At 48.7% G+C, this 69,633-nt stretch overlaps 3 protein-coding genes across 6 annotated transcripts; 1 reads left to right on the top strand and 2 right to left on the bottom strand.

Annotated features, from left to right (window-relative positions):
• Nucleotides 1-4,175: 4,175 nt before the first annotated feature.
• SOWAHA (sosondowah ankyrin repeat domain family member A) lies at nucleotides 4,176-7,967 on the bottom strand. The gene has a single exon (XM_027076722.2). It carries the CDS (start codon nucleotides 7,575-7,577, stop codon nucleotides 5,868-5,870), a length of 1,710 nt encoding a protein of 569 aa, XP_026932523.1. The 5' UTR covers nucleotides 7,578-7,967; the 3' UTR covers nucleotides 4,176-5,867.
• Nucleotides 7,968-39,138: 31,171 nt separating this feature from the next.
• On the top strand, nucleotides 39,139-60,291 carry SEPTIN8 (septin 8). 4 transcript variants are annotated; one of them, XM_053220885.1, is made up of 10 exons: nucleotides 39,139-39,300; nucleotides 50,916-51,036; nucleotides 51,980-52,175; nucleotides 52,511-52,697; nucleotides 53,223-53,384; nucleotides 53,969-54,065; nucleotides 54,266-54,434; nucleotides 54,670-54,802; nucleotides 54,897-55,087; nucleotides 57,571-60,291. In XM_053220885.1, the coding sequence occupies exons 1-10, from the start codon at nucleotides 39,271-39,273 to the stop codon at nucleotides 57,572-57,574; spliced, it is 1,290 nt and encodes a 429-aa protein (XP_053076860.1). In that variant the 5' UTR covers nucleotides 39,139-39,270; the 3' UTR covers nucleotides 57,575-60,291. The 4 variants fall into 4 exon arrangements, with proteins under 4 accessions (XP_053076860.1, XP_014922872.3, XP_014922871.3 ...); XM_015067386.3 differs by lacking the exon at nucleotides 39,139-39,300 and having other exon boundaries at nucleotides 52,517-52,697; nucleotides 57,839-60,291; XM_015067385.3 differs by lacking the exon at nucleotides 39,139-39,300 and having other exon boundaries at nucleotides 57,839-60,291.
• A 1,814-nt stretch (nucleotides 60,292-62,105) lies between these two features.
• On the bottom strand, nucleotides 62,106-68,057 carry CCNI2 (cyclin I family member 2). The gene is given in 7 exon segments (XM_053220784.1): nucleotides 62,106-63,388; nucleotides 64,039-64,318; nucleotides 65,203-65,344; nucleotides 66,849-66,921; nucleotides 67,432-67,560; nucleotides 67,795-67,861; nucleotides 67,981-68,057. Coding segments are annotated over 7 exon segments (1,074 nt in total). The 3' UTR covers nucleotides 62,106-63,082.
• Nucleotides 68,058-69,633: the final 1,576 nt, after the last annotated feature.

The raw sequence follows: 69,633 nt of genomic DNA, 5'->3' as shown, positions 1-69,633 counted from the left end.
AACGCCAGGGCTGAGAACAGTTCATGCAAATGTTCGGTGTATTTTTGGAAGCTGGGCACACTAAAAGGCATGTGTATGTGTATTTAAAGCCAACTGACCCCAAAGTGAGAAATCTCTGCTTCTGGGCTTGTTTTCTGATGCGTATTGTCACTAAGTGCAACTGGTTGGGAATTTTAAATGGTCGTATTCATAACAAAGCATTAGTTATAACAGTCAGGCTATTGAGCATAGAACAATGCTAACATTGTGCCTTTTTATAAAAAACATATGGGGCTCCTGCTGAGGCAGTTGTGGGTTCTAACATTATGCTTTGCTTCTCTCCTTTGAACACTGTGGGCGGGGCCTCCGCTCCAAAGTCCTCTGCCTAGCAGGGCAGCTCGCTTTGAAATAGTCTGGATGGAATCTACTTATTTCTGCCTCTTGGCCCGTAGAGTCCCCACTGCATTCTCCCATTGTGATACTCTTAGAAAAACACTTAACAGTCATCAGGCCAACGGAAATTGTGTACTTCAGACAAAGCACTTCCAGCCCGGGATGGGCTTGAGGAGCAGTGCCTGTCATTGTTCCGTTTAACTGCACTTTGGTTCTGTCTGGGGTTTTCCACGGAGAGTTATGAGGCTCCTGTGCTTGTCTTTACCAGATGGAGAGTACGGCCACACCTCCTGCACCCATCTTTCCGTTTTGCCTCTGTCTTCCTCTTTCTCCCTTTTATGCCCCTTCCATACCATTATTCCCTCAAGGTGCAAGAAGGTGCACTATACATGTTCAGCACTGGCACCACAGGCTAAGACTTTTAGCGGTGCTGTGTGAGCGGGCGCCAGAAGGCCGGTAAATTCGACCCGCTGGGGCGCTGCCAGCAGAGGGCACTGTTCTCCTTGTGATGAAAGCTACCTGTATTTCACAACGCCTCGTCTACAGCTAGGAGGACTTCTGGGCTAACCACAGGGGCTTTGCCTTCCCTGCTGAGCAGTGCTCGTTAGGCCTGACGGCTGGATCTGAGCCTTTTTGCTTCTGTCGGAAAGGAATTCTGGCCAGCCACTGGGCCTTCGTTGGAAAGTTGTTGGTTAATGAGAAGTGGGGAGCAGGGAAGCCGGGGGTGTTGATGTCGAGTTATCAGTATCAAAAAGAGCCTTACTTAGTCCCCCAGGGTGGAAAAGAGGGTTTCATGGGTCTCTTTTGGGGGCTCTGCCTCTGTGTCTTTTTTTTTTTTTAACGTTTATTTATTTTTGAGACAGAGAGAGACAGAGCATGAACAGGGGAGGGACAGAGAGAGACACAGAATCGGAAGCAGGCTCCAGGCTCTGAGCCATCAGCCCAGAGCCTGACGCGGGGCTCGAACTCACGGGCCGGGAGATCGTGACCTGAACTGAAGTCGGAGGCTTAACCGACTGAGCCACCCAGGCGCCCCTGCCTCTGTGTCTTTAAGCCGTCAGCACAAGCACCTGCTCGCCCCCAGCCCCGCTGCCTGCGGCAGTGTCCCTGGTTTTTTGCAGAGGGGCAGGCTTCGGCTGGCGTTGTTGCTAGGCAACAGCAGTCCCGCGGCCGCCTCCCCAGCTCCCCTAGCCCCGCCCCCGCTGCGCCTCCTAATGTGGATTTAATTAGTGTACTTTTTACCTTCAGACTGTGAATTGGAAACGGAATAGGGAAGCAGCGTTCCGCGGCGCCCCAAACCGGCGCGCAATCTGTCTGGAACAGACTGCTCTGCATACGGCGTACCTCCGGGAGCGGCTGCTGTAAACCTCAGGGATCCTCTCGGGAGCAAATCACCTTGCTCTTCATGCACATGTAAATCAGAAGCTTGTGAGGAGATTTAGGTCAAAGATGGTTGAGAATTGCAGAGAGAAGAGACGGAAGGGGAGTGTGGGGGCAGAGGGAGGAGGGGCAGGAGCCAGCAATTGCTGTAAAGCAATCCTCTCAACGCCCCCCACCCCGGTAGTGTTACCATCTCAGGCTGGCTACAGTTTAGACCATCACGGTAGGGGGTTTACCTGTTGTTGCAACTTAAATCAGCACCAACTGTCCTCTAGGAAGACTCCCACCCCCCACCCCCCCACCCCCGCCGCCAGGAGATATCTGGACAAATTCCAACCCTTCCCCCCCACCCCCGCACCTGCCCGACTTGTTTCTCCATCTCTTCCTTTTTTCCTCTTCCCTGTAGTAACACCTGAGGCCACCTCTGCTTCACAGGCTCAAGTCCAGAGATGTGGTAGTTCTGGAAGGGTAAGGCCAGGACAGAGGTTCAAGGCAAAAAGCTATCTGGAGAACCATAAAGAGTCTATTTATGAAACCATTTTAAAAGGTCAAATAATTTCTTCCAGGAAAAGGTGAAAAAAAAAGGGGAGGGGGCGGAGAATATGGGTCCTGGGTGGTCCCAGCTTTATAATTGTGTTGAGAAGTGCTTTCAGTCCAGCTGGCTGAATGACATCTGGTTAGGTCTGGAAGGCGGGTTAGGGATGCTAGAGGAATGTGTATTAAGAAAGACATTGTGGTATCTATTTTTAACTAAAGTGATATCATACAGAACATGAGATAGTCTCCTTTTGGTGGGAATATTTTTCCCAGCAGCTGCCATTGTTACTTATGTATACAGATACTAACATGGTAAAAGAGTGCTGATCGTGTAAAGCAAAGTCACAAATCAGAGCTATTTGGTTTTGGAATGCAGCCAGATACCCCTATGGGACCAACTGGGCACCCTGGTGATATTTCAGGATGGTGTTGCAGTTCCCAAGGAGCTATACCTACTTCTTTCCTATGCCCCACCCTCCTCACAGCCTGTGGGATAGGTACGGCCAGTCTTATGTCCCATGAAGGAGGGAGACAGAGTTTGGAGAATTAGGTGATTTGCCTAAGGTCACTAGATGAGTAAGGGCTGAGATAAGACCACCTCGCTTTTCTGCACCAGGACACGGTGATGGAAAAGAGCACCAGAAGGCCATCCCTTTCTGACAGTCACTAGCTGTGAAGCCTGGACAAGATACTTACAATTTGTTGTGGTGTCAGTTTCCTTGCTTTAAAATCAAGATACTAACAGAACATACTTTATAAGGTTGAGGTTAATACTTGTGCAGTGGTTAGAAGCATGCTGGTGCTTAATAAATGCAGGCCATATGTATATCACCACATATACCCTGGTCTTCATTAGATAAGTGAGACACGTTTAAGAACAACCCCCAGCCTCCCTGAAAGGAAGTGTAAACCTTTATTTAAAAGCTTGCTCTGGGTGACTCATACACATCTATATCAATGATCAACTTCTCCTGCATTAAAAAGAGTGATTCTTTTCCCTGTGATGATTCTAGCCAGCTAAATTGTCTTAACTTATAAGCAATATTTATTTATTTATTTATTTATTTATTTATTTATTTATTTATTTAATGTCATTTGTTGGCAATACCCCTCACAGGTATACCTCCTGCTAGGCAATATATGTTACTTGAAAACTTTCCATATGCATATCAAAGTGTAATTTCCTACTGATTTACTCTATAGTTTTAGAAAGTCTTGACCTGTAAGGAAAACACAGTGGTTTTTAACCTAAGTTTTAGGCTTATTGATCCTGAACTCCTGCCAAATGTTTTACTTCACTTGGAAGGCTGGCAGCATGCCCTTCTGAAACACAAAGATTCTTCTGGCAGCTTAAGTAACCCTCCTCTGATTTGAGTGTGCAATAAACATTAGTTCCTATTATTACTACTTTGCTGGTTTAGATTTTGTCTTTCTCCAGGCAGGTCATACCTGTGTTTGTGACCTTTGTTATACTTTTTCAGTCAAGCCTCTCTTTTACCATGGAAAATCTCTAATATTTTATTCCATCTTCTACACCTTCAGCAACTGAGATTGCTATAATTATTGCCTCCCACAATTTTTCTGCAGAGGCAGATTTAATTTGCATTTTTAAATAATTTATGCAGTTTAGCTAGAGTTCCAGGCAAGGAAGGTAGAAAGGGTCAGATTACAGCCTACATTCATCTATTTTTTTTTTTTTTTTTTTTTTTTTGGTAACTGTGTGTGGCTGATGCCTTTATTTTGCAGATCAATTCAAACTCTTTCAATAATAGAATGCCAGGAAGAGAATGAAGAGAAACTGAAGAAATTTAGATTAGAAGACAGAAAAATACAGTAGCAAGAGCTGTAGAATGTTGAAGGGGAGTGCATTATCACACAAGCAGGAACAAAATGAGAGACTTGTTTATTTCATTGCTTAAATCAAAACATTCCATTAAGGATTGCCTTAAATAATGTCAGATGCCTCACTGATATATATGGAAGGGAGGAGCCGCACTCTCCTCTGCCACAAGAACTATTTGATAGAAGTAATGACATGCAGACACAGTTCGCAAAAGCAGAGCATTACCACAATAAGATATACAAAAAGGCTGGTTGAGCAAATAGATTCCCCATCTTTCAAAGACAAAAAGAGCCACTATAGTTACAATATGTTGAGCCTGGGACCTCTTGGTGATATCTACAAACCTTCGCAATTATAGATGTGAGCAAATGTCTGGGGAAGTTAGGCCATTCCTCTAAGTTCACTGAGCAAAGAAATTCTGCATTTGCTATTTTGGAATAAGTTGTTTGCTTTCAGATGGCTTTTATGATTATTTATTTTTGACAGAGAGAGAGAGACAGAGCATGAGTAGGAGAAGGGCAGAGAGAGAGGGAGACACAGAATCCCAAGCAGGCTCCAGGCTCTGAGCTGTCAGCACAGAGTCCGACGCGGGGCTCGACCCGGGCTGAAGTCAGACGCTCAACCTACTGAGCCACTCAGGCGCCCGCTTTCAGATGGCTTTTAAAGATGGATATAACATACTTTTTGTTTTTATAGAATTTTCACATAAATTAGTAGCTCTTTAAGTGTACCCACTATTATTTAACCAGTTATTTTTCTGGTGTAATGCTATGACATTTTTTTCTTTGAATATTTACGTACTGCATCGAAAGGCTCAGCCAGATTTGAAAAACCAGAACATGGCACAATGGTGCATTCACAAATAAATCACACTTAAAAAATTAAATATTCATGCCAAATCAAAAAAATCACCCACCAGTGCCAAAGACATTTTGTATTTCATCATAAAGACAACCACAAATTAAATGTATTTGCCAAAATGCCTCTTTCTCTCAGTTAAATCATTCTTTCTCCCAAGATGCACTTGCTTCCTAATATTTAGCATTCACAGCACAACTGAAATTAATTACATTCACAATGGTCACATTCTGTCTCCAAGACTCTCTAGAATCTTGAACGCCTAAAATGAGGTAGGTAAAGGTTTAAGGGTTTTGTTGGTTGGGACTAATTTCCTTTAGATCTTGATCATCTGTTTTTTAAACAGAACTCCAAAATATTTAGCAAAAGATTGAAAATGAGCATTTTGCCTAAAAATGGAAAAATATAATTTCAAAAGGCTATTATGAAAATTGTTTTACCTCATTTCAATTTAAAAATAGGATAAAAGCATCAGATTACAAAACCACTCTGTATCTTAAAGCTCACAAACTATCCAACACCACACAACATTTAGAAACCCTTGCTCTAGTTCTGGCTTGGGAGTGTGTAGATGCAGAGGTCCGGGTAACTCATGCAGGGGCCCTTAACTTCTGATCCTAAAATTCAAGTCTCCCAAGTTCAAGCCTGATTTCTGGAATTTGTTATAGGTGGCGCTCTCTCAGATCTCGATTCCCATCTTCGCAGACAGATCAAGCTTCACGCAGAAGCTAGAGGCGTAGGCCCACCTGGGTAAAACAGGCTGCAGTGGAGAAAGCTGGAAATAGGATGTAGCCACAGGTGTTGAGCCACTGTTCTGGGCAGGCTTGGACTGAGGGGCAGGCTGGGTTACATCAACCAAACTGAGCCTCAGGGACCGTCAGGTTGTGGGAGGCAGGCTGGGCACTAGCCCAGCGAAGGGCCCCGGAGTAGGTCGACGAGAGATTTCTGAAAAAGCCGGTAGGCCACTGCGGGTCTTAGTCTTTTTACGTGGAGCCATGGGCGAGGCACCCAAGAACTTGCTCAAGGAGCCTGACTTCCTCAAGCCCCGAGCCAGGTCTTGGAGCATCAGGTCGTCAGCCAGGACACCCAGAAACGCGCTGGTGGTGGAACTGAGGATGGTGGCAGCCACTTGCACCGGGCGCCGGGTCGCAAGCGTGCCGCCACTAGCTCCGGTAGCATCGAGCTCGCTAGAACTTCGAAGGTTTGGGTCGCCGAGCAGGCGGCGGAGCGCGTAGGAGGCGCCGGGGGGCAGGTATTGGTAGGCGCGCCGCCCGCTATGGTCACGCACATGCACCTGCGCACCCAGGCGCACCACCAGCAGCACGGCGGCATCCTCGTGGCCGTGCAGAGCGGCCAGGTGCAGTGGCGTGTAGCCGCCGTGTGAGCGTGCGTTCACGTCGACAGGCGCTCCCCCGCGCCGCGCGACCTCCACCAGCTGCAGCGCCATCTCCCGGTCTCCGCTCTTGGCGGCCCAATGCAAGGCCGTGAAACCAGATATGAAGTCGCGCTTGGCTGCCAGGCCGCCGTCGCGCAGCAGCAGCCCGTGCAGCTGGTGGGTCCAGCAGCCCGCGGCCGCCCGCACTAGCCACTCGTGCTCGGTCGGCTCCAGAGGCACGGCGGACGGCGGCGGCGCGGCGGGCACTTCCTCGGTGTCTGGGCTCAGCAGGCGCGGGCCGGCGCGCGACAGGCGCCTCAGGTGTGGGGAGCGTCCCGGGCCCAGGCTGAGGCCCAGGCCAGACTCTTCCACCGAGAGCCGCCGCAGCAGCAGTGGGGAGCTCCGGGGGCTCGGTTCTTCCGACAGCTGCCGGCGCAGGCCCTGTTCCTCAGCCCGGATCCGGAGCGCGGAGGGGGCCGGAACGCAGCGCACCGGCAGCATGCAGGGCTTTGGCGGCGGCGCGTGCCGAGGGAGTGGTAGAGCTTCTTTCGTGGCTCCATGCCCAGGTTCCTGGTCCGGCGACTCCGCTTGGGACAAGACCTCCTCCGACGGTGACCTAGACGGCGGGGCCACGTCTGCAGAGAGTCCCTCAGAGGGCAGTTCTAGCTCAAAGGCTGGAATCTGGGCGTCGGAGGGTCCCCCTGACTGCTGGGCCAGACCTAACAACAGCTCCCCGTTCGGCTGAGTGGGCTCAGAGGCCGGATCCCCGGGGGTGTCCTGTGGCTCTAATGGCTGGGTCGGGTCCTCAAGTGGTTCCACCAACTGCTGCTCTGCAGGCAGGGATGGAACCCCCGAGCCGGGGGTTTCCCCCTGTGAGACGGAAGTGATGTTCGACGGAGGGTCTGGTATCTCTGGGGTGCCGGGGACGCACGAGGCCAGGGACTCTGGTCCCTCCCGGGGCCTAGGTTTCTTCCTCAGCACCACGAACTTGACGCCGTCAAACTCCCTCACCACAGCCACGTCGTTGACAAATTGCTTGAAGCGGTCCCTGCGGGCGGCACGGCCGCGCGGGTCGCCGGCATCCAGGAGCGGCTTAAAGCGGCTCACCAGATCCGAGTTGCGCACCTTGCCGCCGTGTTCCTGCAGGAAGCCCAGCACGGCCGCCTGGCTCACTCCGGCGGCCGCGGCGGCGGCCGCGGCGGCTAGCGCCATGGTCAGTCCCGTCCCGCGGGAGAGCGGAGGCCACCCCCTGCCACCCGCCCTCGGTTCCCGGCTGCCGGGGCAGGTGGACGTCGCCGCGCCCGCTGGGACTAGCCGGAGCAGAGGTTCCGGGAGTCACGTCCTCCTCCGCCACGCTCACCTGTTTTCACTGAGGCGGGACGGGCGTGACCATGAAGCTGGACCCCGGTCACGCCCGCGCCGCGGGGCCCGGGTGTCTCCTGGAGAAAGGTGCGGGGGGCCGCGGCGCGCGCCCACCGCCTCCGCCGCGCCAGGCCCCCAGTCTTCGGGGTAGGTTTCTGCCTTTGTATTCTGTCCAATGGGCGCCGGGCTCCATCGCCCGTGCTCGGTGCTCGCCTTACAGGTGACGGTTGCCACCAGGGCCGCGGAGGGAGTGGGGGAGCGGAAATTATCCACTGCACCCCTCCCAAGCCGGGAATTAAAGGCGCAGTGCCATGGTTCGGCTGGCTCCCGGTTGCTAGGTGGGCGTGTTTCCCAGGGATGCCGTGGTCGACCGGAGAGGGAAGGATTTTTATTTCCATAAGGAATAGTTAACCACCACAAAACATCAGGAGATTACTTAAAAGCAATATTTTATTTAAAGACCATAGGTATCTTTCCAATTGTCGATTCCTCTGAGTTTCACGGAGGAAAACGGCTTCTTGCAATCTGCAGCAAAGACAATTCATTGTGCATGGCCATGTATGTTACCCGAGGTTTAGAAGAGACGTTTTAATGTTTTTTTTTTTTTTTAGTGTTTATTTATTTTTGAGACAGAGAGAGACAGAGTGCGAGCAGGGGAGGGGCAGAGAGAGAGGGAGGCACAGAATCTGAAGCAGCTCCAGGCTCTGAGCTGTTAGCACAGAGCCCGACCCAGGGCTCTAACTCACGAACCGCGACATCATGACCTGAGCAGAAGTCGGAAGCTTAACCAACTGAGCCACCCAGGCGCCCCTAGAAGAGACGTTTTAAAAAGCAGTAGTTTCATGATAAAATAGTACATTTTCACATGGAATTTTGAGAATAAAACCACAAAAGACACAATGAAGAAGAAACATCACTTGAAATCACCATTAACGTTTTGAAATAATTGTTCTTCTCCACCATACACATGAGTATGCTGTGCTTTAAAACAAGGAAACAAAATTGTAATTGTGCTGTATTTAAAATTTTTCTTTAATACGTAAATATATATTGAGCACCTAGTTTGTGCCAGTACCTTTTCAGGCTGTAATACATCAGTTAGCAAGACAGATAAAACCCCCTAACCTAGTAGAGCTCATGGGTTGGGGGAGGGGGGGGAACAGAAGTAATATGGTGCATTCGAAAATTGTATAATATGCTAGATGAATACTATGGAGAAAATAAAGCAGAGTAAAACAGAGGAGGGGCAGACTGCCATTTTGCACCCTGTGTTCAGGGTAGGACTCTTTTGAAGGTCCCATTATACAAAGACTTGAAGAGATCAGGTAGTTATGTAGCTAGGTAGAAGAAGCTTTTCAGCTGAGTAAGCCACCACGGCAAAAAAAATAGGATCGGCTTAATTTTCAAACACCATACTACAAGTAGATACCCAGAGGTGCCACTCAGTAGTAGTTAGCGAGAATAAGACAGGAGTCAAAATGCCACACTTGAAGCATAGCTCTCTACCTTGGAACTTGCTTGACCTCTCTGCACTTCAGTTTTCTTATCTGTAAAGTGGGGATGATAATAATGTTTACCTCATCACGTTGTTGTGAGGATTAAGTGAGAAAATAAACACAAAATACTTAAAACAATACTTGGCCCACAGTGAACATTCAAATTGTTATTAGTTGTATAGCAACTATTATACTATTATCACTGACTAAAACAAAAACGAGAACAGTGAAATATGAAAGACCATCTTTTCCCCAATCCCATTTCCCAGGGTGATTTCTATCTTTAGTCCTATTTCCACAATGCTTAGTATTTAATCTTTTTTCTCCCATTTCATAGTGTGAACTTTTTCCTCAATGACAATATCTATTCTTTAAAAATATATGATTTTTGAGCCTATGTGGCTCAGTCAATTAAACATCTGACTTTGGCTCAGGTCATGGTTTCATAGTTCATTGGTTCGAGCCCCACATCCAGCTCTACATTGACAGCTCAGAGCCTGGAGCCTGCTTTGGATTCTGTGTGTTTCTCTCTCCCTGCCTCTCCCCCGCTTATGCTCGCTCTCTCGCTCTCTCTCTCTCTCTCTCAAAAATAAATAGGTAAACTTTTTAAAAAACATAAAAATGTATGATTTTTAAACTAAAAAAATTTAATAACTTTTAAAAAAAGATTTTTTTTTTTTTGAGAGAGGGAGAGTGCAAGTGGGGAAGGGGCAGAGAGAGAAGGGAACAAAAAATCCACAGGGGGCTCTGAGCTGACAGCAGAATGCCTGATGCGGGGCTCGAACTCACGAACCATGAGATCATGACCTGAGCCAAAGTTGGATGCTCAACTAACTGAGCCACCCAGCTGCCCCTTTAATAAAATTTTTAATGTTTACTTTTGAGAGAGAGAGAGAGAGAGAGAGCAAGCAGGAGAGGGGCAGAGACAAAGGAGAACAGAGGAAACGAAGCAGGATCTGTGTTAACAGTAGCAAGACAAATGTTGGGCTCGAATTCACAAACTGTGAGATCATGATCTGAGCTGAAGTTGGACGCTTAACCGACTGAGCCACCCAGACGCCTCTAAAAATACATTTTTATTATGGCATCAAATAAATGTAGTAGTATTACACTTTGTTTTCTTATAGTTGGCAGTCTGTATTATTTCCAGTTTTTAATTCTTATGAATGGTGGTGCTCATATACAAAACTTTGTGCACATTTCTGATTAATTCCTTAGGATAGAATCCTACAAGTCGAATCACTAGGTCAAAGGGAATTATTTTCAAAACTCTTGAAACTTAATGCTAAACTGTTTTCCAGAAAAGTTACAGCCCCATGAAAGTACCTTGCCTTTCCCTCAATGGTGCTGAGTAGGATCTTTTAACTTGTCATTTTCGAAGGTGAAAAGTTGTATCTCACTCTAGTTCCTATTTATTTTATTACTAATGACATTAAACTTTTCCCATCTTATTTATTGGCTATTTGAATTTGTTCTTTTGTGAATTGCCTTTCTCCCCTTTCCCCATTCATTTTTCTTGTTGATATGTAGTTATTAACCTTTTATTATATATGTTGTCAATATTTTCCAAGTTTGTCATTTGCCTTTTAATTTTGTTTATTGATGACAACCATTTATAAATTGTAGATATTGTATCCTTTTAGCTTAAGAATGTTAGTGCAAAATCAGAAGGTACATCTCCCGGAGAGCCTGTGTGGCTCAGTCGGTTAAGCGTCTGACTTTGGCTCAGGCCATGATCTCACAGTTCGTGAGTTTGAGTCCCGCATCGGTCTCTGTGCTGACAGCTCAGGGCCTAGAGCCTGCTTTGGATTCTGTGTCTCCCTCTCTCTCTGTCCCTCCATGCTCATGCTCTGTATCTCTCAAAAATAAATAAACATTAAAAAAAAAAAAAAGAAGGTACATCTCCCATTTAAAGGATAACTTTTAGGGGCATCTGGGTGGCTCAATGGGTTGGGTATCAGACTCTATTTCTGCTAAGGTCATGATCCCAGGGTCGTGGGATTGAGCCCTGAATCAGGCTCCACACTGAGTGTGGAACCTGCGTGATTCTCTCCGTCCCTCTGCCCCTCTCCCTACCCCACCCCCCCCTCCGCTTTGTCTCTCTCTCTCTCTCTCTCTCTCAAATAAAAATAAACAAATCAATAAAATAAAGGAGAACTTTTGAGGCCAATTTATTTAGTAATATTAAACAGTCTACATCAGAATCATAACAATGCCCTTCAAAGAAGTTCTTGCATTTTAAATATACAATGAGAACAGCAATCAGCTATCATTTATCTAAATAGTTATCTTTAAACTCAGCTTTTCTTTAAAGTCAGCTGAAATCCCACCCCTGTAAAGTCTTCTGCAACTGCCGCAGGTGCAGTGAGCCAGATACTCAGGGGAGAAGGCACTACCTGCCTTTGGGGAGCTCACTGCTTAGTGGGCTAGAGAAAAACACAATTATGTTACCTATCCAAATGAAATCAATGCTCAATGGGCTTACCAGCGGGCAGATTCTAAAAGGCATCTGAGGTCTTCAAGAAGCAGGCTATATGAACAATACAGGCAAGGGCTTGCAGGTTAGATGGGGAAGACAGAATTAAGGGTAAATAGTCTAGTGTGTTTTCCATTTGGGTGTGTGTCAGAGAGACAGAAGATAATGTTGGAAAAATAATCTGGGGTCATGGATAGAGGCTCTTAAATTCTAGTTTGGACTTCACCTTGTTTGCAGTAGAATACCGTGGAAAGCGTGCTTTCTTTCTTTTTAAAAAGTAGCTTCGATTCTCTTCTTTTTCTTTTTTCTTTTTTGGTTCTCTGAAAACATTGGGTTTATTTATTTTTTTAATTATTTTTAAAGCTTTTATTTTAATTCCAGTTAGTTAACATAGAGTGTTGTTTTAGTTTCAGGTATACAATATAGTGATTCAACACTTCTGTACCTCATGACAAGTGCCCTCCTTAATCCCCCTCACCTATTTCACCCATCCCCCAACACACCTTCCCTGTGGTAACCATCAGTTTGTTCTCTATAAGCTTTAGTTATTTTCTGATCATAAAATTGATGATTATGTTGTCCCAATTCTCAATAATTTCCAAAATATAAGAGGAATGGATCACATGTTAGAGAATCATTCTTAACTTTTGTTTATTCTGCAAAGTTTTCTGTATACGTCCATAGGTATAAACACAGCCAAATATATGTTCTATACAGATGGAATTAGACCACATGTTGTTTCATGACCTATGCTTCTTTACAGCCTGCTATGACCAATGCCAGTACAGCGAATGGATGGTGCTACTGGGGTGGTGGCAGGTCCCTGGGAGAGATGGTAAAGGACACTGAGCTGGGTGGGGGGCGGGCAGAAAGACAGAGATGGATGCCAAAGCTATTTCAGAAGCAGAATTGGCATTATACTGCCTGTTTTCATTCTTAGTCATATTCCCTTTGTTGTGATTTTCATTTCCATAGCTGCTTTTCACATCTTCTAAGCTTTTTCAGGACAGACTGCTGGGTGCCTTGGAGAAATCATTCTGTGATCTCATAGGAAGTGGAGCCTCAATCAACTTGGAATTTTGTTATAGGCCCCTCTCTCCAGGGGGAGGAGGGAGAAAACCCCCTGTTAAAGATCATTACTGATGTATAGAGTTTGAACTCATTCTGATTATGATCACTAAGAATAGACCAGGGATTAAATACTGATTGAAACGGAATTGCTGGTACAAGCAAAGTCTATTGACAGTGCCTAATGGGCTCCAGGCTCTGAGCTACACAAAGCAATGTGCCCAAGGTCACAGTTTATTATTGGCTGAGCCCAATACTAATTTGTACTCGTTTGCCATTTACAATTAGATCACCGATTACGTAAAAACAATGTTCTGAATGTTTAACAAGTAAAGGGGAAAACTCCTCAAGTAAAAATCTAGCTTAAACCTTTATATTTGTGCATCTAAACATACTCAGCTTTACTATTTTAGGTGATTACTTTATAATTCGAGCAAGCATTAAGACGAGGTTGCCAGTGACATCCAGTTCCCCAGGCTGCTTTTAAATTTTGGTGCCTTGCTGCCAGTGAGGCCGCTGAATCAATTCTTCCAGCGATCAGGCAGTTTGCTCATAAATATTAGGAAAATCAAGTATAAAATGTACATTTATAGCAAGGGTAAAAGTTTATAATGTGTCTTGAACATGGGAGAAAGCAATGGAAATTTGTTTGCTATGTCATTTCTCTCATTACTCACATCTCTAAAACATTTTTTATCTCAGTACCTTAAATTTGAAGGTCAGGGTAGAAGGCTCTTCATAATTTTTAAAGCCACATTTTAAACCATATGTAAGATTTTAAATTCTGCCTAATCTGTATTATATCATGTCATGTTGTATTGTATTGCCTCTTCCAACACACAGTATCCTTTGAACCCCATGCCTGGGCCCCACAGAGACCCATAGTGAATGTTTCATGTTTGTGAGTGTCTGGTTGCTGTCATGGGACCAGAATAGGCCCCTTCCACTAGGCTTCATCCACCACAGTCTGGCCCTTGTACTTCCTGGTGTCTCACCAAAGCGTCATCGTCGGTAAAGAAGAGTGTCTGGGGCCTCTGGGAGCTCCAAGGACATGAAGGGGATGGGCTGCCCAGAGTGGCTGTAAAGGGACTTTGCCCAGATAGCAAGCTTTTGCAGTCATGACTTCTGGAACAAATCATGTTTTGTTCTTGCTTACCAGCCCAGGGGAAGCAAGAAGGGCCTCTTTCTCATCATGCCTGTGACTTGTGAAGCTCACTCTTCTTTGAGGTCAAGAGACTTTATTTCTAAATCTTAATGACAAGTGCCAGATCCCGTGCTGTAAACTGAGTTTTTGCATCTGTGGCTCATTTTTCAGGATGCTTATCAGATTCTGCAGACTTGCTTGGTTGGTTGGTAGGGCACCCGTAGGCCTAGTCTGTGGAGACTTGGAAAGCTGTCTGGCTAGGTGAGTCATGAGGAGATGTGGTCCTTTGCTATCTTCAGTCATCCCTTCTTGGCCTGTTTTATTTTCATAGATGAGTTTTGACTCAAAAAAATTGACCCCCCCCAGAGGGATATTTTGGGGCTCCTTTTTATTTCCAAGTGAGTCAGTGTCTAGATTAAGAGAGCTTAGTTTGAGAGGTCTGCAATGTACTATTTTAACCATTTCCTTAATTGTAAAGTGGAGTCTTTGCGTGGGTCAGGGTGAACAAAGCAGCCATCCAGAGGCCAGGTATCCATTCCACTACCGGCGCCCGGTTCACATGGGCTGAGAGAAGAAGCACCAAATGTATGGAAATGTGAGATCCCTCAACAGCATCTGGCTTTAAAGGTGGACAAGGAGAAACAGTTCAAATCTGAAGCCTTGTACTAGTATACTATGTTTAACTTGCCTTCTGTGTAGCAACAGGACTAAAGATAGGAAGAATTCTTACGTATCAACTTATCCAGCTTCCTAGTCAGTGGTTCTAAGAGCTCATTAACAGAGAGCTCAAAATAATTTGAAGTTACACGAACACACTGAAACTGAGACCCTCCCTTCCAGAAGGGATGTGCTGGGGGAGGAGTCCAGCTGAGGTCTGTGCAGTTGGGGTGTGGCAGGAAGTGGGAGGTGGGTGGTGGGGTGGGCAGGCAGCCAAAGGGCTAATTCCAGGTCCTCATCCAGATCTACCTGCTTGCCACTTGAAGACTATCAGCTAAGTAAATATCGAACAGTTTTATTAACAGCCCTCAGAGTTATAATTTGTGACATGGAACAATGAGCCAGAAACAGGAAGCTGAACTCTGCCTCTCAGGCTATGGTCTGGGGAAGGAGTCATCAATAGTATGGCTTTTACTTACCTGACTGAGCATCAGTGAAATACAAGCAGTGCTACGTGAAAACATGGATAACATAGGCCTTTTTCTGGATATCTACTCCCCAGGCGGCTTAGGCTCCCAGAAGCAAGAAGCTGTGTCTCACCAGTTGAGATAAAACTCGAAATGTTCAATAAATACTGATAAGGATGGAATGGCAACGATCTGTCACATAATAGTGACTTTCTTTGATTTTTCTGTTTCAGAGTGGGGTCAGAGGACACTGTCATCAATAACTATTTCAATTTTTTTTTTTTTTGGTTTATTTTTGAGAGACAGAGGCAGTATAAGCGGGGGAGGAGCCGAGAGGGAGACACAGAATCTGAAGCAGTTTCCAGCTCCGAGCTGTCAGCACAGACCCCGATGTGGGGCTGGAACTCACAAACTGTGAGATCATGACCTGAACCGGAGTCGAATGCTTAACCGACTGAGCCACCCAGGCGTCCCCATCAACGGCTGGCTATTCAGTATGTTCAACAGCTACTGATAATGGTGAAACAGTAACAATTTGCCCCATGACGGTGACTCTCATCACTTTGATTGTTCCTTTTCAAAATGGGAATAGATGCTCTGTCCGCATAGCTGACTCTCGCTTGGGGGTAACCCAACTTGGACCTGCTATGGTAGGTTACCTTGGTTCAAGAGGCCCCTGGTTGCAGAAGCAAGGAGTGAGGTCACGAGAGGACTGCTTCTTTTGGACTTTTCTGCATGTAGACTTCTGGTGACCTTCTCAGATATTGATGGAATGGAGGTGAGCTTGGCAAGGCTATCGGCACAAGCTACACTAACCCTGCAGGCTTGGGTTCCAGATGGGATGTCTAGAGCAAGAGCAAGGGACAAATACACAGAAGTACTTGGTGGCGGTCGGCAAGAGGAAGGGTTCCACTTCGCCATCCAGTCTCTGAAACACAAGCAATTGAAGGCTTCTCTCAGAAAAAGGCTGAAGGCTGCAGCTCAGCACTGCGTTCTTTCCTCTCTCCTTCCTTTCCCGATTTTTCTTTTCTTTAGCGATGGCAACCGAATTTCCTGGGAAAAATAATCCTTTCTTTTTTAGCTGGAAAATTTTGGCAAAGTATCACAATGTTCTACTGTCCTCAGAGCTCAACATACTGGGCCTTAGAAACTTTCCAGGGGAGAGACAATAAGGCCACAGTCTGCACAGAGCCTTCTGTGTGACTGTGACAGGGAAGACAAAAACAATCACGTTAATGTTGTTGGTTAGGATTGGGTTTTTTTGCTGCTGCTTCTTTGTGATAGTTGTTCACTATTCTGTGTAACATTTTAAAGAACATCGTTTATGTCCCCATTAAGAGAAATTGTTTATGTCCCAAAGTTAACAAATCCTGTGTCTTATTTGTCATTTTTCCATTCAGAAGGTGTAGGGGGTTGAATGGTGGCCCCCCAAAAGATAGGTCTGTGTCCCAGAAAATGAAATGTCTATGTCCTGTGAAAGGGACCTTATCTGGAAAAAAGATCTTTGCAGATGTAATTAAGGATCTCCAGATGAGAACAACCTCGATTATCCATTGGTTGCTAACTCCAATGACACGTGTCCTTCTTTTTTTTTTTTTAATTTTTTTTAACGTTTATTTATTTTTGAGACAGAGAGAGACAGAGCATGAACGGGGGAGAGGCAGAGAGAGAGGGAGACACAGAATCGGAAGCAGGCTCCAGGCTCCGAGCCATCAGCCCAGAGCCCGACGCGGGGCTCGAACTCACGGGCCGGGAGATCGTGACCTGAGCCGAAGTCGGACGCTCAACCGACTGAGCCACCCAGGTGCCCCGACACGTGTCCTTCTAAGAGACAGAAGAGAAGTCAGAGAAAAGGAGAAGGCCACGTAAAGACGGAGGCAGAGATGGGAAAGATATAGCCGGGGAAGCCAAGGCACTCCTGGAGCCACCAGAAGCTGGAAGAGGCAAGGAAGGATTCTCCCCTCATGACTTTGAAGGGAGTGTAGCCTGCTGATGCCTTGATCTTGGGTTTCTGGTCTCCAGACCTGTGAGGAAACAAATTTCTGTTGTTTTAAGCTGTCCAGTTTGTGGTAATTTTTCATGGTAGCTACAGGAAAACTAATATAGAAGGTTAGAAAAAAATTGGGGATTTATCCAAATCTTGCTGGACTGGAAGGTTCCCTCCTGAAATGGCTTTCCTCAGGTCTATAGGGCTCAGATGGCCCAGGGCTGTGAAGAGACCCAGACCAGGCTTGTCTCAGCTAAAACCCATGGTGTGGCTGCATGTTGGAGAGTTCTGGTGTGCAGATCAAATGTTGGGAGCAAAAATTCCCGGGTAGCGTAAAGGCACCCAGACCCCAAGGCAGGCTCCTCATTCTGGGAGGCACTGGAAGTGTTGAGATGGCAGGCCAGGAGACTCTTTTCCTCCACTTGGGAGGAGTGTTTCTTGATAGTTCATTCACTGAACTCCTGGTCTCTGCTCCTCTTCCAGCCATGACCAACTTTGACTTTCCCAGAGCCCCCACCACCTTGCGCTACCCGAATCTGTCCAGAAGCATCTGCAAAGTGGTATTCCAGGTAGTCATCACCAAGCTGACAGATGATAAACAAGATGAAATATCTTCATACTTCTAGCATGAAAGGATATTAGGGGACAGTTCCTATCCTCTATAAAATTGCCTGGTAGGGAAAGCAGGCACATAAAAAGAGATCTATGGGAGGGTGTGCTCAGGGCTAGACAGAGATCTCTTAGCATACGGGGGTGCCCAGAGGAGGGAGCACATCTTGGGAGAATCTGAAAACTTTCTTTTTCCTTTTTATTTTATTTTTTTAAAGTTTATTTTGTGAGAGACAGAGAGCGAGCGTGTGGGGGAGGGGCAGAGCTAGAGGGAGAGAGAGAAAATCCCAAGCAGGAGCCCTGGAGTCAGTGTGCAGAGCCTAATGCAGGGCTCCAGCTCACAAAAGCGTGATATTGTGACCTGAGCTGAAATCAAGAGTCGGATGCTAAACTGACCGAGCATCCCTAAAATCTGAAAACTTTCTGAGATGACAAGAGATTTGAACCGAGTCATGACCAGAAACTCCACAGGCTGAGAAGGGAGGGAGAGGAAGGCACTCTCAGCAGAGGCATCTGCAGAAGCAAAGACATACAGTGCTCTTGTGGAATGGCAAGAAGCTCGGGGTGAAAATAGAACAGGGGAGAGGATGGCAGGGGGTGGTAGGTGAGTGCAGAAACAGGTTGGGAGGGTGGTTGGTGCCAGACTATTAAAGGCCTCACACATCCTCGATGACTCAAACCGAACATGTCCAAACGGAACTGGTTATCTTCTTCTCGAACCCTCCTGTCCTTCCCACCAGGGATCTCCAGCTCATAAAAAGGGACCATCACTCAGCTGGCAGAGACCCAGGCAGTGGACGTGGTTCTCCCAAACCCTCTTTGCTACTTCTTGAATCCATCCAGCTGTCTCCATTCCCACCAGCTGGGACATCTACAATTGTTCTCCTGCCCTGCCCCAGCCCCACCCCTTCACACCCCATCCTCCTTACTCCCATTCTGGCTCACCTCCATTCCATTCTCTGCCTGCAGCCAGAGCGATCCATTTAGAACACAGATTTAATCATATCACCTGGTCATCTATGTAAAACTGTCAACTATCTTAGGTGGCTCACAAGACCCTCTATAGTAGAGCTTCGGATCAAAGCACTACATGCACAGAGGAGCTCATCATGGAAAGCAGTTGTGCTCCAACAAAGCCCTTCCCATCCCAGGCTTCCTTCCTAGAGACACTCTGTCTGTCTCTCTTTTCTTTTAATGTTTATTTATTCATTTTTGAGAGAGGGAGAGAGAGAGAGACAGCGTGAGCAGGGGAGGGGCAGAGAGAGAGAGAGAAAGAGAGAGAGAGAGACAGAGAATCCAAACCAGGCTCCGAGCTGCCAGCACAGAGCCCAACGCTGGGCTTGAACTCACAAACTGTGAGATCATGACCTGAGCCAAAGTCAGACACTTGACTGACACATTCAGGTGCCTCCCCCGCCTACGGAAACTCTTCCAGCAGTTCTGAGTTTTGTACTTCTGGTGGTTACCTCTATATCCCCAAATATTGTTCTTATACTGAGGTTTCTTCGTTTATCAATCTTGAATATCCTAGTATAGCAAGGGTATATATAAAGTATCTTTGACTTCTATTACCTTTGTCTCTCTTCTCTGTCACCAGACTATTTGTAGTTCTTCCTCAGACTTATTTTGAAACCTCAAAAAGTATACTTAAACCTTAACTTCTTGCTTCATCAATCTTCAACAGTTTTACCACTATCTTCCCCCTCTGTAAGATGAGACCATTAGAGTTCCCAGCCTACTATCCACCTTACCTGACCCAGCCATTCTGGGCCTTATGCGTTATGCATTTTTGTGATGTTTATTTTCCATTTAAACACAGTGAAATCTCCCATAAGCTTTTTCCAAGTTGATTTTAAAAAGAAAAAAATTTTTTTTTTTAAAATTTTAAAAAGTAAAAAAATAAGTTTTTTACTTTGTGATAATCACCAAAAACTGTTCCGTCAGCTCCTATCTATGCTATGTTTCAGTTTGCTTCATATCTGACTCGGCATTTCTTGTCTACTTTATGGGTTTTCTGGAAATGTAATTGTCTTTTCTTTCTTTCTGTTCTGTGAGTTTCCCAAACCATAAATCATACTACCTATTCTAATGAACCCCTCTCCCCAACCCCCACCTCATATCTCTGGTCATGCCCACTGGGTGACCGCCCCAGCTTGCTGCACAGCTCTGGGCTCTCAACCTGGGACTTCCTTTAACTGGGTTAGATGCACTGTTTCTGACTGTCGTATCTTTCTCTTAGTAACTGCTGAAGCATGCTATGAAGTAATTTCCTAAGAAAGAATGCTTGGGGGATGATTTTTTTTTATTTACCTTTTTTCATTGTTGTTATGGGAAACTTCAAACACATATAAAAGAAGAGAAAATAATGCAATGAACCCTTATATACCCATCAATCGCTTCCAATAATTATCAATTCTTGGCCATCTCTATTTCACCTGTATTAGTAGCCACTTCTCACTACCCCCAGGTTATGTTCAAGGAAATCAAGTCCCAGGTATCACATCACCAGTAAATATGTAAGAATATATCTTGGGGGCACCTTGGCTCATTGGGTAAAACAATTGACTCTAGACTTCAGCTCAGGTCATGATCTCACAGTTTGTGGGTTTGAGCCCTGCGTCTGGCTCTGTGCTGGCAGTGTGGAGCCTGCTTGGGATTCTGTCTTCCTGTCTGTCTCTCTGTGCCCCTCCCCAGCTCTCACTCAAAGTAAATAAGTAAACTTAAAAAAAAAAAAGAATAGGGGCGCCTGGGTGGCTCAGTCTGTTAAGTGTCCAACTTCGACTTGGGGCATGATCTCATGGTTTGTGAGTTCGAGCCCCGCATCGGGCTCTGTGCTGACAGCTCAGAGCCTGGAGCCTGCTTCGGATTCTGTGTCTCCCTCTCTCTCTGCCCTTCCCCCACTAATACTGTCTCTCTCTCTCTCTCTCTCTCCCCCCCTCAAAAATAAATAAACATTACAAAAAAGAATATATCTTGAAAAGGTACAGGCTCATTTAAAAAACATAATCACTATGCTATTAACACGCCTAAAAAATAGCTATAAAATCTTAGTATCATCAAATCACCAGCAGTATTCAGATATCCCTGATGTATATAAATGTTTGCTTGTTTGAACTGGATCCAATTACATTTGTTTGATGTGCCTCTTGAATGTCTTTGAATCTATGGTTCCTCCACCTCTTTTTTCCCTTCTAGTTTATTTGTTGAAGAGAATTGTTTTTTCGGTTTTGTTTTTCTTGTAAAATTTCCCACAATCTGGATTTTGCTGATTGCATTCCTGTTGTGACATTTGACACAGTCTTTGATCTCCTGTACTTCCTGTGAATTAGTCATTAAATCTAGGGTCTTGATCAGATTCAAGTTTGATTATTTTGCAGGCACTTTCTTAGGTGGTATTGTTTACTCCCAAAGAGATGCACAGTATGTCTACGTGTTTCTCTGCTAATGACATGAGCAGCCACTGGTGATCCTCGCCTACATGCATTATATTACTGCAGGTGGCAACCTGGTGATATTCTGTCACTCCTTCTGTAGTGGAGAGATAGGTCCCCTCATTTACTATTCAGTTACTCTGAGGTTCCTATGGGAAAGGTTGGATAAATTCCCTTTATTTACCATTTTTCAGAATAATGAGTCCCTAGCATCTCCCAAGGGCAACCTGTGAACTTATAAAATTTTAGTCATGGACCTAAGCATGTTTGATGTGTTCCGATTCATTACAGTTTTTATCCCTATGGATGTTCTCATCATCCCTTCTTTTGCCAGTGCAAACTTTGTTCAGTTGGCTCCTGAGACTCTTGCCTTTTTCTTCCTTGGTATCTGAAATGATGGATGTTCCACTTTCATATTATATATTTCCTGTCCTAGACATGTAATAAACTATTTCTCATCGTTACTGGGTTGGTCATATTTTCAGACCTTTTTAGTAGGTAGAGCTAGAAATGAATATTTATTTTTTAATTCATTCATTCACTAATTTTTGGAGAGAGAGAGTGGTGGAGGGGCAGAAGGAGAAAGAATCTTAGGCAGGCTCCATGCTCAGTGTGGAGCCAACACAGAGGTCGATCCCATGACCCTGGGAGCATGACCTGAGCTGTAGTCAAGAGTCAGATGCTCAATGGACTGAGCCACCCAGGTGCCTCTAGAAATGCATTTTTAGAAAGAGAAAATATATCATGAATTCACACCAAAACGTCTAAATCAAATTGAAGAGTAGGGATTTTTACTTAACTTCATGGATCTTAAATCTTTTTTTTCCACACTCAGTATGAAGTAAGCTTTGTACCTTTTGAAATGTCTGAACAACTCTTTGTTCTCCCTTAGGCTGAATTGACAGATTGGCTTGGTAGAGAATTCTTGGGTGAAAATAGTTTTCCATGCAAGGTGCCTGGGTGGCTCAGTGGGTTGAGCATTCAACTCTTGATTTTGGCTAAGGTTATGATCTCACATTTGTGGGTTTAGCGCAGCATGGAGCCTGCTTGGGATCTTCTCTCTCCCTCTCTCTCTTCCCTGCCCCCCTCAGTCCTGCGCACACCCTCTCTCAAAATAAACAAATAAACATTAAAAAAAAAAAGAAAATAGTTTTCCGTGAGAACTTTGAAGACATGCTCCATTTTCTTCCAAGCAACCAATGTTGCTGTTAAGAAGTCTAGTACCATTCTGCCATTTTCGTGTATAGGGCCTTATTTTATTTTATTTTGTTCATTTGAGGGAGCTTTTAGGATCTTTTCTTTATCCTTGCAGTTCTGACATATCACTATGACATATCTAGGTGTGGATCTTTTATTTATTTATTTTAGTTTTTTAGGTTTATTCTGAGGGAGAGAGAGAAAGGGAGGGGCAGAAAGAGAGAATTCCAAGCTGGCTCCACACAGTCAGGGCAGAGCCTAATGCAGGGCTGGAACTCAAGATCAAGATCGGACGCTTAACCAACTTGAGCCACTCAGGTGCCCCTGGATGTGGCTAAGGTACACCTAGACAGGCCTATTTTTAAATTTTGTTTTAATGTTTATTTTTGGGAGAGAGAGAGAGACAGAGTGCAAGCAGGGGAGGAACAGAGAGAGGGAGACACAGAATCCGAAGCAGGCTCCAGGCTCTGAGCTGTCAGCACAGAGCCCGATGCGGGGCTTCAACTCACAAACCACGAGATCATGACCTGAGCCAAAGTCGGACGCTTAACCGACTGAGCCACCCAGGTGCCCCATGATGCGGGCCCTTTACAATGAACCTTGATCCACACTTGCTTGGGAAGGTGAATAGGGGGAAGTATTCAATATGCAGGTGGCCAGTTACCCTCTGGCTTTTAGCTCCTCTTCTGCTGCCTGCTGTCTGTGGCGTCTGTGGTCTCTGAGTCCAGCCATTGGGAGGATGTGTGGACAGGTGGATGCAGTCCCCTGTGTGAGGATTCTGGGCTCCACCTTCTCTGCTTCATCTCTAAACATTCATCCTTCCGCTTGCTGCCTTATGGAAATATGTTGACATCCTTTATCTGAAATCTTGTCGATATCTCCTCCTCTTCTGTATGGGAGCAGAAAGGAATATATTTTACAAATTTTTGTTATAGTTATTGTAATGGGCTCTTGGAAAGCGTGGAGGTGAACGTGAACTGGAAGCCTCAGCCTCGTCCCTCAGCACTCTTCCCTGACCTCTGGCTCTTCTCAGTGCCTGCAAGGTGTCTTGCTTGCTCTGCATTCTGTTCCTTCACCCCAGAATATTTCTCCTTCCCCACCTCCACCCACACAGATTTTGTGCCTGGTGACTCCTGCTCATCTTCCAGTCTGTAGCCCTTCCTCGGGGTGGTCCCTTGGCTCCTCCACTAGCTCAGGCCCCCGTCACATTCTCTGTCTTCCCCACGGCCACATCTCCATCTGCTCTCATGACCTGTCTGGTTCATGTCTCCACATCCTGGGCCCCTTGAAGGCAGGACCTCATCTGCCGCATGCAGCACGATGCTCCTGCTTCAAAGACCTTCTCTGTGGGTATCTAGGAGTTAATGAGTGGCCAGCGGGGCTTTGAGGAAGCTATCAGCTGGCAGAGTGGGTGACAGGCTGGAGGGAGCCATGTCAGGGAGACTGACTGGGAAGACAGAAAAGCGCTGGACTAGGGCAGAGGCAGGAGGGAGGGAGAGGTGAGCCCGGCCGTGGAGCTGTTTCTGAGGACACAGTTAGGATTTGGTGACCCTTCAGAAGGAGATGAAAGACAGTGAGTGTTCAAAAGTGGCTCCACAGAGCCTGTCTTATGAGAAGAGGAAAACAGTGCTGCTGTCTCCTGAGACAGGAAAGATTAAAGAAGGGGAAGGTGCAAGTTGAGTTTGGACAAATTGAGTTTGTATGTTAGGAGGTGTTTGTGGGTCATGTGGGAAGTAGCTTCAGATGAGACCCTGGCACTCAAGAGAGGCACCTGGGCTGCAGCAGTGGGAGTCATGAGCTTCCAGATGGTGGACGACTTGAGGGTGTGGGTGGATCCATCTAGAGAGAAGGCGTGGAAGAGCAGGCAGGAGCAGGTAGAACCCTGGGGAATCTCAGTCCTGAAGCGGCGGGTGGAGGGAAAGAGGAAGGAGTGGACAGAGAGCCGGGACGAGAGTCAGGAAAGCCAAAGGAGGAAAGAGTGTCAGAACATAAGGATGTAGGGACATGGCCGTCTCCTTGGAACACAGGGAGAAAAAAGAGCTGTACATTCTGATGAGGAGTGAAGTGCATGCATGGTGTTTGCGAAATGAACCTAGTGATTTTATTCAACCAATATTTTTTGAGGGCCTACTGATTGTCCAGGCTGCGGGGATTCATTAGTGAGCAAATCCCTGTCCTTGTGGGGTTCATAATACAGCGGGGAAGACAGATGACAAATTAGAAAAATGAAATACAGTAGTATTTAGATGACAAATACAGATGACAAATTAGAAAAATGAAATACAGCAGTATATTAGAAGCAAGTGCTAGCATAGCAAGTGTAACTGGCAAGCACTAAGGGGAAAGAGTAAAGAAGGGAAGAGGAGTAAGAAATCAGGTGGAGCTTGGGGAGGAGCTTGTACAGGGGGATGTATAGTTTTTCATGGTTTTTTTTTTTAGTGTTTATTTATTTATTTTGACAGGGGAGGGGCAGAGAGAGAGAGAGAGAGGGAGAGAGAGAGAATCTCAAGCGGGCTCCGTGCTGTCAGCACAGAGCCTGCCGTGGGGCTTGAACTTATGAAACCATGGGATCATGACCTGATCCGAATGCTTAAACAACTGAGCCACCCAGGCGCCCTGTTGTTATTTTTTAAAATCCAAACTCTAAATGTACACAAATTTGACTTTTGTTTATGTGTGGACAGATATCTGGAAAGACATGCATGGGAGTGGAGTAGGAGGCTGGGACACTGGTCTCCCACTCTTTTTCTAAACTTTGGATACATTTGGCTCTTTTGCTCATTGAGTATGAATACCATAACAGAGAAAGTAACAGGAGCGTAGTGTGGTGTGGGTGGAGTAGGCCCCGAACTGAAAAGAAGCCACTGGTTTGGCCAATGAGAGGTCATTGGTGGCCTCAACAAGAACAGTTTCTTTGGCTTTGTGGAGACGCAGGACAGACTGACACAAGACACAAGACACACGAGTGAGTTGAAAAGTCGACTGCTCTTTCAAGAGATTGGATGGGGAAGGGAAGGAGAGAGATTAGAAGGGGCCGTGAGGGGGCAGGGGGTGAAGACAAGGCTTATTTAGATGGAGGTGCCCGCCATGATGAGAAGGTGGAAGGAGGAGGGGAGGGAGAGGTTTAGGACTGTGGGAAAAGCAAAGAACTACCGGCATGGTAACAGGGAACGCCCGGAGGAAGAGCTGGGCACTACATCCGCGAGCCCAGAGGGAAGGTGGTCCAGGCAGTACTGTTGGACACAGACAGGTGTGGGGCCGGCTGAGTTGTGGAGAGCACGGCTCAGGGTAAAGGCTCTGGAGGCTGACCCATGCCCAGCAAGTTCACTTACAGCACAGCCTGTTTGCCTCTGTGTCTTGCCTGTCTGGATTTCTGTCTGCATCTCGCTCTCCTGTGAGGGAAAGTGGACTTACCCTGCGACTCCAGCACATGGTAGGCCTTTAGAAATGTTTGTTGACTGAATGAATGGATTTTCTTTGTAAAAAAGAGGTCAAGGGGTATCAGCTGAATGTGGAGGGGATGGAAGTGAGGGGGAGTGACTAATATTTGGAGCAGTGGCGTGGGGAATAGGCCAGGGAGGTGGTTGGGAGCAGGCTTAGAATTTCTAAGCAGCTCTGGGAGGGCTGCATGGAAACCTCAGGACATAGTGCTGTCAGGCAGCATGTCTTGTGATACTTTTTTCCCCTGTCATGCGACTCCAGGCAGTGAAGGAGCATGCCGAGGAAGCAGATGGGTTTTTTGTAATGTGAGTTGACCTGCTGTCATTCTCTCAGCAGAGGCCTGGAAGAGTTCATGTCACTCCCCAAGGCCCTGGCTTCATTCCTAGAGAGTGTTTCTGCCTTGGGTGGGCTGATCCTTTGTGTTTGTAGCTGCTGTGACCAGAGCAAATTAGTGTGTAAACCTCAGCCCAAATGTCATCCCCAGGGAAGCCTTCTCTCTCCTGCTCCCTCCTCGCATCCTCCTCGGGATCGTCCCCACCCCCCCCCCCCCCGCCCGTCCGCAGCAGGGGTACCCCAAGTCCCCCTAGGAAGCCTGGGCTGGGCTGGAATCAGCTAGGGCCGAGCACACACCCCGAGGACAGGAGCCACGTTGGGACATCAGGTATTCTCCAACAGGCTTTCAGCGGGATGGCCCAGCCACAGAGAAAGAACAGTGGTGTTAGCTGGGACCCAGGGTTCCGGAGACCAACAGAAAACCAAACACAGGCCGGCTAGAAGAGTGAGTCAGAGATGGGGAACAGGGTGGAGGGTGGCAGTGACAGACCAGAGCAGGTCACTGGCACCCGGTGGCTCAGGATTTGGGCTTAATAATACTGCTGCTTGTGCCTGTTTATTTGACTCCCAACGTGTTTTGTTTTGCTGAGGGCAGATTCTTAATTTTTTTTTAATGTTTACTTATTTTTGAGAGAGAGAGAGAGAGAAAGAGAGAGACAGAATGCAAGCGGGAGAGACCAGGGAGATGGAGACACAGAATCTGAAGCAGTATCCAAGCTCCGAGCTGTCAGCACAGAGCCCGACATGGGGCTCAAATTCATGAACCGTGAGATCATGACCTGAGCCAAAGTCTGGTGCTTGACCAACTGAGCCTGCCCCTGCTCAGGGCAGATTCTTAAAGGGGTGGCCACGTTTGGCTGTGTACTATTATAATCAATAATGTTTGTTTTCTCTCATTGGACTGTGAACTCTGGCAGCCAGTAACCATGCCTTATCCTCATGCCCCTGGCACTCAGTGCTCAGTAAATCTTTGTTTCGCGAATGACTGAATGACCTCTGTTTGGTCAGTGCCATCTATAAACCGTCTATAATCATACTGGCGTGGGCCAGCAAGATCCTGAGAAGTAAGCCAGTCCTTCCCCTCCACTCCAGGAGGGGCTTAACAGATGAGAACAAATTCTAAAGGTCCCATTTCTTCAAGTTATCAGGAAAATGCACTGTTTTATGTCAGATGAACTGTGTCTGACCTGGAATCAGAAGAACAGACTTTTTTTTTTTTTTTACTTTTAAAAAGTGTATTTATTTATTTTGAGAGACAGAGTGGGGGGAGGGCAGAGAGAGAGAGAGAGAGAGAGAGAGAATCCCGAGCATGCTCTGCACGGTCAGCGTGGAGCCTGATGCAGGGCTCGAACTCACAAACCATGAGATTATGACCTGAGCCAAAATTAAGAGTGGGATGCTTAGCCAACTAAGCCACCCAAGGCGCCTCTGTTTTATTTTATTTTTTCAGTGAACTGTAGTTGAGGCACAATGTTACATTAGTTTCAGGTGTACAACATCGTGATTGGATAACTCTCTATGTTATATATGCTCACCACAAGTGTCACTACCCTCTGTCTCCATACAGTGCTGTTACAGTACCACTGACCATATTCCCTGTGCTGTCCCTTTCATCCCCGTGACTTATCCATTCCGTACCTAGGAGCCTGTACCTCCCACCCCGCTTCACCCATGTTTCGTCCCTCACCCCTGCTGCTCTGAAAACCATCAGTTATCAGTTTAGAATAGACCAACTTTTGTGACTTCAGGCACCTACCCAATAACCATTGTCCTCTTCTTTCTAACAGGACTCCACTTTTGTTCAGATAGCAATGCTTCCAGCCTGAAGGGACAAAACATTATTTGTTTGTCATGCGGGAAATTATCTTGATGCGATGCTGCTTCTAAGGACTCCATCCGGCAAGCTGTTCAGAGGTCATGAACAGAAGGACTCATAGACCAATTTAAGATGGTCAAATCAATCAGTTTAAGGATTCTATTGAAAGCTTGCAGTGAGAAGCAAGGGGAAAGAGTTGGAGTAGGGGAACCCACTAGGGTGAGGTGTGGACGCGGCGCAAGAAGCACACTGCCTGAGTCCTGTGTCCCATGGCGTTCACATTCTCCACCCACGCTCCCTCCCTCCCATCATCCTTCCCCACTGACAGTGTGGTCGTGAGACCCAGAGTGGAGATTGAACAAATGGGCTCAGCCGACAGAAATTTCCTGGAGCCAACAGATGTTCTATCAAAGAAATGTGGGACCGGTAGGTACTCCTAGCTACGATCATAGCATGTGGGTAACCCTATGGGAAGCTAGGGAAGAGTACACAAGGGACCAGAACAGAATCATAATGAGGGCCACCAAGGGGCCTGGGGGTCATCCCCAGCTGAGGCTGACAGCTGTTAGTCTGGAATTAGCATGATCCTAATCTTATAACTTGGTTTTCCATCCTTTTCTATGTGCAAGTAACATTCTTGTGTTCTAATCTATGTTCAACATCCATATGTTTCATTTATTCTGTGTCTAGCACTTCTTACAAGTTACCAACTACTGTCTATACTTAACACATCTTATGAATTCTGTCTCTCTTTTTTTTCCTTCTACAGCAGATTTAAATATTCTCAATAATTCAGCCAACACATATTATAATAGTCTAAGCCAACGTTTGGTGATCACAAAACTTCTGAGTGGTCATGTGACTCATTTCTGGTCAGTGAGGCCCCAGGGGGAATTTTTACAGGGCATCTGAAAAGATTTTTTTCTTCCCTGGCAAAAGGCAAAAGCAATGTATGGAAGAAATCCTTTGTCATGTTTCCTCTCTCCATTCATTCGGCAATGAAACAGTGGCTGGCACATAATAGGCACTCAACAAATGGTTGGTTGAATGAGTGAATGAACGGTGCCCATGCCCAGCCTTAATACCTGTGACTCTGAAGTCATGCTTTGTCTTCTGATCATACTTCACTTCTGAATCCCAGGTTGGGAAGGTCAAAGCAGGAGAGTGAAACTGAATCTTGTGATGAGCATTTAATAAAAATAATATATTAACTGCAGCTTACATTTATTGACAGTTTACTGTGTCAGGAATGGTTTTAAGCACCTCACATCTCATCCTCACAATAAAGGTGGAGATGATTATTATTCTCGTTTGCACATGAGGAAACTGAGGCACAGAATGTAAATTAAGTTACCCGAGGTCATTCAGCTGGCAAGTGGTTGTAGACAGCTCAAGCTCAGAGTGCACGCACTTAGACACAATGCCAACTGTATAAGTTTCCTGCTGCTGCTGTAAAATTACAACAGTGTGGCTTTGAACAGTGCAGGTTTGTTATCCTACAGGTCTGGAGGCCAGCAGTCCAACACGGTCTTCCTGGGATAAAACCAAGGCATTGGCAAGGCTGTGTGCAGTCCTTTGGCGGGCCGTAGGGTCCAGCACCTCTCTCTGCCTTTTCCACTTCTGGAAACTGTCTGAATTCCTTGCCTTGTGGCTCCATCATTCTGATCTCTGCTTCCACTGTTGCATCTTCTTCTCTGACACTCCTACTTCCTCTTGCAAGGCTCTTATGATTACATTGGGCCCATCTGGATAATCCAAGATAATTTCTGTCTCAATATCCTTAACTTAATCACATTTGCAAAATCCCTTTTGCCATGTAAGGGAACATATCCACAGGCTCTGGGATTAGGACAGGGATATCTTTGGGAGGTCATTATTCTGATTACTCCCCCATTCCACCCAGGCAGGTCTAGTATCTTGTACCAAACCAGGTCCTGGACCGATGGGCCCCACGTTCTATAGTGGAAGTTCTGTCACACTCCGGGGAATGGAGGAGCATTCCCTCAAACCTTTGCCTGCTTTCCTAAGAGCTTTTGTCCAACCAGGGGGGGAATACTTAGTAGAGCAAGTACCATGGGGGTGCCTGGGTGACTTAGTCGGTTGAGCAACTGACTTCGGCTCAGGTCATGATCTCTCAGTTTGTGAGTTCGAGCCCCGCATTGGGCTCTGTGCTGACAGATCGGAGCCTGGAGCCTGCTTCGGATTCTGTGTCTCCCTCTCTCTCTGTTCCTCTCCTGCTCAGTCTCTGTCTCTCTCTGTCTCTCAAAAATAAATAAACGTTAAAAAATTAAAAAAAAAACAGTACTATGAACCAAATAGGTGAGTTATGGGGCCTTGGCCTCTTATTCATCAGTATATCTAGATTGGGTTCTGTACCTTAACCAGGTCCTTAGTTCTATTTTCACTCCTTAGTCAGCTGGCCTCCTCTTCTGTGTGTATGTTCTTTATTGCTAATTTGTTTTATTTCTTTCAATGTTTATTTATTTATTTTAGAGAGGGGGAGGGGCAGAGAAAGAGGAAGACAGAGAATGCAAGCAGGCTCTGCGCTGTCAGCACAGAGCTGGACGCAGGGCTTGATCCATGTGATCATAACCTGAGCTGATATCAAGAGTCAGATGCTTAACTGACTGAACCACCCAGGTTTCCCTATTTCCATTCCAAATTCAAGTTAGAGTAATTTCTCTCAGGTCCCTTGAATTCATTCCTCCAAACTCCCTGGCCAACCCCTTGGTTCCAGGTAAAACCTTACCTCTCAGCTATTTTGACTCAGAGTCACTGGTTTCTCTGGATTCCTTCCAGCACCAGCCTTTTCCAGGCCTGTTTTGTCTGTCTGATTAAACTCCCCCCAGAGATGTGGTTCTTCAGGATTCTTTGTAGTTGCAGAGGAATCCTTCGTTGAAGTGAAAGCCCACTATATACAGCAGATGGAATGGAGCTGTTTTGCAGGGTGGGGGCAGCCCCTCCAGCTGTACCCCTTCTTCTCCCCGCTCTTCTGCACGGCACCTCTGGGCCCAGGTTGGAAACCATCACTCCACATGCCGACTTGCTTCTCCCCAGTTAACTGTCTCCTTTCCTGATGGCTGGCTTCCTTTAGTGCCTTGGCCAGCATGAAGCATTCATTCTCTCTCCATGTCCCTCATGTTCTTTGAAGGTCACATTTTTCCCAAACAAGCATGACCCTTTAACTTCTCATCTGTGTCTGGTGTGTCCCCAGGTGGGGCTTCCTCTCGCTTGCTTGTATCCCACCTGTCTGGCCTTCAGGGATGGAGGCCATGCTGAAATGGGCTGGCCTCTCCACAATGTGAGCATGTGAAGTCCTTCACTTACATAGACCACACCCCTCTGGTTACTGGACAGTCAATTTTTCCCCAGAGAATTCTCTTTTGTCACAACTACCTTGGAGGGGCAGACATGCTTCCACTTCAGGGAGGCCCGGGTTCCATGTGCCTGTTGGGGAATGGGGGTGGGGCAGGGCCGTGAGCAGGTTCTTCTGACAAGTCACATGGTGCCCCTTGGAAAGTTGGTATCTGGCCTGTCCTCAGGCTTGGAGTGGGCTGTCCTCCCCAGCAGGCAGCTCTGGACCACAGGGGTTGCTCAGGAGTCCCTACAGACTGAGGGACTGGGGACCAGTGGGTGCCTCTGTGGCTCATTTATTGAGGGCATCCTGGACCTCCTGGATCTCCTGAAACACAAGAAGCTTAAATTTCCAGGCCTCCCACTTACGTGGGCCCCTCCCAAATTCCTTCTAAATAAATAATCACTTCCATACCTAATCTTGTGCTTATAATCGTGTATTCTTTTTCTCAAAGAAAGCCTTCCATATTCTATAAGCTTCAGGCCCTATAAAACCTGGATGTAGGGGCGCCTGGGTGGTTCAGTTAGTTAAGTGTCCAACTCTTGATTTTGGCTCACGATCTCATGGTTTGTGAGTTCGAGCCTCACAGCGGGCTCGGTGCTGGCAGTGTGGAGCCTGCTTGGGATTCCCTCTCCCCCCCCCCCCCAAAAATAAATAAACTTATAACAAAACAGTTAAAAAAAAAACCTGGATGTGTCCCTGTGAACCACGGTCTCAGGGTTCTCCAGGGGACCCAGGGACCCATGCTCTAGGAGAGCCTCTTTTGTGAAAAACAGGCAGAGATTCTCATCTCCAAGGCTTTCCTAGGCATTTGTAGTACTTTGTGAACAGGTGTCCATGACAATGTTCTGGTGGGGGGCGGGGAGCCTAGTTTTCCTTCTTGTCCCATCCCCAGCATGCAGTTCCCACTGTGGACCTCTGAGGCAGGGGACAACTGGAAACCCCTGAGCTAGGGAAGGGCTTTCTGCTGGTTGCTCCCCTTGTGCCACACGGCTTCTACATCCAGCTTTGGTGTAAACTCTGTCCGGTCTTTCTGGAAGAAGGAGTCAACACAGTTCCTTCTCTTCAGGATGACTTTTCCAGCAGGCCAGGACTCCTGGTCTGGGCTTCAACAAGGCAGGACTGCCCCTTGACTCTGATTCCTAAATCCAGCTTTTCAGAGTCGTGACTTGCACAATGGGAGCATTTGCCTGCCTGGTTGGGACATCCTGGGACTTGTGAGCTCAGTGCCTGGGATCCAGTAGGCTTCTTGGGTCGGCTCTTGGCTTTGCGTTGGTTCACATTGCAATGATACCAGTCAGACGTGAAAGCCAGTGACAGTAAACACTGTTTTTAAAAATGCGTAGGGGCACTTCGAGATATAGGTAGTGGATTAAAGCTTCCCCACAACATTTGTCTTTCCCAGTTCCTAACAAAAGAGAGATAAACCATAGAGGAGATTTACTATCAACAGCCAACACGATAAACTTCACATTTGGCAGCCAGTGAAAGATGCAGAACGTTTTGGAATGACACGGAGTGGCACAACATCTCCTGCTCCCTCGCCTGTCCTGAACCTCCAGAAATGGACAAAATCCTGAACATTCTCCCTAATGCTCCTGAACCGGAAAGGAAACAGATGTGAGTCATGCCCTTACCTTCTTCCTCTTCTGAATGAATCGTATTACCAAGTGTGCTGGGGAGAAACAGGGGAAGCTGGGAGCATGACCAGTGGAGCTGACTCAGTTGGTGGAAATAAAGCATCTAGAACAATACTCCAACTTGAGAAACTGATGTAAAGCCTGGCTTATCCCCTTTCCTTGTAAAAAATATATAGTGTCCTTCTTTCCATCCCCAGTCAGGTGACCTGAGCCTTGTGCAGGACATTAATCAGAACCTCAGGACAGAAGCACACACCAGTATTCCAACAAAGACTGCACTCTGCTTTGGTTGAGTTCTTCTCTCTCCTTCCCTTCCCTTCCCTTCCCTTCCCTTCCCTTCCCTTCTGACTACCAAAAAGTGTACAAAATCCAAATACTCTGCCTCTCACTTAGCTCAGAGGGAAAAACAGACTGGTCTCAAACAGTGGGGAGATAGTCAATGAGCCCCTCTCTCCTGCTATCATGTTCCAGCAGCCATCAAATCAAAATGAAAAGAAATGGATGCAAACACATGCAACAAATAATAAATAGAGAGAAAACAGTAGGCAAAAGACAAAGACTCCTCTGACCCCACCCCAAGGAAATTCCTTTCAGTTGCTTCACACAGAAAACAACTTAATAAGAATATGAATTTAATAATCCAAGGCCCGGGATGCCTGGTTGGCTCAGTTGGTTAAGCATCCAGCTCTTGGTTTCCGCTTAGGGCATGATCTCACGATTTGTGGGATCCAGCCCCATGTTGGGTTCCATGCTGACAGCACCTGCTTGGGATTCTTTCTCTGCCCCTCCCTGCCTCATTCACTCATGTACTCTCTCTTTCTCTCTCTCTCTCCCCTCCCTCCCTCCCTCTCTCTCTCTCTCTCTCTCTCTCAATAAATAAATAAATTTGAAAAAGTAATTATCAGGGGCACCTGGGTGGTTCAGTTGTTTAAGCATCCGATTTCAACTCAGGTCATGATCTCGCAGTTTGTGGGTTCGAGCCCCACATTGGGCTCTGTGCTGACAGCTCAGAGCCTGGAGCTTGCTTCAGATTCTGTGTCTCCCTCTCTCTCTGCCCCTCCCCTGCTCACACTCTGTCTCTCTCTCTCTCTCTCTCCCTCTCAAAAATAAATAAACATTAAAAAAAATAATTATCAAAGTCTCAAAGATGGGATGATAAAATGAGAATCAATGACAAGGAAAAAATTGAGGACAAAAACAACATCATTATAGAACAAAGAAATAAATTAGAACTAACAAGAAAGCAATTAACCACACTGAAACTCACAGGATCGAACTAGGGCAGCTAAACAAAGTTAAGAGATTTAAGAAAGTAGAAGTAATAGAAAGGGAATGCATACAAAGATGATCCAATATGAGGATGAATTGATATCCCTGAAGAAGAAAAACCAAAAATAGAGCCAAAAGAGAATGTCTAATGCAGCAGAAACAATAACTGCAGATTGAAAGACACATTTTGTTCCAGAAAAGCTTAATTCAGAATGTTTAATACTAAGACATGTGCTAGTTAAATTATTGAACTAAAAAAAAATGATGAAAAGTGATTTCTTTAGGCATATAAGCAGGAAAAAGAGGTCACCTCTAAGGGGGAACATTCAGACTAGTCTCAGATTTCTTCCAGAGCAAAAAGAGCAAAACCTACATTATTCTAAGGGAAAGAGGGTGAGACCCAAGAATATTATACCCAGCCAAGATATGATTCCAGTGTAAAGGCAACAGAGATTCTTAAACATCCAAAACCCTTCTTGAAAACACAGCTTGATGATCAAACTCAGTGCATGAAGAGATGAATTGAAATAAAGAACTTGCAAACAGAAAAGCCATGATAAAAGACTTGGAATTCATTTAAATCTAGAATATATACCAAGTAACTATGCAATTGTGTTTTTACAGAACAGAATATGTTTCTCATCAACCTGGACAATGTAGCAAGAATAATATAAGTAACAAAAGTCAGGAGACAGGGTCAAGGGAGATGTAAAAAGGGAAAGAATCCTGAGATCTAAGATGCTCCCTTAAAGTTTATTTATTTTGAGAGAGAGAGAGAGCAAACAGGAGCGGGGAAGGGGCAGAAAGGGAGAGAAAATCCCAAGCAGGCTCTGCACTGTTAGCACAGAGCCCAATGCAGGGCTCGAACTCATGAAACCATGAGATCATGACCTGAGCTGAAATCAAAAGTCCAACACTTAACTGACTGAGCCACCCAGGCGCCACTGAAATGTATCATTTTAAAAAATGACCGAATATCTTAATGTTTTTCACCATTTTTGTTTAACCTCAGAGGTACCTTTTAACAAGTAATGTCTTTTGTGGTCAAGAAATATTATTTGAAGGTCAACTCTTCCTTCAGTTTCACTTGAAATGCTTTTAAGTTGAAGTAAAATTAAATGTAATACTTCTATTAAATAGCATCTATATTAAGGTTCAATTCTTATAAAGTATCTCTGTGATCTTTCCTCCTATCTTTATGCACAGAGAGCTTTCTGGAATGATATAACGTCATGGTCATTTCTGTGGTTGATTCTGAAAAGTCATACACAGCTGATTATGTTCTTGTTTGTTACTTTTTTATATTTTAATTTTCTGATACATCTACAAATAAAATTTTAAAATATTAAAAACAAGAATTTTTCAGGCACCTTACTGAAACAGAATAAATAGTCCCAAAGCAGATTTGGCAGAGATGGCTGCTATTTCCCAGGAGTCTGCTCCCTTAACATTGTGTGGAATTTTTAGCATATATGTGATGGCCAGAATAAAGACCCCGTTTCCCAGCTCTGGCTACCATGGGGCAGCTTGTGAATCGTTTGACAGTATTTGATCATTTTCTCTTTATCACCTTCATTCCTTCCTGCTGCCTGGAATGCAGATTTCACTATATGGGACCATGAGGTCAGGACCTTTCAAACTAAAGCAACATACAAGGTATGTATAGAATGTCACATCACCTAGACTGCCTCTGTGGATAACATGGGAAAGAAAGAAACTTTTATCTTGTGGAAGCAATGGAACCTGATCCTAACTGATCCACAGACCTGTACATATGCATACAGAAATCTAGTCTGTGATACTATTTGCATTGTGCAGCAGTGGGGAAAGATGGAACAATTGGCGTGGTACGTGAATAAACAAATCGTTGATGGACCTAAATGTGACAAAAATTTTAAAAATGCTTTGTAAGAAAATACAGAGGGAATATCTTTATGAATTTGAGAGCGGGCAGGATTTTTTAAAAAGAGGTTTTATGGGGAAAACCATACAGGAAATAATAGGTAAACTTTACAACACTAACAGTTTAAACTGTTGTATGGCAAAAGAAACCATAAATGTAAAAGATAAGCAGCAGTGAGGTCTGTCATGTTCAAGTTCAGTGTGGTGCTGGATGTGTCTGTAGGGTGGGGGCAGAGGGGTAGATGACTAAATTTGAGGAAAGCTGCGTATTCCTTTTACCTCTCAGGTAATGACAATGCATACTGGCTTATCAAAAGATCTAAGAACCTCTACAGAAATCTTTTTTTTTTTTCCCTGTATGGAACTCAGCATTCATACACACAGCTATTTAACTGTGAGACCATGTTGTGTGTGTGTGTGTGTGTGTGTGTGTGTGTGTGTGTGCGTGTGTGTGTGTTCCATCTATGCACTTCTCCATATGAGGAATTTGAGGAACACTTGGAAAAGTTGCCAAAAAAATAACACTTTGGCTCATGTGAGAAATGACTGTTGCATTCATCTTTGTGTCCCCATAGGTAACTCTTACTTCTTCAGTAGTTTTGACCAGTAGTAGCATTGGAGGGGAAGGGAAGGGAGAGGAGGGGGAAGAGGAGGAGAAGAAAGAAGAGGAAGAAGATGAAGAAGGGGAAGGAGAAGAAGACGAAGATGAAGACAAAAAAGAAGAGGAAGAAAGAAAAAAGAAATCCAGGGTTGGGGAATAGATGTAAATTCCCCTAGTCAAGTGAAGAAAGTCAGCTGTAATCTGGGTTGTTCCTTCTCATGGCCATCAGCTGGGACTACTAGATGTAGACATTTTGAAACATGCCCAACTAAGGGAAAAAAGATCATTAAAAAAATGTTATGTTTTTATTTTATTTTATTTTGAGAGAGAGAGAGAGAGAGAGAGAGAGAGAGAGAGACAGCGTGTAGGGGAGGGGCAGAGAGAGAGGGAGACACAGAATCTGAAGCAGGCTCCATGCTCCAAGCTGTCAGCACACAGCCTGAAGCAGGGCTTGAACTCACAAATGACAAGATCATGACCCAAGCCTAAGTCGGACACTTAAATGACTGAGCCACCCAGGTGCCCTGAAAAAAAGATCATTTTAAAGATAATTTAGGGCAGATCTCAGGGAGTTGTGATGCAGAAAATGGCATTTGGGAAAGATTTCTTGCCACTTATGGTGGAAAAAAGGGAAACAGCAGAGATGGTTGAGGATGATCAATTTAACATTGATCTCATCTCTCTCTGTCTCTCTGCTCTGACATTAAGGCTTTTATAGTCTAGAGAGGGACATTTTATTGAGCGTTTTATTTCAAGTATAGTTTCTTTCTTTCTTTCTTTCTTTCTTTCTTTCTTTCTTTCTCTTTCTTTCTTTCTTTCTATTTTTGAGAGAGAGAGAGAGAAAACAGAGAGTGAGGCGGGGGAGTCGGGGGGAGGAGCAGAGGGGGGGAGACACAGAATCTGAAGCAGACTCCAGGCTCTGAGCTGTCAGCACAGAGCCCATTTCGGGGCTTGAACCCAAGAACAGTGAGTTCATGACTGGAGCCAAAGACGGACGCTCAACCAACTGAGCCACCCGGGTGCCCCTCAAGTATAGTTTAAAGCCCTTGACTTATTTTGTCTCATTTAATCCTGTGACATAAGTACTCTAATTCTTATTTTTAGGATGATGAAAAAGAGGAACAGTTAATTATGTAAGGTTAAAAAGTTAGCTAGGGACTGGAGGCAGGATTCCAACCCAGGCGGCTTGTCATTTGTCCACCTCACTTTGCCACCGCCCTGCCTATTTCTTGTAGATTACTACTATACAGCACGTGAAACACCATGATAGAGAGGAACAAAGGAAAAACACATTGAGTCGGAAAGGACTCAGTTCACTCTGGTGACAAGCTACAATTTGCCTCGGAGAGAAGAGAGGAGAAAGCCCTTTTGGGGAGAGAAAGTCACCTACCTCCCTGTGAGCCAGTGGAAGGGGCAGAAAGGGAGCTCCCCTTAAAACTAAGTTTTCCAAGTCCAGATATGGTCTTTGGGCACCTCTAGTCAGTACAAGTTTCTGAGTAGGAGGGACTGGCCGAGTTGTTTTTCAGGAAGATATTGGAGGTGGTGAGGAGGAGGTATGGAGGGTGGAATGACCCGAGGTGAGGCCAGTGGAGGCAAACCTTGCCATCTTCCCAAAGGGAGAACAGAGAGGCAGAAGGGGAGGAAAGAAAAAGGAGCATTTTAGATGACTTGGAGCTAAATTTTGTGTGGCTAGTCAGTGAAAAGGACGAGAGCCGGCTGAAGCCAACACTTGGGCAGAAGTGTTATTTTTCTGAGATTTGTGTGTGTTTTCAATAGTGAGTTCAGCAGAGAGAATGTGCATGCATTGGGATCCGTCATCATCTTTGCACAGAGCCCAGATTCCACTACTATGTCGCCCCAAGCCCCTGGGGCAAGCAGGGTGATGAGAACTTGCACTCTGGTGCCTTGACCGTCGAGGTGAAAAGAGCATCCTGCGAGGAGTCAACTCGCAGGAGCCCCAGGTTGGGTCCTTTCCCAGGAAGGCCGCCTGGGCAGACTCGCGGGTCCCGCCCCAGGTCCCGCCCTGGCTCCGACCAGAGCATCAGGTGGGGCCTAGGGCACGGGAGTGCGAGGCTGAGGCGGTCTCTTCCTGGACCTGACCGGCGGCAAGTAGCCTGTCGACACTCTGCTCGGTGGTCCCAGCGCATTTGCAGCCTCGGACGGGGTGGAGGCGGCTTGGTCGGGGATACCCCTAAGGCGCACGCAGCACCCCACTGTCCTCACCATGGAACTGGTTTCCTAGCGCGCGGGGGCCCAGCCACAACCACCCCGGCTCGGCCCCAGCCTCCCAGAGACCCGCGCACCGGCCCCTGGCCCCCCAGGCACTACCCTCCCGTACCCCCAACTCGCGGACTACAAGTCCCAGCAGCCCTCGCAGCTTGCACCTCCCGCCTCGCCGCGGAGACCCCCGGCCGTCCAAGTGGGGCTCGGGCTGCGCTCGTGGCGGGGCCGGGCGGGGAGGCCGGTCCCGCGGGCGGGGGCGGGGGCGGCTCCGCGACTTCTCCCGCCGCCGCCGCCAAGGGGAGTTTCCAGGAAGTGGCCATATTGGATCCATTCAGCCGCAGCCGCCCGGGCGGAGCGCGTCCCGCAGCCGGCTGGTCCCCGTCGCGGCCCGGGTGCTCGCCCCGGCCCGCCCGCCCGGTGCGGAGCTAGCCATGGCGGCCACTGACCTGGAGCGCTTCTCGGTGAGGGCCCTGCCGGGCCGCGGCGCGCGCGAGAGGCGCGGGGCGCTGGGAAGGGGCCGCCCTGCAGCTGGCGGGGGGCGCCGGGCGGGCTGTCAGCTCGGGGACACCCGAACGAGCTCTTCGAGGCGCTAGCGCGGGGTCCCGGGGCGTCGGGAGGGGGCGTCCACTTTGGGCGCACGAGAGACAGATCCCCTTCGCGGGAAGGAGCAAATAAATACCTGCCTGGTTCGGACCAGGTGCGAGGACAGACTGGGGGCCCAGGAGCCGCGGAGGCCGGGGAGGGGGGGCGGGGGGGATCCAGGATCCTCCGGACCCCCACATCTCCCGGGGTGTTTCTGCACTGATTGCGGGGGGAGATTCCTAGCCGCGCAGGTGCTGTTGGATGGGCACAGACTGTGAAGATGAAACCCCAAAGGATCCTAGGGAGTCTTTCAAATGAGTTGCAGACTTGGATCCCGAAGACCTTGGGCCTTCTTTGCCTTCCCCTCCACTCCTCTCCCATCCCCACTCCCCGCCTAAGCTCTCAGATCCCGGGTGCGATTCCAGGCAGGTCCCACCTCAGTGGTCCGGTCTGAGGCAGCCATTCCCCCAGGAACCAGCGATTCTGGATACAGCCCAGTGGATGTTTGTTTGGGCCCCAGTCGGAATGCGTTCTGCAGGGCTCTCGGTTCGGGTGGTCCCTGCAGGGGTCTCTATAGGGCTGAGCCCACCAATAGCCAACTTTCTAAAGGTGTTTATAATTCACCTGGGGGAGGGGAGCCTTTTGGGGATTGTGTCTGCCTGTCCTCTGGTGTCTGAGGCTGGATCTGGGTGTGTCTGAGAGGCTGGGCTGTGACAGTGAAGGAAGCTGTGTCCTCTTGCCAGCATGTGAGGCCCTGGTCGGCGGGAAGGGGGAGGGAGGGCCCAGGGCTGTTGAGGGGGAGGGGGAAATGTTGACTATGTGACCGATAAGGAATTGGTTCTGGGGCTAAATAAGGGAGTCAGGACTTATGTAATTAATGCTATAAATACTGTCATCTGAATTAGTGTATGTAAATTTTCCCTTTAATCTGAAAATACATTTGTTGGTCTACTTTGGAAATATGCATAACTGAAGCAGGAGCTCTTGGTTTCATAATTCTAGACTGAGGTGTTTTATTCCCATTGAGGAAAGGGCGCTGTGTCAGTTAAGTAAGTTTAAATACAGGAGGAGTGGAATCAGAGGTTTACCTCACCCCTGCACTATAAATTGAAATTTATGTACCCAAGGAGGGCAGTCTCTGAATCCTAAGAGACCTGCTGATGAGCTGGAGGCCAAGAGATCTGGCAGTGTTTGTGCATCTGTGCATGTGTGTCTGTGTACATTTTCTGTGTCCAGCTGACCAGAAAGTTATGTCTGAGTCTTGTCTGTGGTCAGAGGTTACCCTAACAGTTGGTCTTGCTGGTGGGAGCGGTATGCAGAGTAACTAGAATCAGAATGTCTGATATGAATCTTAGGCTACTACTTATTGGCCATGTGACCTTGAGAAAATTATTTAACCCCTCAGTGTTCTCATCTATATAATGGGATGAAAATATTACCTTCCTCCTCGGGTTATTGGGCAGATTCAGCAAGAGAATCCTGGTGAAGTACGTAGAGCAAGGTCTGGCATGTGATAAGGACATAATAAATGACACATGATACCTAGTGTCCATGTGGAAGTAGAAACTGGTCCTCTGTATAGGAAGGCAGCAGAAAATGAGTTTGCTCCGTTCCATGGTCCCCTCCCTAGGGCTCCTGTCACTGCACACCCAGAGATTGTCCTCAGAATTGAGCTGAGGGAGTTGATTGCACTTCCAGGAGGTGGAATGGAAAAGGCCTTTCCCTCAGATTCCCATGCTGGCATTTCTGTGAGGATTTCGGGTATTATCTCCATGGTGGGCCAAGGCACAGAGACAGGACTGACTCAGGTATGTATGGCTGTCCAGGAGCCTTGGTGACTATGTCATGTTAAGCTGGCTGGGTGGACGCCTTCCACACCCTCCATGCTCTGAGCCGGCAGCCTCCTGGGAGGACTTGTATGGGGTTGAATTTGGGTGGAGACCTTGGGTGGGGTTTGGCCTGAATTTCAGAGTCTGGACTCCATTCTGCTCTCCTGGCTTGTCATCCTGGGAAAATCATTTCTTTCTCTATCTTGCTATAAAATGGACCCAACCATACTAATATTCTTCAAAGAGTTTGTGGAAGGTTAATTGCAGTCTGTGGCATGTTTGGAGATCTGTTTAGATGTCTCCCAGTCTCAGGGTTGATTTTGGTGTTAAGCATTGACCATGAGGCTATGATTTGATTGAGCTTTGGCAGGTCTACACTGCCTCCCAGCCCCCACCCCAGGCTGGCTTGGTGGTCAGCCCAGCCCTGGAGGGCCTGGGAACTGTCCCGTTCTGGAGCTTAGATGAGCATCCGGAGTTTGTACTTCAAGGTCATTATGTGCTGGGTTCCTATTGCCCACATAGCATGATATAAACAGGATCAGTAGCCTTTACATCTTGTCTAGCCCTGCTCAATCCTAGGTCAACCACGGGGTTAGGGTTGACATCTCCTGGACATGTATGTCTGGGACAGCGCTCTGGGGAGTTTCTGTTGCCTCTTGCTGTCCTTGAGCAGTCCAACTCCTGTCCACTCTTGTTCTGCTCCTCCTCCTTCCTAGGTCCCAGACTCCTTAATGGGTTCCAGACTTTACTGCACCCATGGCCATCTCCTGTGTTCCTTCTGTCAGAATCTCATGTGGCAGGGCTGAAACTCCAGGGCAAGGGAGGCTTTAGAGCTGGGGGAATGCGGAGCTATGAGGGGGAGAGGGAAGAAGCGTGAGCATGGCAGCCTCATGCCTGGCATTCCTCCCAGCCAGTCATCCCCCCCCAACCCCCCCCCCCGCCATCTCTGCTTTATCCCCAGCACCATCTGTCACTTCCGTTGTCACCCCTGTAATCTTGACACTTCTCCAAGAAGCAGGCTATCCAATGAGTGCCTCTTCCCTCCCTGAATCAAAAGCTGGTGGGAAGGGGTGTGGGAGGCAACCCTCTCACGCAGTAGGGCTGTGTCATGGACTGGTATCTCCCTGTCCTGTAAAAATGGCCAGGAACCTCCTTGCTGAGCCATTCTGAGAGAGAAATGAGAGCACAGCAAGGAATGTCTGTGAAGCTCTCAGTGCCCTGGTGGTGTCGAGAGATCATCAGTGAACACCACCTGCAAGGCTGCAGCTCTGTCCCACCACCCTCATGGGCAGCGGGCCTTGCTATGGATGTCAACTCTAGGAAGGTCTGCCTGGGATCTTGTTTGGAATGGGTCAGAGCAGGGAGGCTGGTGGGAAGGCACTGGTGATGCAAGGGAGCACATGATAAGGGGCTGACTAAGCTTGGAACAGAGAAGGTGGCAAGAAGGAGCCTAATTATAGTGCCAACAAGATGAGAAAATGGATGGAGGCCCTGACCCAGGGCCTGACTTTTGTGAAAAGCTTTGGGTGGCATAGAGGGCTCTGGATGTTTTGTGCCCATCAGGTTGTTGATACCAGCAGCCTGTGGTTGGGTGAGGATGGCAGTCTCTGGCCATTGGCAAGTTTGGACCTGAGACCCAATCCCAGCACCCAAGTAAACCCTTGAGATGACAGAGAAGGTAAAGCCCTCTGAATTTGGGGCCCTAAGATGGGTTAGGTGGAGGTGCGTACTGGGGCATTAACTACCATGAATGTCTCTGTGGCTCGGGTCCAGCTACTGGAAGAGAGCAACTGCAGGATGACAGAGCAAAGGGCCTGAGGGCTAACTGGCTTCCGTGTGTCCCCTGCAGCCTCTGCAGCCTTCCTGCCCCTGTGCTTCCAACACGGGTCTTGAGATCCCCAGGCATGGCTCGCAAGGCTCAAACTTTGCCAGACAACCCGATGTGAAGCTGTGTAGGTCAGGAGGGAGACACAGGCACATGGGGAAAGGATATTTTCTAAGGGCAGTTTGCCATCATGATAGAGCTGGAGTGTTCTTTGCTGGGACCATCTGTATCCTCAGGACTCACATGAGGAACCATGGTTGGGAAGAGGTGGTGGAGAACAGGGCAAGGGACATCTTGGCTGTAACTTCACTTTTTTTTTTAAAGATATCTGATTTTATTTATTTATTTATTTTTAATCTGTTTTGTTTTGTTTTGTTTTTTTGGGAGAGGGAGAACATGAGCAGGGGAGGGGCAGAGAGAGGGAGAGAGAGAATCCCAAGCAGGCTCCACACTGTCAGCATGGAGCCTGATGTGGGACTCGATCTCATGAATGATGAGATCATGACCTGAACCAAAATCAAGAGTCAGATGCTTAGCCCACTGAGTCACCCAGGCACTACCCTGTAACTTCACTTTAATTGCCCTGGGTGGTCTTGAGGCAATTAGATATTCTCGTCCTTAGAGCACATGGCTTCCAGGCAGTTCTTGGCCCCTATGCTGGAGGACACATTAGAGGGATAGAACCAGGGGAGGAGGGAATCAGGGTCTATTTCAGATCATAGTTTCAAACTATTCTTTGAGGGGCCTCCTAGGTCTGGGATCCCTGGGGCCTGGGGTTCAGAAGGACCATTGGGTATGGACTCAAGTCCACTTTCCAGACCCGGTTGTGGGGCCAGGGTGCAAGCCTGATACTTAACCTGGTGCTGGCATGAATGGAGCAAGTGACAGACAATTATAATACAGCAGCCCTGAGTATCCACTGGCCATTGTTGGTGCCCTTGCATTTCTCTGCCCCTTCCCAGCACCGGCATCCATCCTGGGATTGGAGAGGGGGAGGGTCATGTTTGCTGTCCCCATTCCCCCTTCTAAGGGTGGGGTCTCATTCACTTGGGAACATAGTCTGTTTCCTTCCAGTGATAATCCAGATCAGTTATGGCTTCCCAACTGCAAAGCAGTGGGAGCTGTTGCTGGAGTCCCTGAGCCAAATGGGACAGTATGAACTCATGAGTTTCCAGTAGCTTCTGAGGCCCAGAGTGTCTCTCCTATCTGCTCCATGGTAGGATGGACCCCTCCTTCTCAGATAGCACAACACAGTCTAAGCAGGTATGTGTCCTAGGCTTGGAGCGAGCTGGTTGGGCCCAGAAGTTGGTAACTTCTTATGGCTTCTTGGAAATCTGATTTTGTCATGAGAAGTATGCAACAAATTATCCCATATTACTAAGCAGTGGCCCTGGCTTTCTATTTGCATGAAGAGGGAGGAAAGTGCCTGTTAGTGAGACAGGAAAGCTGAGAGAATGGAGTATAGGGGTGGCCTTAGGCTCCTGGGAGTAGTTTTGCACCCAAAGTCCCTTCACTTCCCAGGATGCAGGAGCGGGTGACTGGCCTTTTGAGAGTGACGGTGGCCTCCTCCTGGGGCCTACCTACCTTGGTGCTGTTATTGCCACCGTGCTGCTTGGTCTATGCTTATGTCTTCTCCCAGGTTTTTTTTCTTTTTAAATGTTTATTTATCTATTTTGAGAGAGAGAATGCATGAGCAGGGAGGGGCAGAGGTGAAGAGAGAGAGAGAGAGAAAGAGAGAGAGAGAGAGAGAGAAAGAGAGAGAGAATCCCAAGCAGTCTCCACACTCAGCACAGAGCCTGATGTGGGGCTTGATCCCATGACCCAGGGATCATGACCTGAGCTGAAATTAAAAGTCAGTCTTAATGACTGACTGAGCCACCCAGGCACCTCTCCTCCCCAGGTTTTTTTGCTGTGTTAGGAGAGAGATGCTTTTGTTCCTAGGTATTCCCTTGATTGTGGATAGGTGTATCTTGCCTCTATCCTTCCCTTCTGGCCCAGGATAGCAACATTCCTACCCCCTGCCCTCCTGCACACATCCCTTTGGTTATTTCCCGTAACCTTTGACCTGGGCTTAGAGGCTTGCTGTGGAATCCTGGGATGTGAGCCTAAGCCTTTCCTGGGAAAATTCCTAGGATTCCTCTCAGACTCAAGGACAGTTGTGCTATGACCACGGGTTCTGGCCAGCAGCCTCTGCTCTGGCTATTTAAGGCCCAGGCTGCTTAGAGTAGCTAGAGCTGTGGATTGGATAGTCTGTGCCAGGAACATGGGTGGGGAAGGCTCCCAGTGGCACAATGACTCGTGGGTCCATTGCTCAACAATTAATAGGGCTTCCCTAGGGCTGGAGCTCTCCTGGCAAGTGGGCTTCCTGTTTGCCTAGCAGGGTGCTTAGGCCAGTGGGTTCTAGGCCTAGGAGCCTGGGGGAGAAAACTGTACGAAGACCGAGGCACCAGAGAACTCTGTGGAAGGCCTAGGATGGGGAGCTCTTCTTTGTCCAGGATTCAGGAGTCAGGTACACTTCCAGTGGGCTACCGTTTCTCTTCCCATCCCAAAGACCAGCCTAGTTTGGGAGGTTTGATCTCAGGGTTCTTTATCCACTCACAGCTTCTTTGGCTCTGTTGGTTCACACATTCAGCAGATTTCCAATTTCTTCTGGATAAAATCCTGTTTTTGTGTGGGCAAGCCATCAGACATGGTTTCTCCCCCAAACCCACCTCTCTTCATGGTGAAAGAAGTATCTCCTTTTGGCTGGCATTTAGGGCTGCTCCAGAAAGCTCGGAGCGAGCGTTTCCTGGTCAGGAAGATGACGTCCTAGTTATCCACTGGGCTGTATAACAAAATGCCATTCTCTACTTTGTTCTGGACGGTCGGGCATGGAGGAATGCAGCCGGCCTGAGCAGTTATTATTTTGGTTGTTGTCTTTGATGTGCCAAAGAAATGATGACACAGAAGCCTGGGGCCTGGCTCAGGAGCCAAAAGCTTGTTAGTGATTAGAGAGGGGATAATGGTCCTGTGGAGTTTCCCATTGTGTATGTAGGGCTCAGAGCTGCCAACTCTGTTCTGGAGCTTTGAGGATAGTTGGAGCCCCCTGAGCCAGCAGGCCAGGGAGGTGAGTTGTCCAGCCGAAGGCCCCTCCGGCAGAGCTCTCTCCTGTGGAGCTCTCTCCTGCGGGTCTCCGTGCCCCAAGAATGGAGACACGAGTGTGTTGTCCTTCTACCTCACTCTCCTACCAGACGCGGCGTTGCAGACTGTCAGGCCACGGACCAGGTACACCCCTCAGACAGGTTGTGTTGGGCCCCGGTGGTGTGCTCGGTTTGTGTTGGTTGTCAACCTTTCAGAATTGGGGCGTTGCACGTAAAAATCTAGATTTGTGGATTCTCTGGAAAAATCGTTAAGATTTGGCAGCACTGGGCCTGCGTTCCCACAGTTGGCTGGAGTTGCAGAACCACGGCCATTGTGGACTGAGCACAGGCTCTGCAGTTTCCTGGCGCTCCTAACCTCTCCCTGAGGGACCCCACACTCAGCCAAGTCAGCAGGTCTTTCAGCCAGCAGGCCACGGAGTGATGTGGCTAGAAGCGTGGGTTTTGCAGTCATACTGTCTCCGTGCAGATCCTGGCTTCACCCTCCTGAGCACTGTGGTCATGGGCAAATGACTTCATCTCTTGGAGCCTCCATTGTCTCATCTGTCTGATGGAGGTGATATTACAGCCTACCTCATAGGGCTGATGTGTGGGCCAGATGACATTCAGAGTCATACATGGTAAGCTCTCGACAACTGTTAGTGCCATTGTTGTTATTCCTGTACTTTTTCCTCTTCACTCATTTACATTACCTGCCTGGCCTCTGTAGCCCTTTGAGTTTAAACTGCGTCAGATTGAGCCCCTGAGGTCTGGGATCTGGTGTCCTCATTTTTTCCTTGGCAGCCATCCCAGGGCCTGGCACACCTGGCAGGCAGGACTGGCACGTGTGTGCTGAGCGACTGAATGAAGGAGTCCGGGGGCCTTGTAAGAATAGGAGAGGTAGTGTAGTACGGTGGTTTAGGGCAAGGGCTTGGCTACTCTCAAATCCTGGCTCTGCTCCGACTCGTTTTCTGGTGTCTGTGCACCTCAGTTTCCTTACCTGTAAAATGGGAATTATAGTGGTGTCAGCCACACAGGGTGGAGAAGGGCTGTGTAGGAGACCGTAAACCATTTGGCTTAGTTCACACAGGGTGGTCCTCAGTCAGGTGTTGTGTCATCATTTGGCATTCATTCATTCCTTTGGTTGTAAACACTGAGACGTTTTACTTTCTACACTTTTTCCTTCCCTTCCTTACGCTCCTTGTTTTCTCTCTGTTCCTTTGCATTCTGAGTCTCACTTTGGAAACCCTAGCAGTCAAGATGTCCTCATTTGCAAGGACTGGATGGGCCCACTCAACTAGCTGAAGCAGTAAAGGGGAGATATGGCGGGGGGCAAAGGGAAAAGCTCAGAGGTAGAGCAGACACTGGCTTTCTGTTTTTTGTGATTTTCTTGGTGCTGCTGTCCTCTGAGTGGGCTTTAGTGTTATTCCAGCCCCCCTAATGGTTATAAGATGATCATAAAGGTTCATCCTGGGTCACCTGATTGTAACGTAGCCAGTCATGGGATCATGCTGATGATTGGCTCAGGACTATTAGGACCTACCTTTAGAGTTGGAGCTGAGGTCTTAGCTGCAAATTGCAGGGCATTTGTAGGGTCATCAGGCAGCCATTGGGAGATCTGCAATTTCTTTCTGATGTGTATTAACTGAGACATGCTGATGATGCTTTGGGGGCTGCTGGCTCCTCCTAGGCTGGGTCAGCAAAGACACCTGGTCCAGGCACTTGGTAGTGAGCAGCACACCTTGGATCACATGTTGTTGATTACACATATAGGATCAGAGAGGCTGGCATTAGTGAGAGTCACACTTCGGTAGAGTCAGGAAGTCAGATCTGTCTCCTGAGAAGGGGGAACAGCAATCTTCCCTCCTCAGGACCAGAGGCCACTCCTCTGTGTGTATGCATGTGTGTGTGCACACATGTCCTAGAGATCAATAGTCCCATGGTCCCTGAGGCTCTTGAGCAGGCATTGATTGCCTCAGCCCTGTGGTCCCTGGAGTGACAGAGTGCAGCCTGGACAGCACTCTGGGGATGAGCACCTCCCTGTACTCCACACACTTCTGCAGAGGGAGCAGTGTTGTGTGACTGAAGGCAGCCAGGGCCAGGTGAGTGAGGATAGGTGGACTTCTGCAAGAGCCCCCATCCGAGTGCTGCTCTGAGCCTTTGAAGCCTGGAACTGTGAGGAAGTGGGGGAAATGCAGAACCAGGATGGCCTCTGTCTCTGTGCAAGGACTATGTGGCCGAGTGTGCGCGCGCGTGTGGTTCCCAGACACAGCTGACGGGGTGGGTTTTGGCGGCAGGCTACAGGATGTTGGATTGCGTCCTGATTGTGTCACCCTTGGAAGAAGAGGATGAATAAACACATAGCCTTCTCTGCAAGCACAGCACGCCTTAAATTTTGGAGATTTTCTGTTTCGCCTGCAAAGAGAAATGCTCTAGACTCCCTGTTCTGTCCCCCATTTGATCCTTAAGCTGCCATGAGCAGGTGGAACTGAGACTAAATAATGAAGCTCTGTGTGAGGTGGGCAGATGCCCCTGATGCCACAGCAGTTGAAGACAGTGTTCAGTAGTTTATAAATGGCAGCATTGTCTAGCATGTTGGGCATCGTGGTGGGAGGGTGGGAAGAGCAGAAAGCCTGACCTCCCCCCGCCTGCAGCCAACCTCAGGGAGCTTATGGAAGAATTGGAGAACTGGGATGCATAAAGAAAGGACGACTAATAGTGCATGGAAATGGGGTCACAGCCAAGTGAGGGGTCTGGAATGTAGGTGTATAGAGCCAGGACAGAGCAGGTGCCGGGGAAAAGGGAGAGTGAGTTCTGGAGTCCTGGGAAGCGGACTCTGTTAGGAGAACAAATTCAGAGGTAACAGGCTGAGCCTGTGAGGAAGGCCTCAGACCGTGAGGGCCTAGGATGCCATGTGTGTGGGGTTTGGACCTGACCCAGCACATTCTATGCTCCATTAACTGTTTCTGATGTGGGCACCAGTGAGAGGAAGCTCCCTTTGGGGCCTCTTTGTTGGTTTATGTTTGCAGCCCTGGGGGCAACCTGGGCTTGAGTGCGGAGGTTGTGACACAATTTCCTGGGGACAGGGGATATGGAGAAAGGGTCAGCTGTAAGAGCAGAGGCTCTGCACGGAGAGCGTTATCAGAGAGCAGATTTAGGGGTAACCCCGACTTGTTTGAGGAGATAGTACCACTGCCCAGAGGGTCCATGTGGAGTCTAGGCTGCCATGGCACACACTTGGCTGTCATTGATAAAAGGCTAAAGTGACTAAGCAGGGGTGGGGATGCAGGGGGAACATTATTAGTCAAGGAGAGAGGGTGGAGTTTGTGTGCCAGGGGCTCTGGTGGGGAGAAAAGAATGGTTGGAGGGGTTCAGGCTAAGTCAACAGGCTGTAGCTATGAAGAAGTCAGAATGTGCTCAGGTGCTGAGGAGATCACTCTGCAGGAGGGTAGGCACCCAGCGTATCCATTGTTTGGTAGCCACACACTGTCTACTGATCAGTAGCTCCTAGGGCTGCCTCCATTTGGGCCTGTTTCCTCCCCTCTGGAGCTGTGGGCAGGATGGCAGGATGGTACTCACACTCACTGCCCTTCCCCGTCTTTGCTCTTTCTAATGGGCAGTCAGGGCAGAGGGGCTCAAGAATGGAGGAGACATGTTTCTGCCCAACTTGGAGCTGTTTGGTGCCAGCCCCCTAAGAGGGCCAAACCAGGGAAGGCTGAGCCTGGGAACCTTCCTTCGGAGGACGGCATTTTATCCCCATTCCCAGGGAAGCAGAGAAACTATCCGCACAAATTGGAGTCTGACTTTGACCCTCTGCTTCGGGTCCTGCTGGTTTCTTTTTATAGTGCTGTGGGCCAGCTCCAGTGGCCCTAGCTCACTCGGGACCTGCTGCCTGCCTCTCTCCTGAGGCCAGACCTCCATATTCTCATCCAGAATCCTTTGTCTAAACAACCAGGGCTGGAATGGGTGTGGGAGGGTGGTATGAGCCAGAGCCTAGAAATCCCTAGAGAACACTGCTGAGGCAGGAGGGATGGAGCCTCAGTCACAATGCCTCAGACACTAGCCCTGAGACCCAGTGGTGGGTGTGAGGGAGCACCAGTCCCTTTAGCGGGGCCCATTTGTGCACTCCATGCTTGGGTATATGACGAACAAGGGGGGCACATGGAGGATTGTGAGCCCAGCCCAATGAGGGAGGGCCCCCTGATGGAGAACAGGTGTGAGGGGGTCAGACCAGGCCTGCCTCTGCTTGAATCCTGCTTCAGTAGGAGTGTCTGTGAGGTCTGAGAGGGGGCTACAGGAACATACACACTCTCCAACCTTGGCCTCTTGAAATCTTTATTTAAGATGGGAGAACCATTTGGGGCCTCTTCCTGGGCAGGAGGACAGGTGAACCCTCAGGGATGGCAACCAGGATAGATGGTTCTCTGGGCCATCTGTGCTAGGAGATGCCCCAGGCCCAGGTATCGCTTGCCAGCCCAGGTAGAGAAGAGCCATGGGTGAAAGCCCTTTTCTAGGACAGGATCGGGGGCGCTGAGGCACATTGGGCTTCCTGTGTGGAAACTCGTCCTGGAGTTGGAGCTCTGGCAGACTCACACTGTGTCCTGAGATTTGCTGAGAATTCTGGCAAGGGCAGGGGTGGTGCGTGTCACTGGGGTTTAGCCTCTCCCCACGTGGCCCCTCTTCCCCGGTGGGCTCACTGCTTTGCCCTATTTCTCTCTTGGCAGAATGCAGAGCCAGAGCCCCGGAGCCTCTCCCTTGGTGGCCACGTGGGCTTCGATAGCCTCCCGGACCAGCTCGTCAGCAAGTCAGTCACACAGGGCTTCAGCTTTAATATCCTCTGCGTGGGTACGTGTCATAGTCTGGCCAGGGGGCAGCCTCAGACAGGGGATGGAGCTCTGTGCCCTGTCCACTTGTTGAGCTACAAGGGACCTCCTAGGCAGAGAGACACTTTGAGGGTCATGGCAAGGCACTGATTGGTGTCTCTGCCAGGGTCAAGGACAGATATTGGGGGCCTGACTCCAGTTGCCTCGAAGAGTGAACAAGATCAGGGCTGTGAAAGTGCTTTGTAAACTGAGAGTGTTTATCACAGAGGTTTAGATTGTGTGTTTATTTTTAAAACATTCACTCTTGTTCCTACTGTGTATTAAGAACACTATGGTAAACAAGATTGTCCCATTATAATACCATGCGAGAGCTCCGGCACGCATCTGAACAAATACAGCCCCAAACAGGGAGGCTCTGGGAGGTTCCATGGGTCTCAAGGCCAACGGTACAAAGAGCTCTGCCACACCTTCCGCAGGTGCCTAAGCCCTGGCATCTGGTGGGCTGTGGGTGCCCCTCGGGAAGCAGCCTGTCCTGAACCGGATAAAGCTAGCTGGAACAGGAGGCCACTTATGGCTTTAGACCCTGGCTCATGACCAGCCCCAGCCCAGGAACGATGGTGTGCAGAGCAGGTGATGGGTCCCATTGAGGCTAGCAGAGGCTAATGTCCAGTGGATCCCACAGCTGCCTGGCTCTGCCTCTTCCCCACACCCTGAGGAAACATTTCTCACATCCCACATAGCCATGGCTTATGTCCAAGTCAGCCTTTTGGCTTTTTCTTCCACACGTTTTTGAGGCCACCAAGAAGGGGTGGCTCCTCGGGATGGGACAGCGAGGGATGTAGTTGGAGGCCTGCCCCTCTCTTCTGTGTGGAGGCTGAGGTGCCCAAGCCCCACCCATCCTAGCCAGCAGCCAGGGACAGTCCTGTTTCTAAACTTCGACATCTCCTCCATTCCTTGCTCCCCAGGGGAGACTGGCATTGGCAAGTCCACGCTGATGAACACGCTCTTCAACACGACCTTCGAGACCGAGGAAGCCAGTCATCATGAGGAGTGTGTGCGCCTGCGGCCCCAGACCTACGACCTCCAAGAGAGCAACGTGCACCTCAAGCTGACCATCGTGGATGCTGTGGGCTTTGGGGATCAGATCAATAAGGATGAGAGGCAAGAGGCGGGAAGGGCGGCCCCGCCTACTCTCATCCCCGCCCCCCTCCCCCCATGGTGGGCTCAGTTCTAACGCTCTGCCCAAGCACCCTTAATTCCTAGCTGCTCCCACACTAATCGGCAAGCCCTCCACTCTATGGGGGGCCAGAGGAGGGCCTCTTGGGGAAGACCTGAGGTCCCAAGGACCCCTTTGGAGGTTAGGAGACAGGGTCAGCCACCTGTACTCAGACAGGGAACCCCAGACTGAAGCCGCTTGTCCCTACAGAGAGCAGGTTGGGGGCAGCCCGCGCCCTGTGGCTCAGTGCCTGCCTCAGGAGTGATGGAGCTGTCTCTAGTTACAGGCCCATAGTTGACTACATCGACGCGCAGTTTGAAAACTACCTGCAGGAGGAGCTGAAGATCCGCCGCTCACTCTTCGACTACCATGACACGAGGGTCCACGTCTGCCTTTACTTTATCACGCCCACTGGGCACTCCCTCAAGTCCCTGGATCTGGTGACCATGAAGAAACTAGACAGCAAGGTACACACCCTGCCCCCCAAACTTGTTCCATGGGCTTCATGGTCCTCCGCTGAGTTGGGGGCTGCAGTGTGACTGTCTACTGTGGTCCTCGGGGGCTCTGCTGCTTAGGGGCCTGCAGATAGCTCCTGGGCTTGGTCCTGTTTTCTCTTGCCTTTTCCCTACTGCTCCAGTGGGCCCTCATCACTCTGGGTTCTTTCTGTAGAGCTCTGTCTCCTTAGTCTGGTCCTGAGCCCCTTCCTTCTAGCTGAATTATTTCTTATTTAAAAACCAAAGCTGGGTTTGCCCAGAGGACTAGTTTTTAGGGCTAGATGGTGGTTTGAGGGAACCAGGGCTGTAAGAAGCCCCATAGTCAATTGGTACCACCCATTAGAAAGGCCCCAGGTGGCTGGGTTCAGGCTGGGGCTGCCCATGGGAGCAGCTCCATGTCTCTGGCCTTCTGCCTTTCTGCCTGGGGATGTGGCCTGGGCAGGGCTGTCCACAGTCAGGGAGAACTAACCTGCTGCCCCTCACCCCTCATCCTGGCAGGTGAACATTATTCCCATCATTGCCAAGGCTGACACCATCTCCAAGAGTGAGCTCCACAAGTTCAAGATCAAGATCATGGGCGAGCTGGTCAGCAATGGGGTTCAGATCTACCAGTTTCCCACTGATGATGAGGCTGTTGCCGAGATTAACGCAGTCATGAACGTGAGCATTGGGCACTGGCCTCAGGGCCAGAGGGGGCTTGGAGCCAGCATAGATCTGTGGCAGCCCCAGAGACTCTGGCTCCCTCAGGATTCCCCAGGATTTTCAGGATTCGGGAAAGACGGGTGGGTGGGCATCTGGAAGCCAGCCAGTCCTACGTCCTACGGCCAGGAGATGGGAGGAATTGGGTATTGGGCTGGTGCTGGGCCTTTCCCATGCTTAAGTTTCACAAGATAAGGATATAGGGCAGGAACTGAAACCTGTAGGAGTAAGCAGGTAAGATGCCAGCGCTTGGGAACATGGAGGAAAGCCAGGCTTGCAGGTCCTGTGAGGGAGCTTCTAATGGCCCCTAGGGAGCCCAAGGTCTGAAAGAACCCCTCAAATGTAAGGAAGATGGGGGTGCAGGTTCAGCCCGCTCTCCTATTTGGAGGCCTTAGGATACTTCTCCAAAAGAGAGCCAGGAAGCAAGCATCTGGCCACGCCTTGTTCAGGTGTGGCATCCCTTCCCTGGGGTCCAGGATAGTGAGGGAGGATCTGTCCATTAGTCTGTCCACCCAGTGCTCACCCATACTTGGGCTCCTTTCCAGGCGCACTTGCCCTTCGCTGTGGTAGGCAGCACTGAGGAGGTGAAGGTGGGGAACAAGCTGGTCCGAGCACGGCAGTACCCATGGGGAGTGGTGCAGGGTAAGTGACTAGAGGGAGCACATCCCCAGGTGGTGGGCCTAAACTCAGTCTCATGGCCTGTGTCCTCCCTTTGACTGTCCAGTGCCTGTGCTGCCAATGGAGTCGGCCTGGAACACTTGACTGCTGTTCCTGTGTCCTTTCCTCCCTGTGCCCACCTGTGTGTGTGTTCACCTGATGCCCCACGGGCCCTGTGCTTTCAGTGGAGAATGAGAACCACTGTGACTTTGTGAAGCTCCGGGAGATGTTGATCAGAGTGAACATGGAGGACCTCCGAGAACAGACCCACAGTCGGCACTACGAGCTGTACCGGCGCTGCAAGCTGGAGGAGATGGGTTTCCAGGACAGCGATGGTGACAGCCAGCCCTTCAGGTGACATCCTGCGTGGGGCGTGAACCCATCTCCACAGCCACGGCCAGACTTGCCATGCTGGCAGCTGTGCCTGGTGGGGGCGGGGGGGGGGTGTCTCATGAGCCAGGGGGAGGGGCGTGGGGACCCTGGCACCCCCACACCCCTCCTTTGCCCAAGTGATCCCCCTTCTCCGGCTCTGCCCCATCCCATCCCACTGCAATCCCACCCTTGGCCTCTTGTCTGTGCATCTCCACAGTCTGCAGGAGACTTACGAGGCCAAGCGCAAGGAGTTCCTGAGTGAGCTGCAGAGGAAGGAGGAAGAGATGAGGCAGATGTTCGTCAACAAAGTGAAGGAGACAGAGCTGGAGCTGAAGGAGAAGGAGAGGGAGGTACGTGTGGGCTCCAGGTCTGGGAGAGGCCAGGTGAGGGAGGGCGGGGCCTGGCCAGGCTCACAGGATGCCCCTGTTCCTCCTCTGCTCCCAGCTGCACGAGAAGTTTGAGCACCTCAAGCGGGTCCACCAGGAGGAGAAGCGCAAGGTGGAGGAGAAGCGCAGGGAGCTGGAGGAGGAGACTAGCGCCTTCAACCGCAGGAAGGCCGCGGTGGAGGCCCTGCAGTCCCAGGCCTTGCACGCCACCTCGCAGCAGCCTCTGAGGAAGGACAAGGACAAGAAGAAGTAGGTGGTGGGCCTCCTGCCCACGCTGGCTCTTGCTCCCTCCTGGGCACCCACTCTGTCCTACTCTTGGCTCCTTGAGTCTACTTTGGTTCTCGCCCATGCTCTGCCTAGTCACCATTTGGCTCTCAGTCCCACCCGCTTTCCCACTTCATTCTTGCCCTCCTTTCTTTTCTTCTCACTGGTGAGCTTGATATCTCAGGATACTGGGTATTTGTGCATGCTCTGTCTTGCACAGGTAACCCCTTGTTACCCCCCCACCCCACCCCGATTCTCTATTCCTCTCTCTCTCTCTGTCTCTCTCTTTCCTGGCTCTGTCTCAGGCTCTGTCTCTGTTTCTTTCTTCCTGTCCCCCTCTCTCTTTCTCTCTCTCTCCCCCTCCTGCCGCCCCCTCAGAGCTGGGATGGTGAAGCCCGGGCCACACAGGCCTAAAAGGGTATAGAGGTCTCAGGGAAGGTCTTTCAAGCCCAGAGAGGGGCAGGACCCGTGAATGTCCGCATTTCCAGATTCCAAAATCTGTGGTTTTTGCTTGGGCAGTGTGGTGCATCCCCCTCAGTCTCTACAGTGGATGTGGGACCTGCATTGGTTGGCAGGTGGATGCTTGAGCCCAGGCAGCACTGGCCCCCGGGCACTCTGCTCACTGCCTGGTGGAAGGAAGGACACCAGCTCCCTGAAGGGGCTCTGGGAGTCCTGCTCCAGAGAGGAGCTGCCCTTCAAGTAGAAGTTAGAGTTGGAAGAGAGAGGAGGACAGGAGGCTTCCAGCCTCCCGCAGTGCAGTGAACCTCTTGGCCAGGTGGGGGCAACTCCGAGTCATTTCGCCTCAGCCTTTTTCAAAGCCTCTTTCCACACTCTCAGCCAGAGTCCAGATGCCCTGGTTCCTAGGGGGTCTCCCTCCTCCACACTACTTCATTCAGTGTCCCGTACCTCATCACGCTGTGGGATCTCGTCCATCCCTGCTTCTCCCTGCCCCTGGCCTGGGTCAGATACCATCTTTTGCTTGTCAGCTGAGGAACTAAGCAGATGATTCCATTTTTGTCCTCATTCTCGAGTTTCTTGGACACTCATGTCTCCTTGGAATGTTTGGGAATGTGTGTGTTCAAGCCCTTCTTTCCCTGGTGGCAGTGGAGGCTTGTGGTTAAGGCCATGCAGCGGGTAGCCAGCCGTGGCTCTGGGATGCTGCTTGTGGCATCAGCACTCTCCCCGCCCCTAGTATTGCCATTCCCTAACACACATACACCCATGCACACAGTCTTACTCTCACTCCAGCCCTGTCACATGCACAGACTCAGGCACTTGTCATCCAACACACACAGCCCCCAGGGCACATAAGCACAGAGACATCTGAGGAAAAAAACCTTCTTGAGCTGCTCCCTGGGAGAGATGAGGGGGACAAAGCCAGGCATTTAGGAATGAATGCTAGTTCTTATTCCTAAGGCCTGTCCTCTGCTTTGGGACAGACCCTCCCCCTCCCTCCTTTCTATAGTCTCCCTCATCCTGCTTCCTGGTGTGTCCTACCCCATCTGCTGGCACTGTTGGCAGAGATAACCCCCTGCCTGTCCCCAGGGAGGACCCTAGCCCCACATTTCCCTCAACCATGTGAATTTGCTCTTTGCTTTGCGTTTGCTTCCAGCCCCAGCCCCATGTCCAGCTCTTGGCTTGGTGAGCCTTGGGGCTCTGTGAATTGGAATCTCTGTGGGTTTCAAGCTAGTGGCTAAGAATCCAGTTTCTCCTGGAAAGGGGTGTGTGGGTCTACGTCCCAGGTGTTGGCATCTAAAGAGACTGTGCCCTGCTCCCTGCCAGCTTGGTCTGGGCCATCTTGTTTCAGAAAAGACAGGCAGAATCTCCTAGGAGATAAACTATGGAGAAACTACTCAGACACTGAAGACACGGACGTGTGGCCAGGACAGGGCCAGGAGGTGGGGTGCAGGCTGGCTGCAAGGGCACCAGCACAGCTCTCGGGGTGAGAGTTCATCTGTGGTGTCGGGTCTCCCTGCCTTCCCAGTGTGGCCTGGGTCTGGCAAACAGGTCTTTTCTGCTTGCTGGACATGCCAGAAAGCTTCAGTCAGTTTGGCCTCCGGGAGAGACCTCTCCTCCCGTGCTGGCCTTGTGAGGCCAGGAGTTGGGTAGGTGAGGTGGCCTGGAGTGCCCCTTCCTCTTGTCCTGGTCAGGGGAATGGGGTATGTGAGGAGCGCTTTTGGGGTGGGGGGTGGTTTTTCATGACCACTGAGTTGGATTGCTTTGATTGGTTATACTTAGCCTTTAGATTTTAATCCATTTTCGCAAAATTACTTCCCAATCAGATCTTGACCCTCAGCCCGGAATGCCACAAACTAAAGCAAATTCTCTGCTTTGCTCGCCACAAATGCCAAACTGACTGCCCTTTCCCAGCAGCCAACTTGCTGTCTTTTGTTTCTGTTTGATTTGGTCGTCTGCGTATCTTTTAATGTGTCTGTTTTTGTTTTGTTTGTTTTATTTTTATTTTTCAGTTAACGCACGCACAGACTTACATGTCAAGAGCGGACTTTAGACTTTCATGTGTTAAGTTGCTTGAGTTACACCTTGTGACCCTTCTTCTCCCATAACATGGTGTGAGGACGGACTGGGAGCCGGTACAGACTCCAGTGTTTACAGCCTTGCTTTGTCCCCTACCCCCACCCCCAGGCTGCCCTGGGCCTGGTGGGCCACCCTCTCTATGCAAACACGTCAAAGCCATGAATGCTGGAATCCAAAACTGACAAGGTTTATTTTTTTCAGAGCCAGTGGCTGGTCTTCCATTTACAGTGTCACTATTCCTTGACGGAGCAGTTATGTGCCACTCTAGCGAAGGCCCCAGCCGGCGATGCTCGGCCTAATTGTTCAGCGTCAAGATGGCAACTCATGCGGTGCCCTAGGTGTGGCCGCGTGGTCTGGTATACATGCTGCAAAATTCGCTCGATTCCCCCTCAATTTAATTTTTCTAACCTAGAGCTTAATTTCAATAATAACTTTTAAGATACTTCTAAATTTTTATTTTGACACAAGCGTAAAGACAAATAATATCCTCTCCCGTTATTTTCATAAGTAACCCAGAGTCCCTCATTTTTTAAAAACTAAAAATATCTCTAAACCTTTCTTATGTATAAAGTATCCCTATAATATTTAGGGAGAGGTGGGTAATAAACATCCTGTGATGACAGTGTTTGGAATTTCTTTATGGATGAAAGTGGGACACGAAGGAGACCACATGCAGTGTTTTAAATGTGGACGTAAATGGAACAGCAGCCCAAAGCCGTTGTCTGTGTGCTCCACAGGTGCTACCCATACACAGGGACCACTCCACGTGTGTGTTAAGTGTTTGACTCCAACTAAGACCCCCCCCAAACCAATCCTGCATATTCCAAATGCAAAGAGTACTCTGCCGGGAAAAGGTCGTTTTTTTATCTCAAGGTCGTTGTTTTCTGTTTTCCTGGCCGACTCACAAAGCAAAGACACGAAGGTGTCTGATGTATGTGGACTATTTGAGAAAACACTACCAGCCAAGGAGCTTTCCCACCTCCACTGCGTTCTTCAGGGGATCATTGTGAGGAAGTACTGGCAGTATTGATTCTCCGATGTTCCTGTTGGTCTGCGAGCCACTGCGAGTATCAGGGCTGAGAATATGGTGTGATGAAATAGATAAAAAAATGAGTAGATGAAAGGATTTCATTTAATGTTGATGGAGCACTGTGCTAGATACAGTGTACTCAGAATAACACGCAGCCCTGCCCTCAGGCAGCTCACAGTCTAGTGCACTCCCTAGTCGGAAGCCTTGGGAAGTCGCGCTAATTTATTGTCGGATTGGTCGTTTGTTTTTCATGTCCTCTGTCCTCCTTCCCATTGCTGTTTCCCCCTTTCTGCCTTGGCCTGCTTTACTGATTTCCGGGACCAAGTCCTGGCTTCGTCCTGCCCTTCTGAGATGGGGCTCCATTCAGAGTGGGGAGGAGGGGTGAGCCGTGTGTGTGTCCCCAGAGGCACGGCAGGAAAAAGGCAGCCTTGTCCTCCTCACCAGGAGCAGAGAAGGTCTTACGGATGTCCAGAGTGCAACTGCTCGAAGTGTCATGCCGTGACCAGGGGTGGATCCAGATTGTAAGGGGCTTCAGTGTGGGCATTCAAAAGGCCAATCAGCGTATACCTAAGGCCCATGTGGACTGTCGGTGGCTTGACTTTAGGGGGATTATATGTGTGAGAGTGTATTCATTTTGGCTGAGGCATGACCTGTAAGATCACCTCTGTCAGCTAATGTATTTCTGAAGATGAGGCTCAGTGACCCAGAGGATTCGCTGGTTATATAAGAAACAGAGATTCCTGGTTCACGGGCCGATTTGGGGACTCTGGAGTGGACAGCTCCTGCCACCCATTCACCACAGCCTGTGGGCTGCAGCTCGGGCATACTGGAAGGTCGGAACTGTGGCTGGTTACCTTCCTATGGGTGCAGGGCTTCCCAGCATCTCTCAGGAGACCTGTCACTCTTAACACTTTCTGGGGTCTGAGCTGCTTCCACAGGTACCATCGGCTCTAGTGAGCCTTGCCACCCTTCTCTCCCTGGGCTATTTGTGTTTGTAAGTTTATCATCTTCAGCTGAGACCAAATTAATCCTTGATGCACAAAATGAGCTTAAAACGTGCCGTTATTTAACAAGCTACCCCGTCCGGGATGTGACCCTTGTAGTCAGGATCTGATTTGCCTCTCCTTTTCAGAATCATCTTTTAGCATTATTAGGACTGTCAGTGGGGTCATGCTGGCATTTATGATCATGTCTCTCATGAGCTACGTTGGTTTTGGGTAGAATCATATAATTTATTGTCCAAACTGAGACTTTTCAGATTGAAAGCAGGTCCTGTTAATAATCATGCCAGATCAACAGGTGTAAGCTGGAACGGTCTCAGGCAAACCGGCATGAATGGTTACCCTGGTGATGGGTAACCTGAATGGAGGTGGTTTGTAATTGTGCAGACTGACTGCATATATGTTTCCATGTGTCTGTGTGTGGGTGCTCGTTAAGTGGGGCTCATATTACTGGATAAGAGGCCCAAGGGAAGTGTGGCTTGCTCGTCTGTTACGTTAACATGCTTTTCTAAAACTGCTTCACCTGTTAATTCATTTACTCCTTCATACATTGACTGTTTTTGCTCCTTTCCATTCACTTTGTACTCTTTTTTTTTCCCCATTAAATTTTGCATTTATTTTGAGTTTTTGTGGTGTCTTTTTTGGGCAGTAGCTTTTCTGATTTAACATGTTTTCTAGCCTATTAATCTGCTACGACTGTGGTAAAACACAGCTTGTCTTTTCTGTGAACTTTGTGGGGTTGGCCAGCTTCTATAGGAGTTGTGTTTCAATAGTGACTCCTGCTGTGGGCATCTGTGAAAAGCTCTGGAATGGGTGTGGGATGGAGGAAAGAGTCATAGTTAGGAGAGAGCCTATGGTCCATCAATCTTCAGCGTGCGTGAATGGGTGCAGGCCACCAGAGAAGGGAAGGGCTGCCTTTTAAGAGTTTACATCCTTGTGGAAGAGGCTTGACATGGGACAACTAACCTCTGAGTTCTTATGGTGTGTCAGGCATTGTTCTGAATTGCATTACGTGCATTAATTCCTCTAATATTCATAATAATTCCAAGATCAGGTACTATTCCCCCCCCCCCTCCATTTTATAGGTAAGGCAGAGAGGTAAAGTAATTACCCAGAGTCACACAGCTAGTAACTGGTGGAGTTGAGATTTGATTATTGGTAGCCTGTACCCTTGATTCCTGAGCTACAGTTGCTACTTGGCAACCCAGTGGGATGATGGACTTATAGTGAAAATGTGGCCACAATTGAAGTGTGCAGTTTGACACACAAAAGTGTGGGTTGGTGGACCTGAGATGGTTTGGTAGAGGTGGGATGCCCTGGTAGGTGGATATTTGGCTGAGAAAGGGCAGACCAGTGCTGGAGGGAAGCGATGACAAGCTTGTGGATTCATTTGCAGAGGAGCTTTCTCTACTGGGCACTAGGTTCATCACTGGGAAGACCAAAACAAGGAGAGGGGGACTCAGGTCAGAGAGGTGACAGCACACTGGGGAGACTTGTGTGCAGACACCCCTAATGAACGTTCAGCTCAGCTCTCCCTGTGGGGAGTCAGCTAGCAGGGAAGCAAAGTCTTCACCGAGCTTTGAAGGACAAAGACCCTCCAGGAAACCAGAGGAGACAAAGGTGACATTGGTAGAGGGAACAGCATTGTACAGCTCGCTCACCCATCTGGGGGAAGTAATATTTGGACAAGTATTAAAAAGGCCCAGGATGCTCCCCTACTCTGTTCTCAGCCCATCTGCCCGTGTCTTCTCTCCTCTCCATTTTCTGCAGCTACAGTCCTTCACCAATCCCTCCCCTTCTGTAGACAGGGACAAAAGCAAGACAAATGGTGTCCATACTTCTCCCACCACAACAATCGCAATCTCTGATCTGAGGTGGGATAGGAGTTGCTTAAAAAGAGAGGGAGAGACGGAGAGGGAGAGAGAGAGAGAGAGAGGAAGATGGGACCTGGAATCCCAAGGTGAGCCTCAACAGCCTAAAAACTTTTCTCAAACTCCCAAGTGGTACTTGGCAACGCAGAAGTTTGCTTTCTCAAAGAGCAATACTGTTTACTAAAGCAGGGCTGTCCCTTTTCTCAGTACAGGGTTCACACACAGGTCCACCTTCTCCTTTCTCTGAGAGATTAGCGTTGAGGACCCAGCTTCCACTCAGAGCTCCCTAGTTAAGAGGTCAAGACTTCCCTGCAGTTCTCCAAAGTCAGAGAGAGCCAGAGCTGGGGTGGGTGCTCAGCATGAGCCCGTACTCCCTGCTCCCCCTGCCCCCAGTCCTCACTCCCAGCGCAAGGAAGGGGCAGGGGGCAGCTGTGGCCCTGGGAGGGGTTGCTGTGAGCAGCAGGCTGTGCCTCAGCCTCTCCATTGGTGCTGGACTACAGACAGCTGTTGCTGGGACCCAGGAGGTGGTATTCTAAGTGTATGTGACTATCGAGTCTAAATGCTGGATATCCAATACCTTTAAAATAAGATTCTGATGAGGTTGAAAGGAATTAAACCTTATTTTTACAGAAGCTCCACCAGGCAAATTTGTGTGGACAATAGGTAGAGATTCATACGTGCACTGTTATAGTCTACCTGGTCTGTGACCTCTCTGCATCTAGCAGCAGGTCGTATTCCTCACAGCTTAGCCTGTTTACAAAAAACTGCTCAGGGTGGCAAGACTTCAGAAATCACTGTGAAGTGTGTGGTTCTGTCATTCGTATTCCCGACGCTGCTTACACAGCTCCAGGGGGCAGCTCTGCCTGCTGGACTCTCCTGCCCAGACAATGGCTCTGTAGTGTCCTGCTGTCCTAGAGACAGTTGGCTTCTCCCTCACGGCTGTGCCAGTCATCTCCTTCTAGCAGTGCCATGTTGGGAGCAGCCTCAGCCTCAGAACCTGCTCATCTCGACCTAAAGCTCTCAGAGCTGTGTTTCCCCATCAGGGGTCAGCTGCTGAGATCATTCTTAAACATAAAATTCCTCTAAGGTAGTAAACTACTTTGCTTAAGAGTAACAAAGGACAAACATGTGTGAAGCTTGACCAAGTTACTGTACATTGAACAAAGCATACTTTATGATCCAGGTCTTATGAAGAGAAGACCTAAGTCATGGCCAAGTCAGGGGACATTCATTTGGAGAAATGGTCCCATTTTTGCCATGATGGGCAAGGTCGGTGGCACTTGAAGTGCTACACTTCCCAGAAGTCTGGGAAGCTGACAGAACCTGGCCAGCTCCGTAGGTGGAGCAGCACAAGCTGGTCAGTCAGAACCAGCCCGGCCCTTCGGTCCTGAGCAAGGCCCACTGCTGGCCTGACTCCAGTTCCCTTACGGGCCACTACCAGTCCATGCTGAAGGAGAAGGGAAAACCAAGGTGCAGTATGACCATTCATTCATTCATGCTGGTCTCGGACCCATGGGAGAGAAGAGAGCAGGGTCTTGATCTGTCAGACCACCCTTCCCAAAAGGGACCCCCGACCTGCCTTTTTTCTCCTTACTGCCTTCTCAAGACTCGGGAGCTTTTTCTCAGTTGCCTTCCAGTGCCTTCTTCCTTTATTGTTACAGGATCCATAAAGCCTAGAATTTAGAGGCATCCCAGCAAGAAGGGGTTGCCATGATGCTCTAAAGGGTACTAGGGTAGGGGCACAGAGGCTGGGAAGTGAAACAAAGTTGTCTGAGCAGGAAGAGGACTACAAACTTCTCAGGTGCTGCTTTACAAGTTCCTTGCAGTGGCTCAACTGCTCACAACTGACCTGTAATTAAAATAGAGTCATCCTTGAAACAGAACCATTTTACATTCCAAATAAAATAGTGAGTGCTTAAATGTTAGCACAGAGTAATTTCAGGAAGGTCCAACTGTTTGGCTCAAGAGCATTAACCCCACCATCTCAGGGACATCCACCTCCAACCTCAGTACAACTGTCATTCATCTAACTATGCATTTCCATCTTACCCTGTCCATACTCAGAGATTCCGATCCTTCAGTGCCTCCCTCATGGTACCCCAGTACCCGGTACCATACAGTCAGATAAAAGGTGAGGGGTCTGAGATTTACACGCTGCAATATTAAGCTCAGGGGTGCTTCCTCCTGAGCCGGGCACATGCCCCGGACTTCACCCCATCCTCTTGACAACAAGGGCTGCCACTGAGATAAAGCTCTTTTCACTGTCAAGAAACCCACCCAATTGGTCCAGTGAAGGGAACATGTACCCCATACTCATCCAGAGGGTATGCCAAGTGTACAAAGCCTAGGCCTTAGGTAGACTCTTCACAGAGTCATTGTGGCCAGAACATCTGGAGCCCACAGGGGCCAAGAAGGGCGATGCGTACCATTTTGGGGGCAGAGTGCATCAGCTCAAGGGGCAAAACTGAGAGCCTGGTCCGGGGCAAAGTTGATGTCTACCTGTGCTTTCTTTAGCAGATCAGATATAGGAGTACACCAGTCGGGCATGAGCCTCTCCAACTCTAAGGTGATGATGACCAAGGCCAGTGTGGAGCCCTTGAACTGCAGCAGCTGGTGGCCCGCCATACAGTGCTGCAGCTGCCTGGTCAGGGACGCGACGTGGAGGGAAGGATTCCTCTGAGGCAGCAGCTCCACCACGTGGGGCCAGCCCAGGACCACCAGGGCATGGAACTAGAGACCGTGGTTTTTAATGTTAGAACAGAAAACCCCATACCTTTCATATATCAATGACCAAAAGTGCAAACAAGTTAAATTTCCATCAGGGAGCATCCGATGTTGCCCAACCCCTTCCATTCCCATCCATGGCCCCATAAGGGACTTGAAGCTTAATACTCATTCTGTGGCCAAGCTGAGCTTCAACCTTGGAGAGAAAAGACAATCTGCTTCCTGGGATGGTCATTAAGAGCTCAAAGTACCTAGATGACAATGTTTCAGTTCTGAAAAACAGAAGCATACTATTCAAGATTAAGATAGCAGAAAAGTTACTTGTATCTGTATACTGCAACTTGGCAACAATGGCCAGTTTTCAGAATGATACAGCCCTTAGTGATTTAATCTTCATGCTTCCTAACCGACCAAAACCCCATACATTTCCCATTGCATAATTTTGCCTTACTAACAGAATCATTCCTTAAGAATGACCATCATTCCCCAACTCAAAAAATACCAACTGATACAATATTTTTTAAGTGCCAGATCAATATGGTCTAAAGCCTCAATAAGGATCGTGTGTAGGTGAATAAAGACAGCTAAGTGAATGTGTGTAAAGTGTAGCACAGGCAGACAGCTTTTTATGTACAGTATTCATAGAATGGAAAGTTAAATATTTTTGCAGTGTGTATTTAAAGAGAAACTCACCACAACAGTGCCGTCAAAAAAGTCTTTATAATCTATTGTCTTTTAGAAGCGGGGGTCTGGTGGAACTGTGTTGGATTTAAGATCTCCATTTTCCCTCTTACGTGTGTCATGAGCTCTGTGGGTCACCTCACTGTGGTACGTGTAAGGACGTGTGCACGCCTGTGCTTTGCCATCCTATGTTGTGAATAGCTGTTCCAAAGGCGCACACGAGTCTAGGGGAGACTCTGCAAACTCCTCGTACTTACTATGGTCAAGAAGTCCAGCGGTATCCCAATATAGAGGTCCCGATGCAGTCTGTCCAAAATAGCCAGCTCCACCCTCAGCAGCTCGCCCGGGGTACAGCCAGAGCCGTAGTGCTTTATGAAGTCTTTTATGCGTGGAATTAACTGTAAAAAGAAAATAAAGAGGCCAAAGCCCTGTATCATGTCATGGTAACTTGTTTTCTTATCCATGGGAACCGGGCATCCGTGACCCTAGGAGAGTTGTCTTCTCGCGACATGCCACAGAAAATGCTTCTGACAGAAACACCAAGTCAGATTTTGGCCATGTGTCAAGTCCCAGGTAGTTATGACAACATGTAGTGAATGGCACATGGTCACCCTCTGCAAACAAGTTTTTGTTTTAACTGCAGCGTAGTTAACATACGGTGTGAGGTCAATTTTAGGTGTACAATATGGTGTTTCAGTGCAAACAGGCCTCGATCCACAAACGCACTCCAGCTCATGCCCAAAGGTGCTTTGGAGGGTGGGGCTGTGCCGCATGCCCCCCATTCAGCTGCAAGAACTCACCCATGGTTTTTATCCTTATCATTCCTGTTCCCGACCCCCACGGTGATTACTTGTTATAGAGAGCAAAAGTAGGTCTTTGAACTTCCCGGTCTGCACTAGACAGGCTCACTCACAAAATCTCCCGTGGTTTTGGCAACACCATAGCTGCAACCACATTTCCTTCAACCTTGATTTAAGGCGGTTCAGTTCTGGAAGAACAAGGACTTTTTCCCAGAGGGACTTATAAGACTTATTCAAGTACCAGGTGCTGCACAGACCAGTCTACTTTTTTAGGTAAGCCAACTACTATTATAACCTCCACAAACACTTATTTTAAGGGTTATTTACTTGATTTTTAGTTGAAAAAAAAAAGCAACTTTGTTGGAGGGGAGCACACATTATATTGTAATGGACAGGGGTTAAAAGCATTTTTACTGAATGTTTGGAACTGGACACACAAGCGATATTTTCTGACCCTTCAGACCCTGAAGTGAGCCAAGGGGAACCCTGTGGCAATGACAGGCTTTACTATCCCTAAAGGGGGAAAGTTTGTGGAGATGGAAGGAGGGGGGTCTGGAAAGGGTATTGGGAGAGAATCTTCTGAACAGAAACTACAGTGAAACTGCCAAGTTCAAGCAAGCCTGAAGCACTTGTGGGGGCATCTCCTCAACCCCTGGCACATGGCCCTCCTGCCTCTCAAGAGAAGGGTCCCAAAGTCCCTGAAGAGCAGCTTCAGTGACACAGACAAGTCCTTAAGTCTCAACAGGTTTCTAGGGGGGGACGTTACGGCACATGGTTTGGGGAGGCCTTTTTCCTAGCTCAACAGCCAATGTTTCTGTTCAGTGGGAGGTGGCATCAGACATCGAACAATAAAGATATATCTGCCAGGAGATCAGGCCTCTGGGTTGGCTGGACCAGGAGAATTCAGCTGTTCTGAGTGCCCATTATGGGGTCGTGAGGTCCAACAAGGCTAAAGGCAGCACAGCAGAGATCCTGGGAAGTTAATGAATTTTCTAAAAAGCCCACCATTCCTAAGGACACACCTTTCTGGGAGTCTGAATGTTCCAGTATAACACTCCTATACTTCAAAAGCAGCCCAGAGTGGACTCCCAGGGATGCCTATCTCCTCTTCTTCGTTAAATGTGGCAGCAAGTCTCAAGCAAGTAATCATGACACAATGGAGTAATCTCTCTCTTATCTGAAGTATGGAACAAACACATTTGACCAGAATATGAATGCCAGGAACAAATAGTCAAGCACCGGTGGGTTTCTTTGGGAAATTAAGTTTTTTCCTTTCTTCAAAAAGAGATGTATCGTATTCCTCCACCAATTAGTGCCATGTTTTGCATTTGACCCGTGAATATGCCCCTGATTTCAGAAGCACCAGTGGCTAGTCAGTAGTCCCTTGTTAGGGGGATGAACGAGGGTGGGAAATACAGCACCATTTCGGGGAACACATCATGACCACAGGCTGCAATGGCGAGATCCAGACAAACACACCCCACATGATCACACAGTAAGTCTTTTCCCAGCTAGGTCCCTTCAGAGGGACAGCCACACAACATTGAGCCAGACAGGCTGGGTAGTGGGATGTAACCCTTAGTTTACGAGCCTCTAAGCAGCTGGGATAGTGCACCTCTCAGGCAGCAATCAAGGGCAGAGGTCAGTTTCTTCTCCCACCCTCTATTACCACCCCCAGAGCCCCTACCTTTACTGAAACCAGTAGGCGGCTGAAGGTAGTGAGAGCCGGGTTAAAAGTAATTTGGGAGAAGTTAAAAATGTTCTTAAGCCCCAGGAGCGACAACACGATTTCCTGGACCTTGTGGCAGATCTCAGCCTGTTGGAAAGAAGGGGTAGGGGAGGGCAGGGAAGGTCGTTGGTGGCCAGTGTAGGTTCGCCTGTGTGGACACAAGCCTGCTGAAGGTCACCATACGGGATGTGAGACGTCCCTGCACCTTAAACCGCGATGGGACTGAGTGTTGCCCAGCGATTCACGGATTGAGATGGTCCTCGCGCCCGTTTTGGTCCTAAGCAGAGTTTCCCAACTCAAGACCTCTTCCGAAGCACCTACCAGAAAGGCGTCCTCTCTGTGAGAGGGGCTAGCGACCGCCGCCTCGTGCCTCGTGCATGGCACGCACCTGGTGAAGGTCCCCGCCTCCAGGGTGCTGCTCACCTGGGCGCGGGCGCAGGTGGAACCCGGCCGCGTCCCATGCGCGCAAGGGGAAGGGGGTGAACTTGCGGCCGCGGGGCCCGCTACCTGGGGTTGACCGCCATGCCACGGGCGCGCCTCGCGGCCCAGGGCCAGTTGCGGGTGGGCGGCCAGTCGGCGCTCATCCAGAGGGCGTCCCCATTCGCACGGCACCCGCGGGGTTGAGGCCTGGAGGGGTGGCCGCGGGAGCTGCGGACTTGGCGCGGCACCGAGAGCGGGACAGGCAGCTCGGGGTCCTCTCGGTGACGGCGCGGAGAGCTACGGGTTCCACCAAGGCCGCGGGAGAAGAATGCCGCGGGCCGCTTCGCCCAAACGCGGCTCTGATCTCCCCCCGTGGGGCTGAAGGTTGCGAGGGGAGCCGCCTGCCGGAGGCCATGGCGAGCGCCGGCTCCTGGGTCTGGGTCCCGCCATAGCTGGCCTTTTATAACCCGGCGCGGGGGACTTGCAGCTGGGTCCGCGCCGGGGCGGGGAGGGTTTGGCGGGCCCACCCCCAGCCCGGGCGCGCAGCAGCTCCTGGAACCCCCAACCCGCCGGGCTTTGACACTTGCTCACGGCTTGTGGCGCGTGGAGTGCTTGCCGGTGGGTGAAGGATTCCGTCTTCTTTCACTCCCCGCCCCCACCTCCCGCTGAGCGCTTCTTCCCCACCCGATGCCCGAAGGCCCAGGACCAGAGTCCCGAACCCGGAATGCGTCACCTGGTGAGCACTTCGGCCCTGGAGAAGTTCACCGGGCCGCAGACCCTGCGTCTTATTTCACAGCGGCACACAAGACCAGGTAGAGAAGCGTCCAGAGCGCTCCTCAGTCAGACACCCTTGAGATGGAATTCTGACACTGTGTGATCTCGTTTATGGGACTTGAGCTCTCAGTCCTGTTTACTTCGACTCTTAAAAAAAGGCAAAATCTGCCTCACAAAGTAGTTCCTTCATGCATATATTTTTCCGATCAGCAGTTAATCAGTGAAGGCCTACAATGTTAGGACATAACAGTGAATAACACAGACATGGAGTTTACATTCTAGCCAGGAGAGACAGATAATAAACATGAACAGAATATATAGAAATCCCAGCGATTTCACTTTTAAGTATATGCTCAACAGAAATTCATATATGTGTATCGAAAAGACACCTACGCAATGTTGTCATAGCCCCAAATGTCCGTCAGCAATTGAATGCAATAAACAAATTTTTGTATGTTCACACTATGGAATACTACACCACATTGAAAAAGAATGGACTAATGCTCCACCCAACAAGAAAAAAATCTCACAAACATAATACTGAATGTTGAGGGACAGAGACAAAAGACGTCATACTGTATAATTCCATTAACATAAAGTATAAGAACAAGAAAAACGAAATCTGTAACGTTAAGAGTTAAGATAGTGGTTACCGTTAGAGGGCCGTGGATAGTGACTGGGAAGGAACACAAGGAGCTTCCAGGGCTGGCAATGTTCTATTTCTTGATTTGGATGCTGATTACACACGTGTTCGCCTTGCGAAAACTGATCAAGCGGTGCATTTTTGATTTGTGCACTTTTATTTACGGGAGATATATTTCATTAAGATTTACATTACATTGAATTTACATTAAAATATATGCGAATGTCAGAAGGAGAAGAAAGAAAAGGAATAGAAGAAATATTTGGAGTGATGATGACTGAGAATTTCTTCAGGTAATATGAGACACCAAACCACAGAACGAG

This window comes from Acinonyx jubatus, chromosome A1, assembly GCF_027475565.1.
Source record: "Acinonyx jubatus isolate Ajub_Pintada_27869175 chromosome A1, VMU_Ajub_asm_v1.0, whole genome shotgun sequence".
NCBI lineage: Eukaryota > Metazoa > Chordata > Mammalia > Carnivora > Felidae > Acinonyx > Acinonyx jubatus.
This window is presented reverse-complemented; position numbering and strand designations above follow the sequence as displayed.

What these genes read in the sequence shown, in the direction of transcription:
- SOWAHA (XM_027076722.2), bottom strand. Translation starts at nt 7,577, where the DNA reads ATGGCGCTAGCCGCCGCGGCCGCCGCCGCGGCCGCCGGAGTGAGCCAG.
- SEPTIN8 (XM_053220885.1), top strand. Translation starts at nt 39,271, where the DNA reads ATGGCGGCCACTGACCTGGAGCGCTTCTCG. An exon ending in CTGACCTGGAGCGCTTCTCG is followed by an intron (nt 39,301 to 50,915) that starts GTGAGGGCCCTG and finishes CTCTCTTGGCAG; the next exon opens with AATGCAGAGCCAGAGCCCCG. An exon ending in TGAAGAAACTAGACAGCAAG is followed by an intron (nt 52,698 to 53,222) that starts GTACACACCCTG and finishes TCATCCTGGCAG; the next exon opens with GTGAACATTATTCCCATCAT.